Source organism: Toxorhynchites rutilus, chromosome 2 (genome assembly GCF_029784135.1).
Source record: "Toxorhynchites rutilus septentrionalis strain SRP chromosome 2, ASM2978413v1, whole genome shotgun sequence".
NCBI classification, from domain to species: domain Eukaryota; kingdom Metazoa; phylum Arthropoda; class Insecta; order Diptera; family Culicidae; genus Toxorhynchites; species Toxorhynchites rutilus.
This window is the reverse complement of record NC_073745.1, coordinates 110,420,830-110,492,918: the sequence shown is the minus strand read 5'-3', so window position 1 is coordinate 110,492,918 and position 72,089 is coordinate 110,420,830. Positions and strand designations below refer to the sequence as shown.

General features: G+C 39.2%; 2 protein-coding genes across 8 annotated transcripts in view; both read right to left on the bottom strand.

The window, feature by feature from the left end:
* LOC129767575 (uncharacterized) overlaps nt 1–941 on the bottom strand; it is a 14,930-nt gene extending 13,989 nt beyond the window's left edge. Inside the window, exons 1-2 of one of the 5 annotated variants that reach the window (XM_055768613.1) lie at nt 825–941; nt 169–446 (exon numbers count right to left, since the gene is read on the bottom strand). In XM_055768613.1, the coding sequence (XP_055624588.1) occupies nt 169–377 (209 nt within the window). In that variant the 5' untranslated portion in view covers nt 378–446; nt 825–941. Of the gene's footprint in view, nt 1–168; nt 531–808 lie in introns of all 5 variants that reach the window. The other 4 variants (XM_055768615.1, XM_055768612.1, XM_055768616.1 and 1 more) reach the window with 4 other exon arrangements.
* An 18,567-nt stretch (nt 942–19,508) lies between these two features.
* On the bottom strand, nt 19,509–65,722 carry LOC129767700 (uncharacterized). 3 transcript variants are annotated; one of them, XM_055768858.1, is made up of 4 exons: nt 65,496–65,722; nt 50,770–51,478; nt 32,260–32,390; nt 19,509–20,341 (listed from the first exon to the last, which is right to left on the bottom strand). In XM_055768858.1, exons 2-4 carry the CDS (start codon nt 50,918–50,920, stop codon nt 20,192–20,194), a joined length of 432 nt encoding a protein of 143 aa, XP_055624833.1. In that variant the 5' UTR covers nt 50,921–51,478; nt 65,496–65,722; the 3' UTR covers nt 19,509–20,191. The 3 variants fall into 3 exon arrangements, with proteins under 3 accessions (XP_055624833.1, XP_055624832.1, XP_055624831.1); XM_055768857.1 differs by lacking the exon at nt 65,496–65,722 and adding an exon at nt 65,265–65,458; XM_055768856.1 differs by lacking the exon at nt 65,496–65,722 and adding an exon at nt 64,923–65,051.
* Between the last annotated feature and the right edge of the window lie 6,367 nt (nt 65,723–72,089).

The following is a 72,089-nucleotide window of genomic DNA, read 5'->3' as shown; positions in this document are numbered from 1 at the left end:
GATTTGTTGTACCTTCAATTAAGAATAGAATAAATGATTTTTTTTTCTCAAAAACGTAAACCTTATATAAATAATAACAAAATAATTAAATAGGTACTACAAAAATCACTTCTCTGAACAGATCTTCAAAATACACAAATTATCAACATTATCTTTATGATCTCTCACCTCGCCATTAAAATAATCCGATGAGCGTATATCCGTTCTTCGCCCGCACCTAGTATGAAAACGACATCTGCCGTGTCCTGATCCTCGGACAGTTTCTGCAGGTCATCCAGCAGTTGCGGCAATCCAGCCAGCACCTTGTCACAGATCACAGACTGCGCACGGCTTCCCATCGTCTCGGAGTCACTGTGATAGCTTATTTCGTATTTCATTCAAACCACTTTGCTTCGAGTGCCTTCGGAAAAAGAAAATCGCCGGAAACTCAAATTTATCTGCAACAGCTGCGAACGGGTGCAAAACAAAAGCTCGACGCTCTTTGATGTTCATTCACGAGATCTTCTAAAATAGTAAACAAACAACTGCCTCTGGAGAGCGAGAGTCACGTTTCAATGTTTTGATTTGGGCTTACGCAAAACACGCAAACCGATAACGGAACATAAACAACATGTGCTTTCTTGCCACTACCACAGATATCGCACTGATCATTAGGTAATGTTGGTGGCAGAGGTAACCAACTCTCCTCACCAACACCATTCGGGATAAAAAGCAACAAAACTAATGATCTCCAGCTCATGGAAGATAAAATTTTGGTCGGAGAAAATCATGAAAAATGGGAACCAGTGCACATTTTTTTCCACAATACCACAATTTTCACGCACATCAAGTTACACGCTTTCGTTTGACGTTATTTTGAAATGTTCTCGTTTGGTTTTACACAACGATTTGGCGCAATAACTGAAGAGCTGAACCCCTTTCCGAGTGATTTAAGTGACTCTCAAGAATGAAACCCGGCGACAACAGCAGCACAATCACCTCTTCTCGTGTATGCTTTGAGATTCCTTGCTTCTGCCTTCGCGCATACACAGGTATAACCGAACCTGGCGCTGTATCATTTCTTCAGTTTTATGTTTTGATCCGTAGATTTAATGGAGTTGGAAACCGGTGTCGTTTCCAGAAATGATGAGGAAAATGAAGCACCAAAAATGAATTACTCTATTGCGATACCTTTATTTTATGCGGTCGAAATTGATTGTGTGTAGGCCACAGAAGCGAACAGATCAAATGCTGCATGAGAGTCCATTTTTTTAAATTCCAGAAATCATTTGATACGATTCAGCGTGACTTGACAACGTTTCGATTCATTTCCCTAACGTATTTGAATGTTTTCGTGTATAAATCGAACGGTTTCCAAAAACTAAACGGAATCATTGTAAAATGGAGAAAACTTCCTACAAGAACCATCTATTGAATGGTATTTTAAAATTGAACTTCTTTGATAACTTCTGACTTTTTGCGATTTTCGACTTCTGAACATTAATGTTGTTTATTCGGATACAATCCAAGCCAAACGGATGCATTTTGTTTTAATATACATAGAGGAAGGGTGGCAAAGACGGACACCTTAAGTAAAAATTGTTTTTTTTCGTGAAATTCACAATAAATATATAGCACACAAATTGATAGTCTAAGTTTATTTATAAAATATTGTTTTAAGGTTGAAATTTTGCAAAATGAATGCGTCCGACATCTTTGAAAAAATAAGAATGAGTAGGGAAAGACGGAAATTTGGAGGGAATGATGAACACTAACTGAAAAGTTATACAGGCGAACCTTTTTTTTTGTACGAGGGATAGGGACCGCACAAAAGAGTCGCATGAAAAAAAATCCGTGCAAAACTTCACCAGCAGCTTTAAAAAATCATGTTCAGTGCGTTAGATAGGGACCGCATAAAAAAAGTTTCCCCCAAGAAAATAACTCAAATCCACGCCATTCACCGTTCAATTTCCTTTTGTTTCCCTGCCTCGCGATGGGACATTTTGCCTTTTCGGTTGCGCGTGGCTGTTTTGTGCTTTAAGCTGCATGTCGAAACGTGTTGCTGTTAGAAATCATGTCATGCAAAAACTTAGAAAAACTTAGAGCATTTGATGAGAGGAGGGGTATGATTTCAGAAGTGGATAATTGAGACGCAAATATGCTTCTTCCGCACTGAAATGCATATAAACCATCTAAAAAAACTAAATGGACGATAACTTCGACAAATATGCTTCTTTTCATACACCGCACAAAAAAAATCGCACAAAAAAAACCGCACAAGAACAGATTTTACTGAATTTTGAAATTCGCTTCGCCTAAAAACCGCATATCCAGCCATCTGAGTTGGTTTATTCCAGACATCTGAGCCATCTGAGTTGGTTTATTGAACGAATGCTTCAGTCCGTTTTCTTCGCCAGTTTGAAAGCTAATTTTCTGATTTTCGTCATGGACTTCCCATAGAATCTAGGTGGAGGAGATGTTGCACTAGCTCTTGCTTCTACTGCTGACTGAAAACTGTGGAAAGTGTTCCCAGCTGTGGAGAATTTTTTTTTGAATTTTTGGAGGTGCCGTATGAGTGATGTTCTTGGAATGTTGGAATTCAACGCAGCTGTGTTCACGGAGGACCCTTTTTTAACAGATTTTACAGCCTCTTCCATCTGATAGTTCGTCCACAACTTCCGGTTGCTCTTGCAAACGCAGTTAGTGGGCAACTGTTAAGATAAAGAAGGAGGAGATAATCAATTTGTTTTCAAAACAAAATGTTCGTATTATGTTCGTTCGTAGATGAGTTCGGTCGTTGGTTACACACGATTATCCCTAAGGTCTCGACGAGTGCTTGGTTTAAGGGATTGAATGTAGGTCGTGATTCAATTCGCGTGATATCTCAGCTCATGTCCAATCACTACAACCTAAACGCGCATCTCTATCGCATTGGGCTCGCAGCAAACAATCTTTGTGATTGTGGCGATGGCTACCACGACATCGAGCATGTTGTCTGGTCGTGTATCCGGTTCCATGCTGCGCTCTCAGCTCTCTAGAGCACTGAGAGCACAAGGCAGACAATCGGATATCCCCGTCCGGGATATCTTAGGTAGCCGTGATCCTGATCTTCTGCTTCATCTATACCTGTTCCTCAGAAACGCCGATGTCAACGTTTAATGATGTTTCCTTCGTTGTGTCCCTGTTTCATATCCCTCCTATCCAATCTATAAACTTTTACTTTGTCGCGGCAATACATACACATACTCTTTACAGATACACGGGCCAAAGGTTGTGCAATCCACTGCTGATTCAACAAGAGCCAAAGGTTGTACCGCTCATGACAACTCTACACGAGCTGATGATTGCGCCGGCTAGTGACCATTCTATCCTGGATTACTCGAGTCGAGAAGACGCACCACGCTAGATACGGGGTACAGGCTAGGGGGCGTTGCTGATTAATGGTCAGCTGCATCCCAACAGGAAGTATCCCGTGTCGGGCACACGTACAGAGCATTGGAGACAGCAACATCCCAATTACGAGAACACTTGTAATACTTAATGTCCGTCTTAAGTGCGATTCACATACAACATCCACGTCACGTTCACGTTCCGTCCCGTCACGTTGCGTCAAGTATTCTTCCAAGCAGTTCTTATGCAAACATTCACATACACCGGCAACGACAACTTCGACTTGCCGTTGCTGGTATATGTGAATGCTCCAAAAGGAATTTCATGGTAGAATAATTGACGCAACATGACATGACGGAACGTGAACGTGACGTGGATGTTGTATGTGAATCGCGCTTCACCCGACTTGATTAGTATTCTTTTTTTCATCATTTTTTTTTGAGTAAAATATGAAAACTCACCGCTAATTCTATAACTTGGAAGAAAAGTGATGGTAAAACACTCACGTAACGAAAAATACCCCAAAAAATTACTATTTTTGTTTTCACAATTTTAACAGAAGGCGTAAACAGTAAGTATCAAAGGTATTGATACACTGTTTTGTCAGTTTGTATATCATGAGAATTTAAAATAAACATGTAATTTATCAATCATACATAGGTGTCCATTATTCCCATCCTGTCCGTCTTTCCCGAAATTTCATTTTCTGGTTTTTTTTCTTTACAAATTGTATACTTCGACTAAATATTCTCTTTTCCTGGAAATGTACATGATGGATGACACTTTTTCTTTCAATAGCAGTTCTAGAAGTTTATATGATCACATCAATAATGCACATAAGATTCTTGTAATTGAACCGATTAATTCATTATGAATCTACAAAACATACATGGTGGGACAGTTATGCCTAAAATATTAACAGTTGACATAATACACCATGAATGCATTCTTAGTGGCAAAACTTTAGAATAACGAATGTATTGAAAAAAAAACAAAAAGTCACAAGAGAGCTATCTTCGAGACACGACCACATAGTTGACGTAGGATTCCGTTAGGCTATCTGTTGCATGCTGATTTTGGATATGTTTGAAGGATTACTTCGTTAAACTCTTTGATAATGATTTAATGGCCCTGAAAATCATCAATGTAATATAAGATAATTTCCAATATCGAACACAATTATCAATTTTTCTCATCAGTAAAAACATGTAACTGTATTATGGAGAAAACATATATGAAATGGAAAAGGTAATTTTCTTTTACAATTTTTACTTTCTGAGTGTTTATTCAACCCATTTCCATTTTCACTTCAAACCGATTTCAAAGCTATTTTTAATTGGACTAACATCACCTAATACGATATGTAGAGCATATGGGATATCACTTTCCTAAGTTTTCTCGACGTATAAACGTTGCTTGGGTGAAAATGAACACAACAAAACAGACAGCATAAACCGGACGATCAAAATTAACTGATTTCAGATGGCGTTGAAGAAAAAGACAACAAAAGATAATTCATTGAACCAAAGTTTTCTTAAATTCTACGTTAATTAAGTCTTCTACATGCTTAGACGCTCTGTCGGGCAGCCTTACTGCAGTTGGCCGGAGCCTTAGTCGTTGCAGATGAAAAGATGGATGTCGGCATGTTCTTCAGCCCTTTCGCGGCCTTGGTGATTAGCTGCTACTCTGTTTTGGCCACGAAATTATTGGAGTGGATCCTCCGTTTGAAGTTCAGAAAAAAAATTCTATCGGTTAAAACTGGAGGACGTCGTGAGGGTTTTTTGGTCTCGGTGCAACGTTTATCTATAGTTGGTTCATCTTTTCAATTAATATCTCGGCATAAAGAGCGGAGGTCGGGTCCGGCTAAAAGACCATATATTTCTTCGCAAGATGCTTGTTGATGAAGACGGCTACTTTCGACAGGTTCTTCGTACAGTGAATTTTCCTGTTCACCGCAAGCCCCGAACAGCGGCTTGGACATTCCCTTCTTGCTAGTTGTCAGCTACAGAAGAACCTACTTCGGGAACTTGATATGGGAAATATATTGGGTTGGAGAAAAAGAAATGTCGTATTTCTGATCGAAATTTGACGCTTTATTTAACATACTTAAAATCATCCAATTTAAGTCAAATATGCGCCGTTTTGTTCGCAAACTTGTTGCCATTTAGAAGGCAACTTCATTATCCCCCCTTATAAAACCCCCCTCCTTATTTGCAAGAAACTCAAACAGTCAGTTTTCGCAAGCCTCTTTTGATGCCAACTAAGTTTCACCAAGAGCGTTTTGCATGGACCGGAAGAGATGATAATCACTTGGAGCCAGGTCCGGACTAAATGGTGGATGCAATAGAACATCCTATCCGAGCTCCCGTAGTTTCTGTCGGGTCATCAAAGATGTGTGAGGCCGAGCGTTGTCCTGGTGGAAAACAACAACATTCCTATTGATCATTTCTGGCCGCTTCTGGTCAATCGCCTGCTTCAAACGGTCAAGCTGCCCACAGTAGAGAACCGAGTTGAGGATCTGGCCATAGTTGAGCAGCTCATAGTGGATGATTCCCTTCCAATACCACCAAACACACAGCAAAACCTTCCTGGCCGTCAATCCGGGCTTGGCGATGGTTTGGGTCGGCTCACCGCACTTCGACCACGATTTTTTTTCGCTTTAGGTTGTCGTACGTGATTCACTTTTCATCACCAGTCACCAGCTTTTTCAAAAATTGGTCAAGTTCGTTCCGTTTCAGCAGTGCATCGCAGGCGTTGATTCGGTCTCAAAGATTTTTTTACGCCAACTCGTGTGGCACCCACACATCCAGCTTTTTTTGGAATCCAATCTTCTGCAAATGGTTCCAAACGGTTTTATGGTCTATACCCAGTTCCTGGCCAATCGAGCGTGTGCTCACATGCCGGTCTACTTGGATGATTTCAACAATTTTATCGGTTTCCACGACGATTGGCCTACCAGTACGGGGTGTATCTTCGACAGCCACTACACCAGAACGAAATCGATAGAACCAACGCTGTGCTGTGCGAATCGTTACAGTATCGGGTCCATAAACTACAGTTGTTGTCACGTCACGAAAAGTATACGATCCATTCCAGTGTGACGTAACAACATTTTGACTCACTACAAACACCTTTTTTGTGTTTTCATGATTAAAGCACACAAAGTTAAACGATGTTATAGAAAAATTAAGAAAATTTTCAACAAGAATCATCAGTTGGAGTATATTTTATAGTTAGATTAGCTTGTTGTCAGTCAAATACTTTTGTGACGTGGTAACACCTGACTTTTTGCTGTTCCGGACTGTTGAACACTAATGATTATTTTAATTAATTACAGTTTCGTTTCAAAACATACAAATGATCTTTCTCCTATAGTTTATCAACAATATATGAACGTAGATTCCATAATATAAGATATAATCTTATTTTGTTTGCGGTTTACTGGTGATAGTATTGTATGCTTAAAAAATATGGAAAACCCATACAATATGGGCTTACCAGCGAAAGTCGAATATCGTATTCCGATGCCATTTTGGAATCGAGGATGGTGACTTCCAATTTGTTAAAAACGGATTTGAAAGATCGGGAAGCCATTGATGGCAAACACCAGAGTGAACGTGTTAAACAATCACGATATAAAAACTGTAGGTCGGTTTATGACCACCCCCACTTTTCCCAAATAAAGACATACCGTGTATTACAGGTAACAGGTAGATTCAATTTATATAGCTTATTTTGATGAACATACCATAAATAGTTAAAATTGCCTTGTTTCGCAATGTTTCACAATCTAAAAAAACATAGAACTCATTTTGTACACATGTCGAATATGTTTCTTCTCTGTTTTTGAAGGGATGAAAACGTAAAATGGCGCTAAAAGCCAGGAAAAAGTCACCATATTATCAAATTGTCAGAGTTATGACACCTTTCATTTGACACTGTTGAAAATCCAGTAGGAAGCACCGTTCCTGAGATTAAGGACCACCGGGTGCGTTAGGACCACCTTCCCCTATAGGATGGACTTTTGGAAGGGGAAGGGTCTCACCACATAGTAAAGTTAGAAGTATTCAGAGTAATAAAAAACATAAAAATAGTATACAGCTTGCTACAATACGGTGAAATTCTTATTTAATACAACTTATTGATTGTGTGACGTGACAACGCTTCGTGGAGACTGTTTATTCGCACAGAGCGCGTTGTCACGTCACAAAATGCATGTTCTCGCGTGTTTTTTGAATCTACGGAATCTACGTTCATCTTTCATTGACAAATCATAGAACAAAGTTTATTTGTATGTTTTGAAACGGAACTGAATCCGCAAAAAGACAGGTGTTGTCACGTCATAAACTTATTGGACTGGCAACAAACGAATTCAACTGCAAAATATTCTCCAACTGAAGATTCTTGTAGGAAATTTCCTCAATTCCACTTAAAAATCGATTACCATTTGGAAATCGTGTGATTTATACATGAAAAAGAGAAAACCTGTTTTTAGTGGATCAAACCGTTGTCTCGTCACGTCATACTTGTCGCGAATGGGTCATATATATTTGACGAAAAATCCTCTGACCAGATCGGGAATCGAACTCGGTCATGCTGCAGGAATGTTAGACGCTAAAAGATAAATATAGATAAAATAATAATAAATAGATATAGAATATAGATAAAATTAGTTGAAGAAAAAATTATCGTTTTCTTATTTTGGAAGACGGGTTTTCCAGGCAATTTTTACCCCTTCAACCTATTCCAGACGAATCAAATACGTTTAGACATGAAAAGAAAGTTTAACAGAATGGCTACGCAAGAACTCATGTTCATGGATCTGTGAAGAATTATCCAAAAAAATTAGAAATTAGAAAGAGTGCATTGGGAGGTTCTACCTGAACCGCCATATTCTCCAGGCACTGCTCCCTCAGATTACTATTTGTTCCGCGCCGGCATTTTCTGATGATCTATTCCGATCATATGAATAAACAAACATTTGTTGTTTTTTGTTTTGAAACGCATATTTTTCATAAATTACAATCAAGTATTCCTCTCTTGCTTCAAAGGTAAATAGTTATTGGAATTCGGTTAAACAATCTCATAAAATAAAAACAAAAAATTAAATAAAAAAAGACAGCGAAAATTTAAGCCTTCCTTCAAAGTTTGGTGTTGATTTAAAAAAAAAGATTTTGTACATTTCCTCTAAAACTTGATTCCAAATTTGGTTTGTGTCTCATGGAGTGGGTGATTTGCATATTTAGTACAGTTCTATCAGAGTTTATTATCGATCAGGGTTGGTCAGCAATCTATTTTCTCAGAGACCAAATCAACAAAAAATAAACGCGTCACAACAGCACTGAACTATATTTCCAAATTCCAAAATCGTCGTGGTGAACTTTGTCCGAAGCATTCCTCTACGCAGTCAGAAAGTTTTCCTCTTGGGCTTTGTGGCGATGGACAAGGACGATGGCGACGCCGAGTTATTATCGAGCGGGAATTTCCGCCCGAAAAGGACGATTTGCCCATCGTCCGTGTCAATAAACTCGTTGATAAACAGACAAGTGTTTCGCGTTCCGGTTACTTGGCAATGGGAAGATGCTGTTCCGTTCTGTCTCGGAAGTGATTCTGTTTTATGAGTGATATTTTGCTGTTGGGGGGTAGGCACTTTGGAGTCTCTTTTTTCTGTGGAGTCACCCGAAAACTTTTCATCGTTCACTCGACAAATTTTTGGGAGTTGCTAGACATTGAGATGGGTTTTAATTAACAGAGAACTGGGAAGGTATTTCCGGGGAAGAGTTAATATTTGTTCGTGTCACGCTTCACCAAAATTCATTATTGAATTTGCCGAACGACTTTAGATCTAGTTTTTATTCGAAGTTGTACGTGGGGAGAATATCAATTGTTTCGAAGGCAGGATGAATTGTTTTGATTTTTTGTTTCTAAATTAGCGATTCGATCACCTGTTTTCCCGAGCTGTTTCGATGATATACGTAAAAATTCAGGTTAGGTATGTATCCGAATAAGCACTACGTTCCCCTGCTAAAATAAACATGTCTTGAGATGAATGAATCATCCGAATTGTACAAGGTGCTAACCAAATAGTCTTTCCGCATCCAGTCCCCGTATTTCAACGGAACAATTCCTTTTGACGTAGGACTACGTCTTTCATTTCTATACCGGGGTGTAAAATCAAAGTTTCGAAAACGAAAGCGTTACGCCGGAGACCGAGATTTTGAGCGTTAATAGCTCCTAAACAGCTGAACGAAATGGTATGATTAACACTTCATTCGAAAGATAAAATGTCTACGCTTTATATACCTGTTACTTTTTGATCCAAAAACTTGTTTCAATAGTCTTAAAATTGCTTTCAAAACAGGCTATTGAAATCACCAATCGGTATATAAGCGAGCGCCGCTCGGAAATCCACTCAGTTCTAATTGAACAGCGATTGGAGCATGTTGTCGCTGTTGCGGTGAAGCTCTTTATTTATCATGAAAGCGCTGATGAACGGTGTCACCAAGAGCCTGTTTGTGCACCTTAGGCCGAAAGGGAATCCATCAGGAGGAGAGTGATGCCACAAACGGTTCCGTTTGAAACATGCGAGCAGCCAACACACACACACATACACGCGCGGAACTATTTTCGTTTGGGTGCTATTCAGCATCGAGAAATTTCCGGAAAGATTCAATCGTTGTTGAAAAATAATCTGCCAGTTCCCCTGAAAACTGAAAAATATATTCATGCGAAAGAGTTCATTTTAATGTTTTCTATCCATGTAACACTGTGACCAAATATTTTTCAATTAAGTGCTATTAACAGGTGGTTATCGAGTTAGCATTAACCACTGGTGGGCTTCGAGTATCGAGGAAAATCGGGAAAGAACTAATCGTTGCTGAAAAATACTCTGTCAGTTCCCCTGGGAATTGAAAAATACATTGATGAGAAAGAGTTTATTTTAATGTTTTCTATTCATATAACAATGCAACCAAATACATTTGGTTTTGTGATTTTTCAATCGATCGCAATTAATAGGAAAGCTTCTGAAAGTTATTCTTTTTCGGCGAGGAATCAAGGGATCGAGCGATTCATTACCTAGCCTGACCTAACCTGAAAGACATGCAGTTTGTTTGGAACTATGAGGTAGGGCAGAAAAGCCACGAGGCAGGAGGAGGATAAGAGAAGGTGACCAAGAGAGTATCAGCATCGATAAACGGTTCCCCGGGAAGACATCGAAGCAGCCGCCACACACACACATACACGCACGGATTTTTTTTCGTTTGGATGCTATTCAGCATCGAGAAAATTCCGGAAAGATTCAATCGTTGCTGAAAATGTTTCACATCGCGAAAATCATATAATTTTCAATTATTGCTCAGTCGCCGAAAGTTTCAAACTCAAAGAGTTCATTCGCCTCTAGTTTGCCTTCCAAATTACCATCGTAAACCACACCTTCTTTCGATTCAGTCACGGACAAAAAGCATACTTAAGCGATATTGTGGTGGTGAAACGCATTCATTTTTCGTGAGGACATCGACAAGACAACATCATTACTGAACGAGTTGAACGAGCTGGACGAGCTGGACGGCAAGGGATCAAGGGATTCATTATCATTAAGAGAAGAGGAAGCGACCGAGAGAATACCAGCATCGAAAATTGGTTCCGCTTGAGACATCGGAGCAACCGTCACACACACACACACATACACATACACGCGCGCAACTCTTTACATTTGCTGAAAGAAGTGACCGTTGCTGAAAAATAATCTGTCAGTTCCCCTTGGAATTGCAAATTACATTCGAAAGAGTTTATTTTAACGTTTTCTATCCATATAATACTGCGACCAAATACAATTGATTTTGTGGGTTTTCAATCAAGTGCAGGTGGTTATCGAGTTAGCATTAACCACTGGTGATGGACTTCGAGAAGAATCCGGAAAGATATCGCTGCTGCAAAATAATCTGCCAGTTCCTCTTGGCAGATATAAAAACATGCAAGCCAAAATAACATGCAAGCGAAAGAGCTCTCGTTTTCGAAGTGCCTCAAATATTCATTTAGTCATTCATTCAGAATGGATTCAGATTCAACTTCAAACAAATGATCACTGAATCAACGATAGTCCTACGTCACCATTGCGGTTATACCATAGATATAACCCACTTCCTGTTTTTCACAATCAGACAGGATACAAGAATGATAGCAACGCACAAAACGTACACTCCCCTATCAAGATCAATTTCGACATCCCCTCTGTGATATCGGTGACAGGCAATCAGCCTAGCTTATATTCGATTTAGGAGATAGTATTTTATTTATGCCGACAGAAGCTTCTGACCCTTCTGGAAATAAATGAATGGGGCCAAAATTAATTACGCTCTCTCAATGATTGTTGATTCAGAAATGAAATCTGAATGTGTTGTCCCAAAGATTGCGGAGTGGAATTGAATCTTCATGATTGTATGACAGCTAAATACAGAATGTCAGGGAGCAGTGGTGTTCAGCACAGTCCTCACCGATGATGCTCCTTTCATACAATGTTGATTGATATTTGATTTGTGAAGGATGTGATTGTGTTTTCTCACTTCGATCGTCTATTGATACCACAAGATTTTATTCGATGAGTATCCCGGAGTTGGGAGTTGTTCTAATCAATTGCGCGTCGAATCGGATGGAGTGCGTAGTCAGGAAATGACAGTATTACACGCGAGGGACCAGAAAGAGAGGGAGTTTCCACGGGAGATTATGGACAATCTCAAGAGTTAACACGTGTTTCATGTGTGCAGCTTCAAGCTGTAAATTGTTATTTGTAAAAATAAGTTATAAAATTGTATTAAATCAATTTTATTTTTTGATCATTCAATATAGTTTGTTCACGTCTGTCTATTGTGTGTTCTTTACCTTGTGTTTTTTATGTCTGATTGTTTATCTAATTTACTTCTGTTCGCGTTTTCAACGTCTTCTACTCACTTTCCTCTCAACACAACTCTCAACGTAGATTCAGGTGTCATTGGGTACGAGTGTTGGTAAATGCCACTGACAATTCTTTGTTCACGTTTCGTAACGTTTCGACCAATTCTCTCCTTGTCCCCAAAACTTTACTTCCTTGGTCGCTGTATATTTCCTGTGGGGAAACTGGATAGGAAATAAATCGTGGAATAACCAGTTTGCACGAATCTGTTGTCAGAGTGTGCATAACTTCCAAATGGACATCTCTGACTGTTAGGCAGCAGAAAAGCACGGACCATCGCTTAACACTCGATCGGTTGATCTTGACCAGGAATGGGCCCCAATAATCGATGTCAACGATCGTGGAAGCACGCACATGCGGCGACAATCTTGCTGACGGTAGCAGAGACATTTTCGGTGTTTAGTATCTTTTTCAATAGATACTCACGAGTTAACTACTTCGAATCTTTTCTTCGCCGGCTGCGGTCACCGAACAAATAAAAATATGCCACAGATATTACAAGTCGTTCAAATTTTGATTACCGTTCAATTTCAACCAGAGGCGAAACCACAGTCCCATGATGGCGATGAATCAATCTCAGTTTTGGTTCCTCGCAAGGCTATATTTCCTGTAGCCTCTACTGCGGCCAACGATCTTCTCCCTCGTACAGGAACTCTGGGGCTGTGAACCAGTGTGAAGCTTCGTCGTATGCTGCCTCCTTCTCCCATTATGTCGCTTCGTTCACAACATTCTTTCCTGTAGGAACGCACCTACATTGAGCAACGGGGGATTCACTGAAGATTTCACTTATTCTGAATGCCACGTGAGGCTTGTAACGACGGTAATCTTAGAGTATCCACGATAAAACGGTAGTGAAGTCCGTTCAGAACACTCATCGCTTGCAGAACATGTTAAGAAAACGGTAGAGCCTTCATTGGAGCAATTTTATTCTTCGACGAAACCAGGGAACACCGCACTTGTTCACGATCAATTACCCGAAAATACCCAACACAATCGATGGCTTACTCACTGGTGTCCACAAATATATGGAGCTCCATGGTTTCGAAGCTATTAGGGAAGTAGTAACGCGGAACAGTTACTTTTTTTGGCTGATACTAAGCATCCAGTACCATTTTTTCGGACTTTTTGAACAATTATTTTTCCGTAGATCACCTGTATCGTTATCAACCTCTGAGGGTCGAACACGCTCATATCCTCGGATTATTTGACGTTTCGTTGGAACTATCTTCTCTTCGAGTGTGCCCTGTAATTCATTGCACAGTACCGATGAAAACCTGAAGACAACTTTGTCGGAAATCCAGGATATACCAAACACGCGCTCGCATTCATTACCCTTATCCAGAGTGAATGTTCTCACTGTACGTCTTCTCGTGCTCCTTTGCATTTAAGTTCTTGACGTATTGTGAACAACATCAGACATCAACTAGTGCATGTCTTTCAAAATCCGAAATTCGAAAACGATACATGCCTAACGAGCAGGCATGTATCAACGTCCATTACGTAAGTGTCAACAGGTTGCGTAGGATCGTCTCTCCAGAAAAATCTTTGTGAGTGTCGATCAGTGTCACAAATTAACACCTGGGGAAGAATTCTCTGATCCACAATTTGAGATGGTAGTCCTTTAGTTGTCTCATGTTTTCGTGGGCTTTTGGTTTAGCCGTCAAACGCCGGTCCAAGCACAAGAGCCGTCGTGTCGCCATATGAAAACTGTCAGGAAACTCGATATAATCGGAGCGCCATAAAAGTCCTGTCTCGAAACGCCCCGTAGATGTTCTGTTGGTATAACACCGACTCCAAACATAAATTGGAAGGAAGTTTCTCTATAAGTTCTTGGAGAAGAGTGGGATTCTTCTGGTGATTTTCGGATTTTGGAAATGAGCCCATAAGTTTTGCACAACAAGACCGAACCCTATCAAACTATCGAGCTTATCCGCTTTTGGTGCAGGAGTTGATCATGCTTTAGTCAGCAGAGTGTTGGCCATGAAATTCGGCCTGTCATATAGCATGTATAGGGTAGATAATACTTGAGGAAGCGCCGATGGATGGAAGAGGAATCTTTTCACAGCATCCCGAGTTTTACCTTGACATCAGTGTTGAAGGCGCATGAGGTTTTCGGAGACCGGAGAGCCACACATTTGGGTAGCGTTATTGTAGCTTGATACGAATATGGGTAAATTGGATGGGTCTCCAATAGGGGTCTGGTAATAAGCAACAGTAGCAGTAGGCGCATGATCATGATTTGGAACCATATACCTGTCGTTGTCGTGTTGTACTGGACTAATTACCACACCGAAGTGTGTTCTCAAAGGATAGAAGTCGGAAGTTTTCCTTTATTCTGAAGTGCAACATCATGCAACGGTTGGGAACCTGCCGCAGTCAGTCTTACTTCACCTGGTCTGACGCAGGGTATCTCCTGAAAACGTGCGTGGGACGGGGGATGTGCTTGTGTGATGTGATGAAACTCGATCTGTTGTCTCTGTGCTGCTGGTTCCCTATTTGCTGCTGAATCGGAGTTGATGACGCAATCAGCGGTTTTGCGAATCGTTGATTTAACGATGCTCTCCTAGGCAGTGTGTGCTGCTACTAGTTTATAACGATAACCTTGTCGATAACGCCTGTTATCCTCTATTGAAATAACCCACCTTGTATGTACACACTTGGTGCGTTACAATCTTCGGGTTCGCGCACTCGGTTGTGCCGTCCTCTTACAGGCTGCGGCTTAAGTCAGAGCGACATAGTGTCACAGAGCGTGTTGGGTGATTCCTTGGTTTTAGGAGGCACACAGGCAGCATTTGTATTTGCTCCGATGGCGTCATTTGCGTTGTATTGGGCTCTGGAATTGGCCGACTCTTTCCTACGAGAGACTGCAACGGTTTCGTATTCGACGAAATAATAGTTGTGTTTTGACTTCCCATTGATATCACTTCCGAAGTCGGTCGCTGTTCAATCCGATCTTCGTTGTAGTGCAGTTACTTTAACAAGCTGTACTCATCTCGAACAAATGGCCGTTTCTATCCGCCTTCCCGGGACAAATATTTACGTCTGCGGAACTTACATACGTCCGAACTCTCATCCTGATGTTTATGAATCGCACGCAGCTGCTGTTGAAGAGATTTGCGACCTGTCCTCAGTATTCGACGTCATTGTTGCACTTGGCGACTACAATCTCCCACATCAGTCATGGTGTGTTGACGAAGACTGCAACAGTTACCTGCCAGGCAATGCCTCTACCGAATCAGAAATTGCGTTTGCAGAATCCTTGCTCTCATCCGGACTTCACCAAATTAACTCAGTTCGTAACGCAAACGGACATTTTCTTTACTTGGCGTTTGTGAGTGAATCTACCATCTTCGCTTTTAAAAATTGACCATCACCAGAACCCGTTTGTTTTCCGGCTTGAAATCTTGACTGGAAATCAAAATCCTATTGGCGTAAGTAACGTGGATGACTTGGACTTTAAACGATGTGATTTCGTAGCGCTTAATGACCTGCTTGCGGCGGTTGAATGGGATGCTACACTCGGTGACGCTTCCACGGACCAGACAACTGCACTGTTCTACGAGAAGCTTTTCAGCATACTCCACGATCATGTACCACATAAAAACAGGAGTTCCGCAGTTCACTCAAAACTCCCTTGGTGAACACCAGAACTACGACACCTTCGGAATATCGTTCGGAAAGCGTGTAAACGTTTTTTCCGCGAATGATCTTGGTGCAACAGGGAAAGATTAAAACACTTTGAAGCACTTTACAGCGAATGTCAAGAAAACGCGTTTCGAAGTTCGAATTTGAAACGTGATCCGTCATCTTTCTGATCCTACATTAGAAACCTTAAAAATACTAATCGAATTCCTCTAGGAATGATGTATAATGGAGTATAATGGCGGATTTTTTCAGCAGCGTGCATAATAGTGACTCTCCCAGTTTTTCAGCAGCTGGTCGAAATACTCCATCGTTTGACATAAACCTTCCACAATTAACAGATTGTCTACCTCCAGCATTTCTCAAGAAATGTGCTGATACGTTTAAAACTCCGATCAGCCCTATCTTCAACCGCTTCCTGCGCGAGCAAAGGTTTCCAGAGGATTGGAAGATGGCGTCGATCAATCCAATCCACAATTCTGGTAGTGTTCACGCCATTAGCAACTACCGAGGAATCTCGGTACTATGTTTCATCGCCAAAGTTTTTGAAGATCTCGTCTACGGGAATCTGTCCAATGATGTTCGACCGCCCATAATTGATGCCCAACACGGTTTTGTGAAGGAAAGGTCAACCGTTTCAAATCTAATGAGTTACATGAGCATTTTGTCAGAAACCGTAGAAAGTCGCAGTCAGTCAAATTTGGACATTAAGCCATACTTCACATCACTTCATACCACTTTGTCGAGTATTCTTTCTCCAATCGTTCCTTCTCTTTTAATTCCTTCTCAGAACGTCTCCTCTCCTGCTGGTTTCCCTTCTGTTGAATGTCCTTGTTCTTTTGAAGCCGCGTATTGATCAAATTTTCATGCAGCTTCTCCTCGTCCTCAAGTCGCCGCAGCTCGGCTAATAATCCGAAAAATCCGGATTTTTAGCGTTACGTAATTTGTGCACGACGCCTCACAAGCAAAACTACGCTCTTCTAACGACTCGTTGACATCAGTGCAGGATAGGTGACACCTCCGCTCACGTTCTCCACATTCTTCCTTCCGGGCTTTCTTTTCTTATTCGAAGCAATTCGTAGATTTATCCAGAAAGGGTGAAAATCTTGAAGTTTGTTGAAACACACAGAATTTCCGCGGGAGATTATGGAAAATCTCAAGAGCAAACATGTTTTTAAGCTGTAAGTATTGAATCAATTATATTTTAATTTTTGTATAATTCAGATAGTTTTATTCATTTTCTGTCTCTTATCTAGTAATTCAGCCATTCCATGACGAACCGATATAGTGGTTCTCTAATTTTCGTTAAAATTGGTAGTTTTGTTCCTACCATTCCGTTCGGCACTCCAAGTGTCTCGCTCTTGTTCTCAAAATTTTGAACTTACACCCGGTACAGAAATAAAAATCGTAGTCTTACGTCAAAAATATGGGTCTAATATTTTGCGAAGAGGAACAAAACCACAAATTTTCACAAGAATCTGAGAATCATTACATCGGTTTGGCATGTAATGGCTGAATTAATGAATCGTGTGTTTAACAGGAAGTTTTATAATTTGGCTTTCAAAAATAATTATTAATGTCTGTCTATTGTGTGTTCTTTAGCTTGTGTTTTTTTATGTATAATCACGTGACCGGAAAAAACGCTCCATTGTAATGTCACAATTAGGCTAGAAATGAGGGGCTCAGAAGGAAAGGGGTGTAAGTGACTCGATCGATTTCTCTTTGTCAACTTTTTCTTTAGGTAATAACTCAACTGCAAAAATGTTCCAACTTGAGTTTGCTTTAGAATCCGATAGATGAGGTTCTGACCTATCTTCCACACTGTCAAATACAGCTGGGAATGTGTTTGCAGCTATGTTATGACCAAATGAGAGAGTCGATGTAGAGAAATCCATGATGTCACTTACATCTTTTTCATTTTGAGCCCCTCAAATCAAGGAACATCATGTGTATGAATGTATCACAGAAAAAAGCGTTATTTCTATAATAAACTAATTTTTGTTTTCGTTTTTTGAATATTATCCTTAGGTCAATGTAATAGGGGAGAGGTCTGCTCATTGCAGATGATTCAGCTGACGCGATCTGAGTCGACCGCCGACCCGCCGTCTGAAGCAACGGTCTCTCGCACGCAAACCTGTGTTCCACTGATTGCCCGGTTAGTTTGTTTCAATTGGATACGATCCTTTAGCAAGGTTCGACCGAGCATTAACGAGTGTCACCCAGTTTCGACATTCCGCTCGTAACACCACTTGTAAGAAAGAATTAAACCCTGTATAAAAAATGGAAATAGATGACCTGATTCTTCTCTGTTTAAAAAACTTCGCAAAATTCTACTTCTGCGTATTTTAACAAACATTAGCAGCAAGAAGGGAGCTGAACGAAGGCCTAAAATTTAAATTACATTTTCCTACATTATTTGCATACAGAAACTCCATTGGTCTCACCCAATGGGTATGACAATATTCAATCGCTCAACTTTTTTATACACAATTTAGCATACGAAAGAGACTTCTCTTCCATCCGACGAGTGATTGTATGATAATGTTTGCTTACGCTCTAGAAAGGGATGAAAATCCGACCAATGTGCGGGAACGCTGAAAAAAAAATATGCTTCCCTATTTCTGATCAATGCAATGGGTTGAGAGATCCGAACGACATCCCACGCGCTGTTTTGTTATCATTCCGGATGGTAGATTATGCATACCATTAGAAGCAGTGTCGTCATTGTTGTTTTTTTCTTCATTAATTCCCTCCAACGAGATTTTAGCACATTCAATATCGATTTGAATGGATTTGATTACCGGAGCCGAGCCGAGGCCGAGGGATGCGAGCAAATTATAAGCCGTTCTCTGATGGGATCACTTGTTCCGGGATTTTGAGTCGCACTTGTACAACTGAGATAGGAAAAATCCCCTGCCAGGAGCATCCGTTTGCCGAGTCTGAAGAGCGAAAGCGTCAGCGGCAGTTTTTCACCGAAGCGTGACGGCGCCATTCACGGTTAGGGAAAATGGGTTCGGTTGTGAAAACATGCATCAGCGCAAATCGGGTAAACATTAAGGAGTGATAAGTGCTGTGAAAATAGCAATTGAAAAATAAATCATTGCAGACGAAGTGTGTTTGCGTTTGGTACACTACGCGATTCTGAGGACGCTTATTCAGTGATGGTTTCCGCGAAGGGTGATGGTGTTATGATGACTTTTTGAGCATACAGTGAAGCTTTATTGGGCGCACTGCTAGATGTGACTTCTTCACTTTGTAGAATTTTACGAAAAATTGTGGACTATACCCCCGCTCCGTGTTTCCTATTTTGTTATAAGTTTATGAATTATATTTTCTCCCAGAATTGGTAGATATTGATGATTATTATCTAACAGATTAAAACTGTCCGTGTACATTTCATACCTTGCGTGTGCAAAGTTTTATCAAAGTTGTTGATGGTCGAGTCTAACCGATTCATCGTTTGGCGCGCAACTTCTGTATTGATCGTTCAGGGTCAAGTGATATTGCTACGTGTAAATCATTCGGAATGAAATTTATTTATGTCTTATTGCACTAACAACAATAACAGTATCCAAGTTTGCTTACATTATATAATAATCTGGCGACAGACAGAAATGCTTAAAACTAAAACACGCGAAAAAATGCGGCGAAAATGGTATGTGGTTTCGGTTTCATTGCTCATATTCGACTTGCACCTCGGGTCGGTATCCCTATCCAATGCTCGCGACGTATTCACTTATTGTTCAATGGAAGAAAGTCAACTTGTCGTTTGTCATTAGCGTATGACTGACAAACTCGGTATATACTACACCTTGATTCTTCATAACATCGATTGTGACTGGGAATTGTCACGGTTTAAGTGATTACTCGTAGTCACATGTTTGTTGTCATATTTTCAATTATGGATATTGGTTGTATCAATTATCTTTTATTGGCGATTGCAAATAGGTGGATTGTGTGAGGTATGTTTTGTCATATTCGCTTCAAGGTTCGTTCGTGCATAATTACGATGCTTATGTCTAGGAGTTTTTAAATTTGTGCACGCGGCGTTCTGAACTGATATAGTTCATGTCATATAAATAACGAAAAACAAGTTAAATGTTCAACATTTTTGGCTTCATTAGTCTGAAACATTGTTCAAATAGGGATCTTGTTTGCTACTGAATAAACTACCTTATTAGTCTTACTTAAACTTATATTTTTCCTTAGCCTTATTTCAGGTAGATCGGTCTAGAGCACATTTCTCCTTTTCACGGAGTTTGATCGATAACCGTAGACTGTTCTCTGAAGTCGCAAATTCGTGATGTTGTAAAGATTCAGCTTAATGTAGAAATTCTTCGGGTTGAAGTCCAGCACAACTTCGCGGAAATATGTAAGTACCTTGAAATAAAAAAATAAAATAAAATAACGTGGTTAATCGATTATTTAATAATGCAGGGCAATCCTGGATAAGGAAGAAAAAAAATGCCTCTAAACCAGAACACTATCACCATGAACAATATTGTACAGGGCGGACTCGTTTATAAACGGTTTCTAATTTTTTTCACCGTATATAATCGAGGCAACCAATTTTTTCAAACTGTTTTATATACAGATATTTTTTTTGTTTTTCAAATATAAAAGAAGAATTTAATTTTTGATTTATCCTCTTAAAGTCAGAAAACATCTTTCTCAAATAAAAAAAAATACATATATCCGGTATGGTTCACAATGTGGTAGAGGATCATATTTGATGAAAAAAGTCCTTTAACGCACATTTTCGTATTTCAACAATGACCGAGTTATTAAACTTCTTCTCTGTTTCGGGTTCTGTTAGCCTCTAACTGGCTCTACTTCATAAGTACGCTACGTAGGACGATTCTGTTACTTATATACGAAATATGAGAAAATTTAGAACAGGATATAGTTGTGAAACATCTGAATTAGAGAATTTTAATAACACTTTGGAAGTGAAAAAAAAAATGAAAAAGGAAGTGGATTCTATGGTTTTTTTTCATCCCAACAGTTTATTTTATTAGGCTCATTTAGCAATTCAGCTGCAACAGAGCCGATTTCATTCGTGCACATTTTTTTTATCTAAGGATAACTTTTGTTGTATATTACACTGTTACCATTTTGAGGCGTAAGAGTATCGCTATCTATCGATAAACATTTGTTATATCTATAACACAGAAGCCGTTTAGGCGAAAGAGAATTCCTATTCTATCGATGCACAACACATGTCGCCTTTTTCGGCGTAAGAATATTGCTATTGTTCGTATGTTCACAGTTGGGCTGTTCACAGCGGGACTGTTGATATGAGACTTCCTTTATTGCGATATTTATATTAATAGTGTCAATTACCGAAAATGTGAGCGGAAGAGGACTGGGATTACCGTCACATGATGATTGCTGCGTGGACATAGAGGCTAGAATAACACACAAAGATGGTCAGTTGACGGGCCCTGAGTTATGAGCTCATGATCGTTCGCTTAGTAGCGGACACGCAACCAATTAGGCTACGAAGACCCCCGGATTCTATGGTGTTATTGTGAATTTTATCCCAAAAAATGCATAATAAACTTGATTATTTCTATTAACCAAATTAAAGCTCTCTAACCGCTCTACAATTTGTTCTTTGACACTAAACTTCTATGTTTCTTAATTTTCAATATCATTTTTTCTATCTATTGCAACCACGTCCTTAACCACGATCTACTCTACTGTACTCCTCTGTACTAATTTCCATCTTAACTAGAAACTTTTAGGGTTTTAGGGATACTTTTAAATCCATGAATACATTGAAATCATAAATTTTGGGAAAATAACAAAATTGCAGACGGTAAAAAATGGGAAGATTTTTTGTACAAAAAGAAGAATTCTGAAAAAAACTCATACATTTAAAAAAAAAAAATAACACGTGCGAAACAATTTGAATATAAGCTGAAGCAGTCCGGGGTCTGAAAATTCTGGAAAGAGGAATCAAAATAGCTAAATACGTTTTTCACCATAGGTGGTGAACCATTTATGATCTCAAAAAAAAAAACTAAATGAATACTAGCCCGTATTTTTCAGTTTTTTCATTTGGGTGCTCAACTTTTCCCCTTTTTCCAAAAATGTTTTTTTTTACTTCCTAAACTCATAACCACTGGACCGATTCAGATGTTCGACATATCAAATTAAAGAAACTTAGCTAGTCTTATTTAAAAAAAATATTAACATGCAAATTGGATTTTGTTTTCATAATTATTTATTGTATTTGTTTTTAAATGGTTTACATGGTTTAGAGTCAGAGAACACTATATTTTTTTCTCATTTTTTCTTGAAAGCTTGGGACTGTTTACATAACGTATCCAAAAATCAGAGATGTATTTTTCCGTTTTTGAGTTGGGATTTTTCAAAGTTAACTTTTTCTTTTCTTTCATTATTAGAGTGACTTTCAACACATTTGGCTAGTTCGTCACTTTAATTCCAATTCCAATATTCATATGCGACTAGACTACACATCACATTTGGCTGACAACAAGCAATTAATGTAGCAGCAAGGTTCTGCTCTTACGTGCCTCTGCGAATTAAAAAAAAAAATTCTCTTAACGGATATTATGGAGAGAGGGAATACTACAATTCATGATCCGTCTTTTCTAAACTTATTTGGTGTTAATAAGTCGTAATCCGATTTCAAATACACAGTCTCGCTCCAGTTAGCGAGTCTTTTTAATGCTGATACCTCACACAGCCATTTTGCTCGATACAAAGTCTAAGAGCAAAATCAGTTGGGAGTGTCGATCTTATGAATGGAAAACATCGCCCGCAGCGGTGCAATTTTGTTCGATTGAAGTGTTTTTATTCCACACGCACACATTGTTGTTGTTTATTGTGCTGAAAAGGGTAAGAAATATGGAATAATGGTGCTGAGGGAAAATATTAGGTCGGGGAAAAAGAAATCCATTATTTTTGCGTGAAGTTTTTGTTTAAGACGTTTCGGATTGTCCAATTTGCACCGCACTAGATATGCACCGTTTTATTTTGTTGCCATTTCAAATGAAGCTTCAACGAGGACGAAAAGTCTCGATTATTATGATATTTCAAGTTCTACTAAACCGATTTATTCCAAATTGGTTGTGAATAAACCTTTATACATCTCTCTATCGCATAAACAAATAAAAAATACATATTTTTTTAATTTAACAATTTAAAAAAAAATTAAATCGTCATAAAAGCGTGTTAAAAATCGATTCTTTTTTCGACTTGTCCAAGGTTCATACTATACGGCATCTTTACTGTGTTAGAATCTGTTCCTTTTTTGTTTTTGTTTCTGATAACCAGAAGGGCTAGAATAATATAAGCCATAGCACAATTTTTTTTAACTCTCTCACTTCACCGGTCTGTAACTATTCTAATTTTGAATATTTTTTCTCTTTCTTTACCTATCAACAATACAACAGGAATTGAACAAATAATGAAATAATGAATAGTAAAATGTTGTTTGTTTCATTTGTTCGGAGCTCGGAAAAAACGTCCGTAATTCGTGCCTCTACACTAGGATATCCCTCAAGCACAGGAGTTTTATACTAAAATATAATACCGATATATTTCTAAAAGTTTTCTTTTATTGACTTTTAAGTTTTCTGTGTGTGTTGTGAAATGAAATGTTCGTAGTACTAAATTTCTAATAACACCACTTACTTTCAAAATGTAAACAACAGAATCGTCTTATGCAGCGTACTTTTTAAATTAAGGGGGTAGTGAACTATGAACATCATAAAAAGTATGTAATTTTCGCAATTTTTTTCAACGGAATAATAAATTACTATAATTGATCTGATATCACAGTTTTATTAGGAATATATTACTTAACAAACAAAAAAAATATTGGTGTCAATTGGACTGTCCCCTGAATAGCTGGAACCGGTTTGTTGAACCCTTGCAGCCAAAACCTTGTAAACTGGTGGGACTCCTACAAGTTTTTCTAGTGGACCGATTTCAACCAATTCTTTTTTCACGTGGTCTTGGATATATTTCCTGTCATCGTACGTAGGATTTTTTCAAAATATTGATTTTTGACGGAATGGCAACATTTTTTGTAAAAAAAATGCGTTTTAGCCTCAAAAATCGAGACAAAATCATTCACCAAAACTTTATTTTTCAAAATATCAAAAAAATCCTACGTACGATTACAGGAAATTTAGTGGAGAATCTGGGAAAAACTATCTCATCGAAATCGGATGGACCGTTCCGGAGGTAGAATTCCGACCAGTTCGTAAAATATGGTTTCGAGAAAAATGCGTTTTAAATTTTGGATCCGTACTTCTTACGCAAAGACTTAGGTCCACTAATTGGCTTGTAACTTTGGAACGGAGCATCAGACAAACCTGGGATAAGAACTACAGTGAAGTAGTTAAGAACGTTTTAAGCCAGAATTTTTTTAAATTTTTTTTTTCAAGTTTCCATAGTGTACTACCCCCTTAAAGCCAGTTTAGGAAATGTGGTGGGCCTTACCGAGTTCAGGCTTTTATCTGCTGCTTTCTTACATACATCCAAACTAGCGTTGGCAGAAAACGTTTCAATATTTCAAAACATTTGGCAGGAAAAATGCTTTTTCTTGTGCTGAAGGGTAAAATGAAGAAATAAAAGCACCTTTTTCAAAATCATTAAAATGTTTGTATGTATGGGAGCAGACATCTCAGATATCTCAGACTGAACGTCAGCTTAGGATTGTACCAAAAAAAAAGTCCAAACGATGTCAACGGGGATCGAAACTAAGGCCAGCTGGAATGCATGGCAGTTTTACACGACCACGCTATCCACATAGCCACAGGTGCAGTTGCCAAAATACGTGATAATATAATATATCATTATAAAATGAAGTTGGAAAGTATTTTCTAAGTAAAGAGTAAAAAAGAAGAGCATAAACGTGAATCTATATCCTTTACGGTCTGGGTCGTGCATGTGGCAAAGTATTCCATGCGTGGTTATTTGCAATGTGTCTCTTGTTTCGCTTGTTCTTATATTGCTTTAGCATTTATATTATCAAATGCTCCACCAGTATGGGAGAGTAGTATATTTTCTGTTATTTTTAAGTTCATTTAATGTAATAAATTAGTCCTAAATCCGAATCCTGTTCAATCAATCTACTGTTAGATTTAATTATTATTAAATTGTTGGTTTTAATTAAATAGAAAAAAATCTTTTTTTTTTAAGGTGAAATTTGATTCTGTAAACGTTAGATGATAAGTAATTGAGTCTGGTTAATACACGTTTTTGAAGAAAAATAATGTAATAAATAGGGATGCCAAAACATGTGCTGCTAAAAATTAATTTTGGGTGAATCAACACGATTATTCTGTCTAGAAATTATGTTATAAATCCATTTTAATCTCGTACACTACCACCACATACTCTACTTTTATTTTATTCTAGTATTTTATGTAAAGCCCACAAAGCATCTTCTTCCGGATATTAGTTAGCAGCGAGTACTTTTATAATGGAGAAATTTTCATTTTCCAAAAAAATTTCCACGAGCCGGACATTCTCGTCGTGGCTGTTATTTGGCTGAAATAGTACATCATCTTCAATGACTCGTCGAATTTCAATAATGCTCTAGAGCACAATATTTTTATTTCGCTCTCCTTCTTGAATCCGTTGATTGTTTCAGCTTTCGCAACCTCATTGCAACATTATCGATTCAATCCATCCATTTTGGTGTTGTGATCATGTTCTTGATGTTCATCAATAGCGCGAATTACACTGTCAACTCTAAAGGTGGGAGTTCGATGGCTTGGGAAGGAATATCTCAAAATAGACTTCAGTAGATTAATTTTCCATCAACACGAAAAAACAGTCGGACGCACTTCGAGTAGTGCAGAATCAGTACACCGAAATATCATTATATTTGGGTACTTTAACAGGATAATCGTAATCGTATCGTAATCGTACAGGGGATCAAATCCCAATTCCATAAGTTCTGGTATTGATCGTACGAAAAGTATATATATATATATATATATATATATAATATATATATATATATATATATATATATATATATATATATATATATATATATATATATATATATATGTAAATATATATATATATATATATATATATATATATATATATATATAATATATATATATATATATATATATATATATATATATATATATATATATATATATATATATAGACACAAGCAATATGGAAGTGTCGAAGTGCTTACACGAGCAGTTTTATTTGCGTGGAACGAGATAGCGGAACCGGTGGAGAAGAAGTCACCCTTAGGAATATGCATATTTTCTACGTCCACATACCGCTATCATTCCCCTTTTTTTTATCCAAAATATATATTTTTATTAAGGCTCATATGGCGTCAACCTGACGGGGCCGGGAGTTCAATATTTCGACAATGTTTGCCTTATAACTATGTTAGTAATATGTAACCGATTACTCGCGGTTGGCTCGAGGTTAGTATTACAAGTGTTTTCGTAATTCGGATGTTGCTGTCTCCAATGCTCTGTACCTGTGCCCGACACGGGATACTTCCTTTTGGGATGCAGCTGACCATTAATCAGCAACGCCCCCTAGTCTGTACCCCATATCTAGCGTGGTGCGTCTTCTCGACTCGAGGAATCCAGGATAGAATGGTCACTAGCCGGCGCAAACATCAGCTCGTGTAGAGTTGTCATGAGCGGTACAACCTTTGGCTCTTGTTGAATGATCAGTGGACTGCACAACCTTTGGCCCGTGTATCTGTAAAGAGTGTGTGTATGTATTGGCGCGACTAAGTAAAAGTTTATCGATCGGATAGGAGGGATATGAAACAGGGACACAACGAAGGAAACATCATTAAACGTTGACATCGGCGTTTCTGAGGAACAGGTATAGATGAAGCAGAAGATCAGGATCCCGGCTACCTAAGATATCCTGGACGGGAATATCCGATTGTCTGCCTTGTGCTCTCAGTACTCTAGAGAGCTGAGAGCGAGCAGCATGGAACCGGATACATGACCAGACAACATGCTCGATGTCGTGGTAGCCATCGCCACAATCACAAAGATTGTTTGCTGCGAGCCCAATGCGATAGAGTTGCGCGTTTAGGTTGTAGTGATTGGACATAAGCCGAGATATCACGCGAATGAAATCACGACCTACATTCAATCCCTTAAACCAAGCTTTCGTCGAAACCTTAGGAATAATCGTGTGTAACCAGCGACCGAACTCATCTTCACTCCACATGCGCTGCCAACAAACGAGTGTGTCCTGACGAGGAATGTGAAAAAATTCATTATAGGCAATTTGCCTTTCAAGAAGTGTGCCTTCTGAAGCGCCCACCTTAGCTAGCGAGTCCGCTTTCTCATTCCCCGGAATCGAGCAATGAGAGGGAACCCATGCTAAGGTAATCTTGAATAATTTTTCGACCAAAACACTCAATAGATGTCTTATTCTTGTTAGGAAATAAGATGAGCGTTTATCAACTTTCATTGAACGAATTGCCTCTATTGAGCTTTCTCATCATTCCCCTTCTCGAGGATAATTATGGTACAGATTTATTTCTTTATAAACTCCTTTTGCTGTGTCACGACGCGTTTCGTTCTTATTTCATATCATATTGAATCTAAAGTTTTTATATGAAGTCGCCAACTCCCCTTGAGAATCTATCATATCTAAACCCAATTTGTAGACTATGGATAGTTTTTGTTCCTTCACGGGATGTAAGGATAGAATTTTGAGTGGATGGTTCGGTTTCATATCGGTTTGCTGCACAGATGGCTTCGAAATTTACCCGTTGATTGTAGGGTTTGCAGGTCATGATTTGATAAGTGCAGTGCTGCTCGAGTTAGTTAGAAGTACTGCGATTGAAACATTCGTTTGGAGGTTTTGGGTTTAGAGCATAATCTACATCTAAAATTTAAAATGTCCATCAAAACTTGATTTGCGAATTGGTTTCGAAATTTCAGTCAAATAGCGACAAAATATGAACAATATTTTATTCAACATGAAGGATATAAATAAAAACCTCACTTGGAATAAAAGTTCAGATAATTAAATGGTTCAAGTAAAAATTAGGTTAGCAAAAGTTTTATCAAAATCGACAAAAAAACATACAAACATCGGTAGATAGAGTAAAATTTCAGCTCGTCAGAGTTAAAAAAATATAAAAATCAATGTCAACATTCAATCTCATTCGATTGGATTGCATATTTTCAATAAATTTTAGCAGAGTTTGTTACAATTCAACAAAGTTTCATTATTTTCCACTATCCTTCGCAAAAAAATGTTTTGAAAGAATCGTAATTTCCCCAGCTTGCCACAAGCGGTGCCAATGTTCATTACATCTTCTAATAAAAAACAAGCAAAAAGTTCTGTATTGTGTAGAAATTCACAAATTTGAAAAAGTGTTCGGATTTCTGGCAAATCTGGCATTTTGGCTGAAGGTGTAAGTTAACTTCAATGTATTAAAAATTCATTAAAATTTATCTCCATTAAAATTACACTCGACGGCGCCAGTGGTTGTGTGGTTAGCGTAACAGCCTCACAATCCGATCGGCCTGGGTTCAATCCCAGCTGGCGTCGTTGGGATTTTCTGAGGCGAAAAATCTCTGGTTACGTCTTCCTTCGGAGGGGAAGTAAAAGAAGTTGGCCCGGCTCATGAGTTGTTGAGTCTGATAGGTAGGAACAGGTGGAGTCGCCTCCCTGTTGTCGGTGATTGGCACTAAAGTGGCGGAAATAGGCCGACGAAAAATAAGCGAAGATAAAAAAAAAAAAATAAAAATTACACTCATGGCGAATAAATAAACAACTACGATTGAAAAAGAGCAACGATTACTGTTGAGAAATTTTGCATATAGTAGTGCGGGGCGAAGGTGCACACCGGGCAAAAGTGCGCATTGGCCTTTTTGAAGCAAACGAGCATAAAAAATCGGCAACAGTTCATTCGTTTGATACATTATTACACCAGCAGCTCGCACATATAAACAAGATACATTTCATGAGAGTGGCAAATTGTTATGAGGTAAAAAGAGTTTTGCGATATTTTGATCTAATTTTTTCAATTTTGGGGGTGACAATTTACTTACCTAAAATAACTGGAAAGTTCGAAACTCCACTGTCAAGGAAACCTTCATTCTATAGTAGATGATAGTGTGTATTCGTTTTCATGAATACGTTCAAGAGCCTTTTTTAAAAATTCGTTTAGTTCGAACATTTCTTGTGAGGCAAAGGTGCGCAGTGGCTGTAGGGTAAAAGTTCACACCAGCGTTTTGCTCTCAAAAAATTTATAGAATGTTTTCAACCAAATTTTTAATGGGACCCACAAGAAGAAAACTTATTCGGCTCCCGTGGCCGAATGGTTAGCGTCCCACATTATCATGCCGGAGGTTCGGGTTCGATCCCCGTTCTTTTTTCTTCCGACTTGCACTGTGGTCACGCGTATTCTCTGAAGCTTTCCACTCCAGAGTACATTCAAAACGCGTTTTTTTATCCAAAATATATATTTTTATTAAGGCTCATATGGCGTCAGCCTAACGGGGCCAGGAGTTTAATGTTTGCTTACAACTATGTTAGTAATATGTAACCGATTACTCGCGGTTGGCTCGAGGTTAGTATTACAAGTGTTCTCATAATTAGTATGTTGCAGTCTTCGATGCTCTGTACGTTGTGCCCGACACGGGATACTTCCTATTGGGATGCAGCTGACCATTAATCAGCAACGCCCCCCTAGTATGTACCCCATATTTAGCGTGGTGCGTCTACTCGACTCGAGGAATCCAGGATAGAATGGTCACTAGCCGGCGCAATCATCAGCTCGTGTAGAGTTGTCATGAGCGGTACAACCTTTGGCTCTTGTTGAATGATCAGTGGACTGTACAACCTTCGGCCCGTGCATCTGTAAAGAGTGTGTGTATGTATTGCCGCGACTAAGTAAAAGTTTATCGATCGGATAGGAGGGATATGAAACAGGGACACAACGAAGGAAACATCATTAAACGTTGACATCGGCGTTTCTGAGGAACAGGTTTAGATGAAGCAGAAGACCAGGATCCCGGCTACCTAAGATATCCCGGACGGGGATATCCGATTGTCTGCCTTGTGCTCTCAGTGCTCTAGAGAGCTGAGAGCGAGCAGCATGGAACCGGATACACGACCAGACAACATGCTCGATGTCGTGGTAGCCATCGCCACATTCACAAAGATTGTTTGCTGCAAGCCCAATGCGATAGAGATGCGTGTTGTGTGTTCAAAACGTGTTATCCGGCATAGAAATCTCAACTAAGTACTATTAATTAAAATGATGCTAGTAATACCTACGTTGAGATGGCAAAAGTTCAACTGTTAGTGGTATCCAAGAAGAAGAAGATATATTACGTACATAAAAATAATTTCTGTGGGAACTTGAGTTTTCGAAATGATTTATATCAATATATCAATTAGGGGGTCTCCGTAGCCACATTGGTTGCGCGTTCGCTTAGTAAGCGATCGATCGTGAGTTCAAAACTCAGAGCCCTCATTGACCATCTTTGTGTTGTTACAGAATAACTACGTCCATGCAAGAATCATCAGCGATGGAGATCGATCCACGGTCGAAATAAGATCGATTCATCCATACAATTGCTCTGCTCTGATGCTGTTCTATAAATAACTCAACAATGATCAATCAACTGTCTCCGCTGTCCGGTCTAACTGGTTAATGGAAGAACAGAAGGAAAACTCTTACGCCTAAATGGTTACTGTGTGAATGTATACCCATATGCAATGGTATAGAAGGGAATACGCTAACGCCGAAAATGGCAACTGTGTAATGTGCTAATTATAGATATGATAAACATGTGACATGTACACGATTAAAATTCGGCTCTGTTACAGCTAAAATGCTAATGAGCCAAAATAAACAAAAGGGATAAAAAAACATTAATTGTGGTTGGGACGAAATTGGCCAGCTAGTTTGTTAATTAAAAGAATTCTGTTTCAAATGTTGGACATTTTCAGATATCTGCTACCTCCCACTATGGGGCAAAAGTACGCATTTGTTATTTTGTATTAAAATAGGTTTTTGTCCAACTACAAGCAAAACTCTATAAATTCTTGTACTACGTTTCGAAGGTAATATATATAGTTACAATTTGGTCAGCAAACTGAATTTTATTTGCTTTTATTTCAAGAGTTATTGGACGACAACAGTTAGGTGTGCATCTTTGCCCCGCACTACTCTACCAGAAGCGACCGGCCGGCATTCACATAACAGTGTGAATTTTGTCTACTACTCTGTAGAAAACCGAACAAAACAAAACAGAGGGTTTTCGGATTATGATATCTACAGCGTCAGAGATCATAATCATCTCATTAGTTCATTACCACTTCTGCTGTTATGTATCGGTAGTTAGTGTTGATTGAAGCCGCTGCACGACGTAGGTATTCTTCACCTACAGCCTACCTCCATGTTACTGTCCATAGCGCAATCGAAAGATGTGGTATGAGATTTCAAAGTGGCCGCTTTTAGTGTGATTTACGGCGCCACTCAAATTGCGCGCATGGCAGGAAAATTACATAATTTTATTAGATCCATTTATATCCAACTTTGAATGGTCTGATTAGCAGTGAATTTTTGATGCGCTTCAAAGATTATTCATGAACCTAAGTTACAAATTTGTCAGAAAAAGAAAAAAACAAAAAAGGTTAATGGCTCTATGTACATTGTGCACTGAATGTTTTTTTGAAGATTGCATCGATTTCAGCATAACGTTCGTGTCAAAGTCGAACAGACTATAAAGTGTGATTAATAGTTGACTCATTAAAAATCATTCACCATTCCCTTCCAAGCCAGCAGACGTGCTTGTTTGTATACTAAGAAAAGTGAGCATGCTGATTTGCATTAGCATTTTGATAAGTCAAAATTATAATTCAAGCAAACATTTCGCCACTAACCTTTGACACTAGGTCGGCAGAATGTATTCAAATTAAAATGGCAACAGAAATCTCGTCAAGGAAATTGAATTTATCATCGTGAAGAATAATAGTTGATGATCAGGCTTCTCATCGCCTAATCATCAGACCGCACAATCAGCAGCGAAACATTCACCCACGGTCTGGAATTTTGTTTCACATGTATCCAGAACCCATCTGCATAACGACTTCAAGCGATGCTAAGTCATTCTCCTACATTAGCGCTACAATCAAGTCCCACCTTGCTTCACCTTCAAATCGTACCCATCCGTATAGGTAAAGACGTAAGCAAATCCCATTGCCTCATTGCATAATTATCATCGCTTCGCAATGTTTTACGTTTAAGTAACACCAGATGTTTCGCATCTTCGGCTTACCTTCGATGAGTTGAACTGTGTGAATGTTATGCTTTCCCCCTCGGCAGCAGCGAATTTCTCTACCACGGTGACATTCTGTGGTTCGCTGAAGGGTCCAACGGATTTGTACATGATTTTAAGGATCTCGTCACCTGCAAGAGGAAATTTACGTTACGAACGTTAGTAGTGATGATGAACAAAATAGTAGATATTCTCATTTTAAATAACTTAATACTAAGAAACCAGATGAAAAGATAAATGTTTTTATGCACGATACCAATGGAATGTTTTCTGATCACTCACCTTTTTTTCTTGGATAATTGATCTTAATTTTTGATTACTCGAAATGGTCATATATTTGAACAACTTTCAAATGCTGTGATTTACACAAATTGTAGCGATGTTTTGGATAATTTCTGTAAGGATTTTGTTTATTAAAATCGATTCAAAGGGGCAATAGGTAATGTCGGACACATTTAGTGGAGTAGTAGTGGATGTCGCAGATGAAGTAATTCGATATATTTCGCTTCAGCTTTAACATTATAGTATACTTTTTATAAATTTATAGTACGGATGGTTCGTACTGCAGTTTTTTTTTGACGTAGATCTACGTCTTTCAGGAAGGGTGCCAAATCAGAAAACAGGTCACGTTTTTGTGAAATAAAGTTAAAGTTAATAACTATTTTCACAGCGAATAAATTCTGATACTTTGCACACCAATGGACTCGGAAATTCTCTAAGATTCGTTTGATAGACTATACAGTACAATCCACTAATGTCTACACAGTTCAATTTAATGAAAACTGGAAGCATTCTCATTTTCCCATACACTTGTTCTGCCGATTTGTGTGCATTCCCGAACAGAGCTGTCAATAACGAGCAACTAATGCATTCGTTTCTGCCCGTTTTCAACACATTTGGTTTAAATAAGCCATCGGCGATTTGAAGCCACTTTGTGTGGACACCGACTGGACAACATCGTTGCTGGACGAGCTGGACGGCGAGGGATCGAGTGCCTTTCTCAAGGCAAGAGGGTGGAAGTGGTAGCGCTGGAGTAGAGTAGAGTAGAGTTTTCAAAGGGCCTTTCTCAAGGCTAGAGACGAATGAACTGCAAAAGTTTAAAGTCTCTATAATACAAGACCTTCCTTTGAAGCCACTCCATTCTTTGTGTGGACACCGACTGGACAACATCGTTGCTGGGTGAGCTGAAAAACGATGGATTGAGTGCCATTCTCAAGGCAGCGAGGGTGGAGGTGTAATGCAGGAGTAGAGTAACGTTTTCCAAGGGCCTTCCTCATGGCTAGAGACGAATGAACTCTCCATAGTTTAAACTTTCTTTAATTCAACATCCTTCCTTCCTTACTGAAGCCACACCACTTCTCGTTTGGTGGTCATCGAAGCAACATGGTTGCCGCAGAGCGTCGAGCGGGAGAGGATTATTTTCTTGTCGGGTGAAGGAGGAGTCCTAGGCCCTTCTCAGGGCTAGAGGCGGAAACCAAAAATAAAATAGAATGAAAGTACAGATGCGAGTGAACTAGCATAACACAACGAGTGGATATCATTCATGCCTAATGCTGATTTCACACACACACATACGCACGGCTCGATACAAGGAAAGGAAGCCCTCTGTATCGAGGTGTGCTACGACAAAGAAGAGCAGCATACGAGATTTTTTTTGTGCTAGTGCGGATATGGAAGACTATCCATAGTTTTGGAATATAGATATACAGTGCATTTATTTAGATAAACGTATATTTCATGAAAGTATGCTTCCAAATTCCAACAGGGTAACCTTACTGTTGAATGTTGTGGGGTTCGATCACAGCTCAAGCGGAATATAGGAGCAAAAGGATTCATAGTTTGTGATCGATATATTAGTGGGAAGGAGAAAGTTTGATGCAAGTTGAACCAAATATACGAGAAGTGCTGATAGATTTCGACTCTACTCGACTCTTTCGAGTCTACTGAAGTAATAAAAAATTAAATAGCTAAAAAGATATTACAAAAATTTCGATGCATTTTAAAATAATATCCGAAGTGATAAACAAATGGATTGAATAATATAATTCCGTAGTTCTTCGTCGAAAACTGCGGTCGTGTCCCATTACAATTTTTTGCGAAACCCATATAATATGACATTGGCATGTATTATTATTGTCAATTCATCTTCAAATTAAATTAAATATTGCTAGATCATTTAAAAGTTGTCTACAAACTAAGATTGATCTTTATTTAATAACTAGCTGACCCGGCAAACTTCGTCCAGCCCAAAATTTATTTTTCGTTATCACATCCACGTTTTCTTACTAAGCGCACGTTCATGGGTCTAATCGCAGAACTGTTCATTGATTGATCTTCTAATCTACCTTTGAAATTATTTTCACTATAAAATTTTACTACTTCTACCAAAACTCGACATTATAATATCAGATTATTTTCAGATACAATTCTCGTTCAAGATTTTTCAACCACTTGCAAATAACATTTTACCCCGTTACGTGGAATAAATGTTTGATATAGAAAAAAATATAGGAGGTAGTGTTCAAGACACGACCGCATTGTTGACGTAGAACTACGCTGTGGTTTAATTCAAGTTGCTTGTTTATAACTGCAGATATTATTTTATAATGCTAAGAAAATTTTGAAATAACCATTCTACTAGTTTGGTCGGCCTGAAATGTTTTTTTTAATTGTAGAATTATTTGACGATCATTGTTCGATGATTCATTCTTGTGCTCGCAGAACAATACATGCTCGAGATAAGCGCAGCTGTCATTCTTAGTGGAGAAAGTTTTGCTACTGGCAAGCGAAACCAAATCAAACACAAAATTCCAGTACGACATTCACTTTCTTGGTGACTAAATAAATGAAATAAACTCTATTTGTTAATCTCCATAACCTCGAAAAGTGTAGCACTGCTTCATTATGATCAAGATTAGTGTAAATACAATCCTAGTTGAAATCAGTTTTGTGTCTGGCACGCGAGCCCTATTAATAACTAAATATAACTTATTGAATAACTCGGCAATCCCAAAAAAAATTGTTGGTGCACAACCTTAATACCTGCTTCACCATAGCGTCAGTTCAATGCATGATGACAGAAAACAAACAATGCTTGGAAAAAGGCTGAATATTTGCCTTAGCAGAGATTCATTACTAAAACTAATAATATTTCCCTCCCGCTATCTCCCCTCCTTATTAATATTTATTATTACGACTGCATAATTAGCAACACCAAACAATCGTCAATCATAGCATAAAAAAAGTCGATTGTTGCACCGTTAGAGGTCAATGCACACGGGAGCAAATAAAAGTGGGGTTTCAGCGTAGCGAAGATGCATTATTTTTAGGTACGGGTTATGAAGCACGCACATACGCACACAAATATCCATATATCGATGGCTTGAAGCAACTAAATATACACACACTTATCTCCGTTTTGCGGTCTTCTCAACAGAAGTCCTTTCTGTTAATATTGCCAGTCTAGTTCAGCTTAGCTATCATCCTTTGTGGAGAGAGTTTTCCTACCGTCGTGCGAAACCAAATCACTGACAAAATTCCAGAACATTTATTTTCTTGGTGAGCTGACGGTAGCCTAGCTTGATGATTCCCCACACATTTGTGTAGCTCAGAACCTTAACGCAGTGGCGTCAATTTGATGCAATGATTGCAATGCTAGAGACATGTTTGAGTAATTTGGCCACAGCACAATCCGAAACGAAGACATGTGATGACACAAAACAAGGAAGAACAAGCGATATTCATTGCTCTGTATACAGAACGATAATGAAAGTTTTCCTTCCTTCCTTGCTTGAGACTTTGAACTTCTTCAGTTCATTCTTCTCTAACCTTCAAAAAGGTTCTTGAGAAACTTTACTTTATACATAATATTACTCCTCAACACCCATTGCCTTGAGAGAGGCATTCGATCCCTCGCCGTCCAGCTCGCCCAGCAACGATGTTGTTCAGTCGATTTCCTCACGAAGAATGAAAGTTTGCCTCAGCGAGATCCACTGTTTATACTCTAGGCAAATATTCCCCTTCGTTCTTCTTCTTTTCGCTTGTTCACGGAGACTTAACTTCTTACGATTTCCCCTTCGTTGCTTGTCGATAAGTTGCTCGTTATTGACAGCTCTGTTCGGAAAAGCACACAAATGAACAGAACAAATGCATGAGGAAATGGGAATGCTTCCAATTTTCATCAATTTAAACCATATACATATTATGAGATTGTAATGTATAGCATATCAAACAAATCTTAGGGAATTTCCGATTCGTTTGGTATGTAAATCGCCAAAATCCGTTCGCGGCAAAAATAGTTATTAACGTTAACTTTATTTCATAAAAACGTGACCTGTTTTCTGATTTGGCACCCTTAATGAAAGACGTAGTTCTACGTCAAAATGATAGAATGAAGACAGCCCTGAATCGGACTTGCTCTTATCAACACATTCGGCGATCCATTTTCATTTATATAGATAGAAGACGGATAGGAGTGCGTTTTATCAGATTAAAATCCATTTCCACTTTCGAACGAAGATCAATCTCGTTACGGCGAACATCAAATGGACTAACAACGCTTGTCAATATGTAATTGTAGAACACTGGCGAATTGAATTTTTCGATTTTCCCCATTTTCCTTCAGAGTTTTACGAAATTTTTCAATTGTCATGTTTGGTTGGTATATGTTTGGTTGAAATATGTGTATTATTTTTTATGGGACCCCTTCTCCTTTCCAGAGGAGGAAGAGGTGTCATACCACCATAGAAACATTTCTCGTACCCAAAAATCCTCACACCCCAAATTTGGCTCGATTCGCATGATTAATTCTCGATTTATGCATAAAAACGTTTCGTGCCCCCACATGCCTAATATGGCTCAATTTGCTTGATTAGTTCTCGAGTTATATAGTAATTTGTGTGGGAGGAGTGTTGAACCACCATAGAAAGGTTTCTTGTCCTCTAAAACCTTCACCAAATTTAGTTCCGTTAGCTTGATTAGTTCTTGAATTATGCAGAAATGTATGCTTCATTTGTATGGCAGCCCCTTAGAGATTCGGCCCTGGATCGATAATCGGTCCGTCGCCAAAAAAGTAAAAATAGTAAAATAGACTCAAATTCGTAATCGTACCCCACTATGCAGATATTTTTCCACTACTTTTGAAAGACGAAAATAAGCATTCGAAACAATCTATAGAGATAATCATATATACATCATTTTAATTCAAGCGTTGAATTTTCACAAAGTTATAGCATTTCAAAAATCACCTAAAAGTTTCGACTTCGCACTCCGTTCGCAATTTTATTGTCGTGCGTATATTCGAATTAATGTATGTCTAACTAGAAAATTTATACTTTTTATTCTCCTTATTTCGAATATATGCAGTTAGAGTGTACGAAAATGGAATATGATGGGGAATAACTAGTACGGGTCGGACTCGATTATATGTGATTCGATTATATACAATTTTGGACTCGATTATATTCAGTTTGAAAAAAAAATTATAAAATTATAGATATGACTTACAGGGTGTCGACTCAAAATCCGAAAAATAATTCCCTGACATTCCCTGATTTTCCAGTATTTTTTTTAAGAAAAATTCAAGATGCAAACTAGTAATTAAATTCTCTAATAGTACTTAACTGCAGTTCCTAAAACATTTAGCTAGTTCAAACAATAAAATTTAAGAAGGTCTGTCGATATTCTCCAATAAATGAATTGTTTGTGATTTTTAATTGAGTTAAACGACGACTGAGGAGTGTCGTAAAAGAAAATGGATTTACTGATACTGATTTTGCAATCTTTCGGCTCCATTCTTTGCGTTTTCCAAAATTTTCTCCCGTTTTTCCTCCCGAGATATCGCTTTTGCTTCCCGTAGCCGTTTATTAACTTTGGTTCATACGACGATAAAAAGAATGAGAGTTACGAACTAGTTGGATTATTTAGCTCAACATTTTTATTGATGCTATCCTTGCAAAATGCAAAAGCTTCTTGAATCGATTTCCCTCCAATTTTTTTATCGGAATCATCGACCCAAACTTTTATCGGAGATCAAAGATACATCAAGACTCAATAAGCTTTGAAACCAGTGCTTCGCATCTCAGATAAAATTTGAAGATTCGTCTGTTGTAAAATTTTGGCGAATTTCTTTTGAATCCATCAATCTTTTGATGAACTGTGTGAAATATGCAATCCGAAGCTACTCATTTTAAGAGCTTTTTTTCTACATTTTGAAAGACCAGTTGCAGCTCGCGTAATATGACCAATTCACGTTTATACTGCCCATCGACACAAGAAGAAGTTTGTTCAAATGTATAATTCCCAGGCCTTCTTTGAATGATGAAAATTGATCTCTGATTCTTGAAAACGTCCCAAGAACGTTGTAGTTATGTAACAATTCACCAAATCCTTCTCTTCTTCATTCTAAAATCTGACATTCAATCACAATCTATTTGTAGCCTCTTTGTAATTTTGTTCAAAAACTCGTCGAAATCAACGGCAATGTATAGCTTATAAAGTTTCATCGACCCAAACATCGTCAGCTCATTTTATCACGACCTAATTAGACCTTCTCAGATTTCTGACAGTCATGAAACATTCTTCTTAAGGGGGTATTCTAGTGTAAAGACTCGAATTTCGGAAGTTTTTTCGAGCTCCGTAAAAATAAAACAAAGAATATTTTTATAATCCACTAGCTGACCCGACAAACTTCGTCCCGCCCTAATTTGTTTTTTGTTATCAATACCTTCAAACATTCACGTTTTCTTACTATGAGCAAGTTCATGGGTCAAATCGCAAGACTGTTCATTGATTGATTTTCTAATCGACCCCGTTGAATTTACTATTTGCTATAAAATTCCTAGTATATCTAACAAAACTCATTATTATAATATCAGATTATTTTCAGATACAATTCTCGTTCAAGTTTTTTCAACCACTTTAAAATAAGATGTTTCTCCGTTACATGGAACAAATGTTTGATACAGAAAATATGATAGAATACAGACAGCCCTAAATCGGACAATTTTTTCCCCTCAGAAAGGTGGGAGGAGTGTTGAACCACTTTAGAAATGTTTCTTGTCCCCTAAAACCTCCACATAGTTTTCAAATTATGCAGAAATTGTCTTCCATTTGTATGGCAGCTCCCCCTTAGAGAGAGGGGTGGAGTGTCTAACCACCGTAAAAACATTTATTGCACCCTAAAACCTCCACATGCCAAACTTGGTTTCATTTGCTTGATTAATTCTCGAGTAATGCAGAAATTTTTGTTTCATTTGCATGGCAGACCCACCCCCCCATCCTTAGAGAGGGGGTGGAGTGTCTAACTACCATAGGAACATTTATTACACCCTAAGACCCCAATATGTCAAATTTGGCATTATTTGATTGATTATTTCTTGAGTTATGCAAAAAATTATGTTTCATTTGTATGACAGCCCCCCCACCTTAAAGAGGGGGGTGGAATGTCTAACCACCATAGAAAAATTTATTACACTCTAACACTTTCACATGCCAAATTTCTTTCCATTTGCTTGATTAATTCTCGAGTAATACAGAAATTTGTGTTTCATTTGCACGGCAGCCCCCCCTTAGAAAGGGGGTGTAGTGTCTAACCACCATAGAAACATTTATTACACTCTAAAACTTTCACATGTCAAATTTCGTTCCATTTGCTTGATTAATTCTCGAGTTATGCAAAAATTTGTGTTTCATTTGTATGGCAGCCCCAACTCCCCCCCCCCTAAGAGAGGGGGGTGGAGTGTCTAACCACCATAGAAACATTTATTACACTCTAAAACATTCACATGCCAAATTTCGTTCCATTTGCTTGATTAATTCTCGAGTAATACAGAAATTTGTGTTTCATTTGTATGGCAGCCCCCCTAAGAGAGGAAGGAGGGGTATCTAACCACCGTAAAAACATTTATTGCATCCTAAAACTTCGTCATGCCAAATTTGGTTTCGTTTGCTTGTTTAACTCTCGAGTAATGAAGAAATTTGTGTTTCATTTGTATGACAGCTCCCCCTTAGAGAGGGGAGAGGGGTCTGGAAATATCATAGGAACCTTCCCCGACCCCAAAAACCCCTTAATACACGTTTTCATGTCGATCGGTTAAGTAGTTTCCGAGTCCATAAGAATCAGACAGACAGACAGAAATCCATTTTTATATATATAGATTATATTATTAAGTGTTCATGTATCTTTTAACAATAAAACAAAAATTGAACGGAGAAAAAATATTCATAACTAGAATAGTTAAGAGCTGATGAAATGAGAGGGTTCAAAAATAGTTGTGCCATGGCAGCACTTCTGGTTATCTGAAACAAAAAAATCGAACAGATTTTAGAAAGATACCGCTATCGCATGAACCTCGGACAAGTCAAAAACATGTTTTTGACAAAATGGCGGCCGTTTGAAAAACAAAATGCGGTTTCAACCGTTTTTTTTTTCATGCGATAGAGAGATGCCTGCAGATTGTATCCATATAAATTCAACATGAATCGGTTCAGTAGAACTTGAGATATCGTGTACGCCAGTACCTAGTTTCGAGAAAAACGCGTTTGAAGTTCATTGTTATACCGTACGTACGTTACGTACCAGGTTAGATACCGTACTACTAAAATGGCTCTAACTCGGTAAATGATAGGATTTTCGATAAGTCCTTTCTAGTGTTTATTCTTGAATGCCTAAACTACAGAAATATGAAGGAAAAAATATGATTTTTTTCAAATTTCTATATTAGAATACTGTCTTTTACAGCAGTGCGGAGTGATTTGTGACACATAACTATTTCCAGGCACCACAGTTTCCAGGCTTTGATATAATTATTTTCAAGCATGAATTTATCAATAGTTTTCGAAGAAGAAAAGAAAGAGAATGAGTTGAAACTGAACTGCAGATACGGATGCCAAATGCCAATAAAAACAGTGTGAACGTAAAAGCCATCTACTTTTGCGCTGTTTATCTTTCGGAAGGACTAAGCTCATTTACAGGCAAAAACATATACTAAAAAACCTACAGAAAGTCAAAGTAATCAAATACATACATTCATTAGCTTTCTAATAATCCAAATTCTAATTTGCGAAATTTCATTTTTCTAGATTGATGACGAAATTCCCTGATATTCCCTGATTTTCCCTGACATTGTTTGAATTCCCTGATATTCCCTGATTTTCAAGGATTTTCAAGGCAGTCGACACCCTGACTTATTTTAAGAAAAAATGTAACCTTTCAACGTTAAGGTGAAATTTGAGTGTCTATTTTGAGTACAGTGGGGTAAAAATAGCGATTTTTTGAGATTTTGCTTGAATTTTCACCAGGAATTGTTTATATTGATATCGCAGCGAAATTAAGAAAGATAGAAGTTGGACGCCAAAGAACAAATTGTAGAGTGGTTTGAGAGCTTCAATTTCATGGGTAGAAACAATCAAGTTTGATATAAATTTGTGAGAATCTTTCAGTAGGTGAGTGATGATCATATTTGATGGAAAAAATCCTTCTACGTATGTGTTCGAATTTCAACAATGACAGAGTTATAGAACTTTTTTTTTCGGACTCTGTTGTCTCAAACTGGCTCTACAATAAAAAGTACGCTACGTGAGCCAATTCTGTTGCTTTCATTTGAAAGATGAGAAAATTTAGTAAAAGATATAGTTGTAGAACATCTAAATTAATGTATTTAAATAACATTTTGGAAGGGAAAAATTTAAAAGTTAGTAATTTTTAAAATGTAGTTATTAATCGAGCTGTGCGTATGTGTGTGTGTGAAATCAGGATTAGGCATGAATGATATCCACTCGTTTTGTTATGCTAGTTCACTCGCATCTGTGCTTTCAATCTATTTTATTTTTGGTTTCCGCCTCTAGCCCTGAGAAGGGCCTAGGACTCCTACTTCACTCCTTCACCAAGAAAATAATCCTCTCCCGCTCGACGCTCTGCGGCAACCATGTTGCTTCGATGACCACCAAACGAGAAGTGGTGTGGCTTCGAATCGCGGATGGCTTATTTATACCAGATATGTTGAAAACGAACATATACGAATGCATCAGTTGCTCGTTATTGTCAGCTCTGTTCGGGAATGCACACAAATCGGCAGAACAAATGTATGGGAAAATGAGAATGTTTCTAGTTTTCATTAATTTAAACTGTTTAGGCATTAGTGGATTGTACTGTATAGTAGATCAAAAGAATCTTAGAGAATTTCCGATTCCATTGGTATGCGAAGTATCAGAATTTGTTCGTTGTGAAAATAGTTATTAACGTTAACTTTAATTCACAAAAACGTGACCTGTTTTCTGATTTGGTCCCCTTCCTGAAAGACGTAGGTCTACGTCAAAAAAAATTTTTTTTGACTCGATTATAAACAGGATTCGATTATATACAGTGAAAAGAAAAAAAAACTGTATATAATCGAGTCCGCGCTGTAGTACAATAAATGCCATTATCAGATTTAGACCCATTCCATGAGGTTATGCACCAGAGAATTATATTGCAAATCTAGTTTTAGGAGAAAAATTAAAACGTTATTTGAATAAGCACTAGTTATATCATAAATTTTTTGTAACAAATTTAATTTTTATGCACCAACCTTTCAGAGAGGCGAGTTTAAAAAACTACATAATTATATTTAAAATATTTAAGGTTTTCACAATTTTTATGTTTCTTGAGATATCTCTGCACATGCTTAACCAAACTTCAATGTCTATATACCATTGAATGGGTGATTATATGCTTGTTGGAAGAGCCGTGGGTAGACCTACGTTTCATTTTGTAATTTATGAGAAACAAGCATTTGAAAAACAGGCATTTTAGCTTGTTGTCAGTCAAATACTTTCGTGACGTGGTAACACCTGACTTTTTGCTGTTTCGGACTGTTGATTAATTAATTAATTGATTACAGTTCCGTTTCAAAACATACACATCGTCTTTTTCCTATGTTTTATCAACAATATATGAACGTAGATTCCATAATATATTAGGCTGTCAAAAAAGACGGGTGGGTAATGTCGGGGACATAACCGGAGTGACGTAGGACTATACAAAGGGGACAGCTTTTGTTAAATATATATTTTAAATATATTGTTTTATTTTCTTCTACCACGTGAATACCTACCTATCTACCTGAAAAATGGATTATTTTACTGTTTACTCTTTATGAATATGTTAATGGTTCTGAAAAGAACCTTTGGTGTTGTGTTTTTGTTATCACTCGATATTCCCATCTTGTTCGGTTAAACCTTCCTGTTTAGCTTTTGCGTTTGCCACTCGCCACAGCTTTCACAGTTGGAAAATTTCTCCCCATCCAGCTTGTGACATGTTGTTCAGTAAATTACATTTAATGCGATGTGCCGGAGAAACACTTTGCCACTCACTGAAACTAATTGTTGCCTTGATGAGCGCCGAACCGAAGCTGCTCTGTTCTTGATGCGGGTTTTCTGATTGTCGTGAGCAGCTTTGCAAGCCATCTCGAGCACTCCGACGGCCGAAACTCTATAATCGCTGTTAGGTATACTGGTGCTCCGGCACCAATCCGTTCGGCCTAGTTACCCTTGCGGAGCAATCAGTGAATGCGACCAACAGGGAACTGGAGACCTGCACGGTTCGAGTGAGACTTTGCCTTTCCCTTAACTTGGCCTCCTTTGTTACGTCCACGATGCTGATGCCGTACAACAACACGGGTTTACGGTTTGAAAGAAAATAAGATATTTTTTTTGGGGTCCGCGTGTTTCATACTCTAGCGGTACACACTCACAGGATAGAGACAAATCGGCAGACTCAGCCAGAGGGGCGAGTCCAACGAGACGAACGAATGAGCGTTAAAAGGGAGCGATGGCAAAAAAATACATTCATTACGATTTGTTCGCTCGTTGGATTCACATACAGGCTAAAAAGGTTCCTTTTCAGGATCACAAAATTATCTAAAGAGTTTATTGTTTTGTTATCACTCGATATCCCCATCTTGTTCGGCTAAACCTTCCTGTTTAGCGATTTGTTGCCACTCGCCACAGCTTTCACAGTTGGAAAATTTCTTCCCATCCAGCTTTGTGACATGTTTTACAGTAAATTACTTTCAATACGACGTGCCGAAGCACCACTCAGTGTCGCATTGGAGGCGATTTTAACCTGTAATTGAACATTTGCGATGACAGTGATACAGTGTCGACTTTCAATGTGGGGTCATAATTTGGACCCCGAACTCTATGTTTACAAAAATGTTCAACTAAATATGTCGCATTACATGTCCGTCCAATTAGCTAAATGTCTAACTAATTGTAAATTACTGTACTTTCAATCTGGAAACAATTTAAGAATTGGTAAAAATTGAAAAATCAGGAAAGTCCCCAACTATCAATAAGCTCAGAACAACTGCCAAATTCACATACTCATCAGATCCTGGCAAACAAATTATGAAAAAATCAATTTGTGTTTTATTTTTATTTTGGATAATGTTTAAGAAAGCATTGAACTGTATTTCCTAAACTCTTTTTTGGAAGGTTTAATGGCCCTGAAAAGCGCCTTGTTTTATGGAATGGTTCCAATTTAGAAAACTTAGTACTCGTGATTTTGAAAAAAAAAACCATTTCGAACGCCCACGATGCCGCCTTGTTCTGGATTTGCCACCAAAGCAGTTTGTATAAAGAACAAACTTTTTTCTTCTGCTACCTGATGCCGTTTTGCGATTGCGTTTGCCACTCGCCAACTGCCTGTTGTCTTGATGTCCACCGAACCGAATGTGTTCTGTTCCGAATGCGGGTTTTCTTATCGTCGCGAGCAGCTTTGCCAGCTAACTCGATCACTTCGGCGGCCGAAACAATATAACGCCGGCTAGGTGGACTGGTGCACTGGTACTAACAAGCTCGGCCTAGCTACCCTTGCGGGGAACTCCAGACCAACGCGGTTCGAGCGGGATTTTGCCTTTCCCTTCACTTTCCCTCTTTTGCCATGTCCAGACATGGCTGCTTGGGTTGGTTTGTTGATGTGTTGTGATGCGAACTGATGTGGTGTACGGTTTGAATGAGAATGATCGTTACGGCAGCGGAACGGGGATTTTTAAGCTGACTGGCTGGCTCGAGAATTACGCATGTGTGAGACTGCGACCAATGTTTCGTTTTTTTTCTTTTTCCTTTCCAATCGTGCTTCATTCTATTTCGCTGCTGCTCTGGTTGCCCGTTTTGGTCGGTACGATTTGAGGAGCACAAAATGGACCAATCAAAAATGGGCACATAGTGCATTTGGACAATGCTTGATATTTCACAATTATTCAATTATTTATCTCAAGAAAAATGAAATGTTATTCGTTATGATAGATGCGTAGATATATTTCCTATCAATTGATGCAAAAACCTTTGCGATCTATTGAGAAATGCTCGAGTTATAAGCGTTCCAAATCTTGCATTTTTTCCTACTTGTTCAGTGCCTAGATTTCCATTTCACCCCCTATATCTTCCGGTTAGACGTAGTCCTACGTCAAAAAGTCCTGCGGTATTTCCGATAGGTGTCGTTGTAAGCGCGTAGTTCTAGTTGTATTCATTGTATCGAGTTATTAACCATTTGAAGAAGCTTGGATTCACAAAGAAGCTCGATGTATGGGTGCCACACACGTTGACGCAAAAAAAATGGGTGGGTTATATCTATGATATAACCGCAAGGTTGACGTGGGACTACCTTAGTTTAGCAATCATTTGTTTGTATTGATTAAATTTTTGTTTGAATGAAACAATTTCCGAATTCAATTAAACTCAATATATTTGCTTTATGAGTAGAAAGATTGTTTAATTCAGTCGGAACAAAAATACCCCCGATTTGCATGTATTTGCAATGCCAATTTCCCCAGACACCTTGGCTACGAAGTCTGTATTGGGGAAACACATTTCAGCCGGAACAAAAATGCCCCCGACTTGCATGAATTTACAATGCCAACTTCCTTACGCTTCATGGATTTGAAGTCGGTGTTAGAGAAACACATTTCAATCGGAACAAAAATACCCCAACCTGCATGAATTTGCAATGCCAATTTCCCTACGCTCCATGGATTTGAAGTCTGTGTTAGGGAAACACAGTTCAGTCGGAACAAAAATACCTCCGACCTTCATGTATTTGCAATGCCGATTTCTCTAATGCTGCTTGGTTTTGAAGTCTGTGTTAGGGAACACATTTCGACGAGAACAAAAGTACCCATACTTTCATCTATTTGCAATACCGATTTCCCCAAGGCTGCTCGGTTTTGATGGCTGTGTTGGGGAAACCGTAAATCGGGCCAATCAAAACAAGGTAGTTTGGGCGTTTAGATAACGCTTAACATTTTACAGTTATTTAATTGTTTATCTAATGAAAAATAACATTTTATTAATTGCGATAGAAGCGTAAAAATATTCCGTATCAATTGATGCAAACATCTTTCCTATCCAGTAAGAAATGTTCGAGTTATAAGCATTTGGAATCTTTCATTTTTTCCTGCATGTTCTGTGTTTCTGTTTTCATTTTACCCCCCATATACTCCGGTTAGACGTAGTCCCACGTCAAAAACATCTTTGACCGTATCGACGCATGTGAATCGCAGCTGAATCGCAACAAAATCGACCCGTTTCTAAAGCGGATGGTGACTGGCGATGAAAAGTGGGTCACTTACGACAACGTGAAGCGCAAACGGTCGTGGTCGAAGCCCGATGAAGCGGCTCAGGCGGTGGCCAAGCCCTCATTAACGGCCAGGAAGGTTCTGCTGAGTGTTTGGTGAGATTGTCAAGGAATAATCTATTATGAGCTGCTTCCCTATGGCCAAACGCTCAATTCGGACCTGTACTGCCAACAACTGGACCGCTTGAAGGTAGCGCTCATGAAGAAGAGGCCATCTTTGATAAACAGAGGCCGCATTGTCTTCCATCAGGACAACGCCAGGCCACACACTTCTTTGGTGACGCGCCAGAAGCTCCGGGAGCTCGGATGGGAGGTTCTTTTGCATCCGCCGTATAGTCCGGACCTTGCACCAAGTGACTACCACCTGTTATTGTCCATGGCGAACGAGCTAGGTAGTCAGAAGTTAGCCACAAAAGAGGCCTGTGAAAATTGGCTATCCGAGTTTTTTGCCAATAAGGAAGCGAGCTTCTATAACAGGGGTATTATGAAGTTGGCATCTCGTTGGGAACAATTCATCGAACAAAACGGCGCATATTTGACTTAAAACAGATGCTTGTAACTAATGTAACTTAAAACAGATGCTTGTAACTTGTAACTTGTAACTAATTTTATGAACAAATGAAAATTCAAAAAAAAATACAGCAGGACTTTTTTGACACCCTAATAATATATAATCTTCTTCAACTTATGGTTTGCTGAAGGTAGTATTGAATGCTAAAAAAAATATGGAAACCCCATACGAAGTCGAGTATGGTATTCCGATGCCATCCTGGAATCGAGGATGGTGACTTCCGGTTCGTTAAAAACGGATATATATAAGGCCGGGAATAGCATGAAATCCCATAATATGATCGTGAATGGTAATGTTGGCATATATCCATGGGTGTGCGAAGAGAAATAAAAAAAGAATAATATTTGATAGTGAGAGATATGATTTAAGTGAGAGGGAGATAATGTTTGAGTGGAAAGAACTTAGACTTAGAATGACGTGTGTGGAGTTATACAAAGAAAGTGCACATACAAATGCACACGCAAACATCAACGATCAACGATCAACGATCAAATTGTGTGTGTGTGTGTGTGTGTGTGTATGTGCGGATGCATACAAAGAGTTCAAAATCAAAAGTTTCTGATAGCACAATCAAATGCGTTCCCCATGTAGTGAGCGCCACTCGTGAACCAGGATTGTGCTAGCCATTGATGGCAAGCGCCAAAGTGAACGTGTTAAACAATTACGATATAAAAACTGGAGGTCGGTTCAGGACCACCCCGACTTTTCCCAAATAAAGACATACCGTGTATTACAGGTAACATGTAGATTCAATTTATATAGCTTATTTTGATGAACATACCATAAACAATTAAAATTGCCTCGTTTCGCAATGTTTCACAATCTAAAAGAACATTGCACACAGGTCGAATATATTTCTTTTCTGTTTTTGAAGGAATGAAAACATAAAATGGCGCTTAAACGTTAGAATGAAGAGAGCCAGAAAAAAGTCACCATATAATCAAATTGTCAGCGTTATGACACCTTTCATTTGACACTATTGAAAATTCAGTAGGAAGCACCGCGCTTCAGATACAAAGGAGAGTAGGTTCAGGACCAACTTCCCCTATACGATGGACTTTTGGAAGGGGAAGGGGAGATCTCAGAGGAAAGTAAGAAGCATTCAGAGTAATAAAAAAAACATAAAAATTAGTATATCGCTTGCTACAATACGGTGAAATTCTCATTTAAAGGGTGTGTCACATCAAATTGCATCACAGAAAAAACGCTGTAGAAATTTAATTTTTAGGAATTATATCTTCAGCTTTCGCTTATAATCAGATAAGAGTGTATAGATAACATTGGCCATGCTTCACTGTCAATTTTTCGTAAATTTGGAAAAATGTCGTCGAACGAAAAAGAGCGTCGTGAATTAATCCTGTGCACTCATTTCGAGAATCTGGAGTTGTCACATCGGGACATCGGTAAGACGCTGGGAATCGTCCAATCCACGGTCAGCAGAGTACTAAAACGATACTTCGAGAACCTAACCATCGACCGGAAGGTGAAGAACGGCAAAAATGGATGCTCCGTCAGTGAAAAAGATCACAAGCGCGTAGTTTAGCAGTTTAGACGTGATCCGAGAAGTTCGGTCCGGGATGTCGCCAATAAACTGAATTTGTCAAGTTCATTCGTCCAGCGGACCAAGCAGCGGGAGGGCCTGCGTACATACAAGGTTCAGAAGGCTCCTAACCGCGACGAAAGGCAAAACATGGTGGGGAAGACGCGAGCCCGGAAGCTGTACACCGAAATGCTGACGAAGCCGCATTGCCTGGTAATGGACGACGAAACCTACGTCAAAGCGGACTTTCGTCAGCTCCCGGGCCTGTTGTTCTTCTCCGCAGAGGACAAATTCAGCGTTCCGGAGGAGATTCGCAAGCAGAAACTATCCAAGTTTGCCAAAAAGTACATGGTGTGGCAAGCGATCTGCTCTTGCGGAAAGCGGAGCGCCCCCTTCTTGATGACCGGCACGGTAAACGGGCAGGTTTACCTTAAGGAGTGCCTACAGAAGCGCTTACTACCACTATTGAAGCAGCACGAGGGCCCGACCATCTCCATCCATCCGACGGATCTCGCTTCGTGCCACTATTCAAAGGACGTGTTGGAGTGGTACGAAGCCAACGGGGTCACCTTCGTGCCAAAGGAAATGAACCCGCCCAACGCGCCGGAGCTTCGCCCAATAGAGAAATATTGGGCGATTATGAAGCAGGCCCTCCGGAAGAACCCAAAAGTTGTCAAATCGGAGGCGGACTTCAAGAGAAAATGGATTTCTGTTCAAAAAAAAAAATTACAACCTGACGTTGTACAGAACCTTATGGACGGGGTAAAGAGGAAGGTGCGAGCATACTAGCTTGGGCTCGAAGTATGAATAAGAAGAAAATGCCAAAAGTTGTTTAACAGTTTTTATTTTACTGTCTAAAATTTTCAAAAGGGTCGATCTACTGGGCGAATTTCTACAGCATTTTTTCCGTGATGCAATTTGATGTGACACACCCTTTAATACAACTTATTAATTGTGTGACGTGACAACGCTTCGTGGAGACTGTTTATTCGCACAGGGCGCGTTGTCACGTCACAATGCATGTTTTGCGAGTTTTTTTAAAAACTGAGTATACAGGAAATTACGTTCACCTTTCATTGACAAATCATAGAACAAAGTTTACATGTTTTGAAACGGAACTGAAAATACAAGATTAATGTTCAAAAGTCGGAACCCGCAAAAATACAGGTGTTGTCACGTCACAAAAGTATTCAATTAGCAACAAGCGAATTCAATTGCAAAATATTCTTCAACTGAAGATTCGTGTAGGAAATTTTCTCAATTTCAATTTAAAATCGTTTACCATTTGGAAATCGTGTGATTTATACATGAAAACGAGAAAAACCCCTGTTTTTAGTGAGTCAAACCGTTGTCACGTCACGCTGGAATGGATCTTTACGAACCAAAATTTTTCTGATGTAGAATACAACGGTCATGACTTTATCAAACACCTGATTGTATAATATATTGTTCACTGTTGTGTGTAATAGCACCAAATCGTAAAACCCCTTAGCGAGAAATAAATACAGGATATCGTAAAGAACTTTGATTTTTTTCTTTGTTAACCGAATCGTTTGAAGAGGAAGAGACATCAATAGAATATTAATTTATAGTTTCTCAGTGATTACGCTCTAGCGAATATCGGCAGCCAGACTCATACAAATTGAAATCTGAATTGCCAACACAAGTTTGACATACAAAATGTGTAACATCCGTCGATCAAGTTCGCGGTCAAGGACGCAGTGTTCACTTTATCACGCACATGTTCTTCCCTCAATCATCTTAACATTCAATAGGCTTACTCACCATGCTTCCTACTTCCGAGACCGTGGCCGATCCAGAAACCCTCCTCATCAGCATCATAATCAACTTCGTCGTCGTTCAGATCCGTCCGAACTGCTTGAAAGCAGACCAGGAAGCATGCCGTTCCTACAACCAACCATATGTTTTCATGCATTTTCACCGCAACTGTATAATCTTCCGGCAAGTCTCAGCCGCAGTCCTTATTATCCAATACACCGAAGTTACGTAAACCTTTGACACAACCGCCAAAAATGAATGCGTTATCTCGCAAACCGGTCCAGCACCAAACTGGAACCACGCGGAAACTGGATGTAGTCTGAGTATTATGTTATACCTGCCAACTCAAGCCAACATATGCGTATTCTCGGGTTCATACACTAAAACACTACTTTCATCTGCTGATGTGCTGCAAGTATTGCATCGATAAGTTTTTTTTTCGCAATGCCGCGCACTGTCTGTTCACATTAGCCGATCACAGCTCATAGATATGTACGTATCGATTTTGGAGAAGCTGGTTTGTTTTCACCCGCGCACTGAGATCACTGAATACCAGCGTGTCTAAGCAGCTTCGCATCGATTAGGTTTGTTGATGTCACTGGATGCGTCGAGATGCACTCACGGAATACCTTGCGATCGAGGTGTTCACCGTTTTCGCACTTGTTCACCACGCGCAACAGATAGCTACTGAAGAGTGGCGGATCTTGGAGGATACCTGTTTGTGGAGGAAAGAAAACAGAAAACATACACACTCAGCTTCACTCCACACATGCCGCACGCGCCGGGTTTGATCGGCATTCAGCGCAACATCTGCCTCTGCCATTAGAAGTACACATTTTCGCTAATTTGCTATTCGAACAAATACGCAAAATATTATAATGTTGACGAATTCCTTTCGAATTACATCGCCTTGCCACACTCTCAGCGATCGTACAGCTCGCGAGTGGTCGTAAACAGTTTCCAGGCGTAGAAGATTGACATTTACGGTGAGAGATGGATCATGGGAGGTGTGATCGATTCGTATATGAGATCTGCAAGTTAGCGCGAGAGCAGTTGATGTGTGTGAGTATATGCTTATCACCGAGTGGGATCGATGGGAAGGCTCAGAAGGCTCGGTTTTGTGGGGGAGATTTGGGCTAAATAAACATTATCGGATAGGCCGCATGGGATAGAAAGTCCCAGTCCTTATGTTGATAGTAAATACATGACTAATATAAAAAAGTCTATGTTATCGCTGGGGCTCTGGTCGATTTCACCCAAAGATCGATTCGAATTGATAATTTGTTCATTCATCATTTGTGCGTTCATTATTAACGGATTTACAAGCTTTGAGTAACTCACAGTGGATCAAATCCTTCTGATCCCACCAAACGCAGAACGTTGTCTTCCGTCCATAACTATTCGATCATGCAACCGATGTTGATACTTATCCTAGATCTACCCAAGCTCTTTGACGCTTATCTCCATTTTACATCGACAGTCATAATTCGATGGAGGAATGACAAATTTACATTTGAATTTTCTGTTTTGTCGTAGGACTACGTCTTTCATTTCTATACCGGGGTGTAAAATCAAAGTTTCGAAACCGAAAGCGTTACGCTGGAGACCGAGATTTTGAGCGTTAATAGCTCTTAAACAACTGAACGAAATGGTATGATAAACACTTCATTTGAAAGATAAAATGTCTACGCGTTATATACTTGTTACTTTTTGATCCAAAAACTTGTTTCAATAGCCTTAAAATTGTTCTCAAAACAGGCTATTGAAATCACCAATCGGTATATAAGCGAGCGCCGCTCGGAAATCCACTCAGTTCTAATTGAACAGCGATTGGAGCATGTTGTCGCTGTTGTGGTGAAGCTCTTCGTGTTTATCATGAAAGCGCGGATGAACGGTGTCACCAAGAGCCTGTTTGTGCACCTTAGGCCAGAAGGGAATCCATCAGTAGGAGAGTGATGCCACAAACGGTTCCCCGGGGAGACATCGCTACACACACATACACGCGCGGAATTCTTTCCGTTTGGATGCCATTCAGCATCGAGAAAGTTCCGGAAAGATCTAATCATTTCTGGAAAATAATCTGCCAGTTCCTCTGGGAATTTAAAAATACATTTATGTGAAAGAGTTTATTTTAATGTTTTCTAACCATATAACACAGCGACCAAATACATTTGATTTTGTAATTTTTCAACCAAGTGTAATTAGCAGGATAGCTTCTGAAGATTATTCTTTCCCATCAGTAGGATATTTCCGTATCCAATATTGTATGCGCCCGCAATCGATTATTGCTCAGTCGCCGAAAGTTTCGAGCTCAGAGAGTTTATTCCCCTGTAGTTTGCCATCGTAAACCACACCTTCTCTCGATTCAATCACACACAAAAAACATACTTAAGCGATATTCTGGTGGTGAGACGCATTCATTTTTCGTGAGGACATCGACAAGACAACATCGTTGCTTAACGTGCTGGAGGAGGTGGACGGCTAAGGATCGACACATACACGCGCAGAATTCTTTCCGTTTGGATGCCATTCAGCATCGAGAAAGTTCCGGAAAGATCTAATCATTGCTGGAAAATAATCTGCCAGTTCCTCTGGGAATTTAAAAATACATTCATGTGAAAGAGTTTATTTTAATGTTTTCTATCCATGTAACACTGTGACCAAATATTTTTCAATCAAGTGCTATTAACAGGTGGTTATCGAGTTAGTATTAACTACTGGTGGGCTTCCAGTATCGAGGAAAATGTGGAAATATCTAATCGTTGCTGGAAAATAATCTGCCAGTTCCCCTTGGAATTGAAAATTACATTCAAGCGAAAGAGTTTATTTTAGTGTTTTCTATCCAAAAAATATCCATATAAAACCTTTGGTTGTGTGATTTGTCAATCAAGTGCAGTTAGCAGGAAAGCTTTTGAAGACTATTCTTCAGAACAAGGTTTTTCGTATCCTATATTGGATGCATTAAACCTTGTGCCTCCAACGTAACGCTCTCGAAGTCTTTCCCCCAAATATTCATTTATTCATTCATTCAGAATGGATTTAGATTCAACTTCAAACAAAGGATCACTGAATCAACGATAGTCCTACGTCACCATTGCGGTTATACCATAGATATAACCCACTTCCTGTTTTTCTCACTGTCTTTCGTTTTTCGCTGCCTTTTTGTAACGTGGAACACATTTTTGGATCTCTTGGATTACAGTATTACATTGACAGTTAGAGCCATTTGATAGCAAATTCCGGGCAAATTGACGTTCTACTACGTCTTTCATTTCTATACTGAGGTGATACTTCAAAGCGTTACGTTTGCGGTGTATGGTTCTGAGTAGAAATGAAACGGAATCCGGCCTATCCGGTCAATATTTGCTATTCGGCCGGATACTGGATATTAACAAAAATCAACAATTTCTCGCTACCACAAGATAAATAATAACAAAACAGCTCATTAACATAGCTCATACATAATTAAAAATAAGGTTTGATCATTGAAATGCTCATAAATGTTCTGAAAATCTTAGAAGATTCTAGCAAGATTTTCTGTCGGGTTGTTTCCGAACTTCTAAACAGTTTGACTTGAACCTCGGCCCAAAAGGTTGACATTTGGTGATTTTAATCTTTTCATAAGTAATTGAAATGACTTCCCAAACCAGCGTTTGAATATTTTTTCTATTCAACAACATGCAAAATTACATCGGATATACAGGAGAGGCCAGATCCAGGGTTGCCATAATAAAATCTGTGTTTATGAAATATTTTTATCTTAGTTCTTTTCCAAAAAATCTGTATTGATATCTGTAGTTTAATTTTTAGCAATATTTTTAACTTCATAATTTTTTGGCATAGTAATAAACTGATTAGACGACGTTGATGGTATTCATGTAGCGCCAACATACAAATACACTGTACAATACTTCTTTGATGTGTAATGGAAGTTCAACAGTTACCGGGGTATGTTTTTGTACTATGAGCTACGTGAATTCTCTTATTATAACATATTCTGGAACACACATAAATGTAATAGTGGTGAAGAATTAAAAGATATTATGTTATTATTAGGTAACAATTCAGAATCTGGATAATTGTTATCGAATATCTCAATATTTATATTTATATTTGAACTTCAGTTGTTCAACCGTTTCACAATTCATTACAGCAGATGGTTCTAAAAGTTATTTTCATCCAGTTCAGTAGCTGTTTCTACAGCTTCAATTCCAACGTAGATATCAAGTGGCTTCTTCAGATGCTGTTCAAAATCTCCAAATTTTCCAAATTGTTCAGAGGTCATTCGGATGTTTCAGTTTGAACAAATATTTTTTTATATCTTTCAATAAATTCTTAATGTAGGGACTAATTTCAGCACAAGCGCATTCGGGTGTAGAGATTTGCATTTCACCAAAAGTAGACTCAGGATTCTTTTTGGAAATGTACGAGCCACGGAATTCTCCACACTCATCGTGACTAATGTACTGTGATATTGAAGTATTTTATTCGTGGTTTATAATCGTTAGTTAAGTTAATTTGTGATTCACGTCGTGCAACTTGATAGATCTATAAAATGAGTTTTTCTAACACGGACTACACCAATTTTTCTGGTCCGTGTTGAAAAATGCATTGCAAACTACACAAATATAGGAAAAATACGAAGCTCTTATTTTAACTATTAACTTTTGGAAACGTTATAATCATCTATATTGTAATAGATGAATGAGGAGTGAAGTGATGAATGTTCAGTTTTTGAACTTGTACTCCCAATATAATTCCGAAAGAATTGATCCAAAATGTATCGATGGTTCTTTCCGAGATTCTAAATTCTCACCACAGAACATAACAAAATGGAATTGACCGACAGTATCATTGCACATTTAATTTTCGCATTCACTATGCTTTTGTTATTTTTTTTATTATATGCTCAACGATTCATGCTCTTGCATCTTACATCGAACATGAAAAAACAGAACATCACGCTACATACGAATGTCAAAAAGAGATGATCTCATGAAACAGGTGTATTCGGGTATCGTAATCTGTAATCTGTAACTACAGAAACTTGGTTTTAAAAAATCTGAATAATCTGTATAAATACAGATTATTCTGTAGATATGGCAACCCTGGCCAGAACTTCAGAAATCACCATTGTTGTGTCATCAAATGAATGAGTATGTTTCTCCTCTCTCAGAATATCATCCCTGAAGACAGTTTTGTTTCATCTTGAATGAAAATAAATGAGTGATGTTCTCGACAGAAACCTCATTATTGTCACTAACTCTCAAAATCCTTCTCCTTTTTGTGTGTTATCTAGTTTGTATTCAAATAAGCGTGTACGTACCATTGCAAAGCCTACTGTGAAAATTGATCGCTCGAAATACAAATGCAGTGCAAGAGAAGGAAAATATTGCAACGGAAGTTCCACCTTTGCACTGGGTGAAGTATAAAAGTAACTCCATCTGCCTATGGTAAGTAACTACCATCTGCCTATGGTAATCCAGGAGAGGATCCAAAATCTTCGAAACAGGAACTTCAAAGAAATACTCCGCTCAAATCACCGCACCCTTCTGGTTTATAACCAGAAGTTTTGTCTCATCCAGGTGTTCAGGTAAGAATCATCTTTTGACACCCATAAAAGTGAAACCATTGGGACAACAGATTGTGTTGTCACACAACTTGGAATGAAACATTCTCAGTTCACTCGAACGTTTAGATGCTGAGGGAGTTGCCGTTGTTGATCGATTAGACTACTCAGTTCCTAAGGAAGAAATAGTCACGGTGAGTGAGCTGATGAGTCACGCTTCTAGATCCAAAAAACATGAAGACTTGGGATACTATCTGTCCTGGTTAAGCAGGACATGACCTGATTTTGAGATCCTTTCGAGACGTCCTGATTTATTTTTCATATTCTTGCATTTGTCCTGATTTTCATAATAAATTAAATTTTGTCGATGAATCATATTTTTTCTCAGTGTACATTGTTTTTGACCTTTTTTGTTGGTGAATAAATTTTGCGAGTATGTAAAAAGTGATACTAATTATATCTTCCACGAGACCATCTATTTTCAGATTTTAGTATGTTTTTGTGTCTTGTTATATCGAATTTTTTAATGTTTCTCGGAAGTGTCAGTTTGACTGTAGAACGATGTTTGAATTTGAGTAACCTTATATACATATACAGAGGTATCTTAAAGATACCTAACTTCAGGTACAATCTAGGCATAACGTAAACAAGTTAGTTATTTTTGTGCCCATAACGTCCGGTTGAACAATGATGTGTACTTGTGTTGTTGGGATTTCAATTCCAACTTGAAAACTGTTTGTGTTCTGATTGTGCAACACGAGTAATATGTTGAAAGTTTGTATTAAGCTACAAAAGGATTTTTTTATTATCGCTACGTTTTGTATTAACCCACATGTCTTCAAATGATTTTCAACGTAACTCCTAAACATATATTTTTACCATAATGATGTATTTGGAAAAGTTGTTGAAAATTATAAGCAAATTCATAAAATTTCGTGAACATGACGGTATAACACGACAAATATAGGGTTGGGGAAAAAGAAATGTCGTATTTATGATCGAAATTTGACGCTTTATTTAACATACTTAAAATTATCCAATTTAAGTCAAATATGCGCCGTTTTGTTCGCAAACTTTTTGCCATTTAGGCAACTTCATTATGCTCCCCCTTATAAAACCCCCCTTCTTATTTGCAAAAAACTCAGACAGCCAGTTTTCGCAAGCCTCTTTTGAGGCAAACTTAGTATCACCAAGAGCGTTTTGCATGGACCGGAAGAGATGATAATCACTTGGAGCCTGATCCGGACTATACGGTGGGTGCAATAGGATATCCCATCCGAGCTCCCTTAGCTTCTGGCGGGTCATCAAAGACGTGTGAGGCCGAGCGTTGTCATGGTGGAAAAACCACATCATTTCTGCCCGCTTCTGGTCAATCGCCTGCTTCAAACAGTCAAGCTGCTCACAGTAGAGAACCGAGTTGAGGGTCTGGCCATAGTTGAGCAGTTCATAGTGGATGTATCCCTTCCAATCCCACCAAACACACAGCAAAACCTTCCTGGCCGTCAATCCTGGCTTGGCGATGACTTGGGCCGGCTCACCACGACTTTTTTCGCTTTAGGTTGTCGTACGTGATTCACTTTCCATTACCAGTCACCTTCTTCTTCAAAAATGGGTCGAGTTCGTTCCGTTTCAGCAGTGCATCGCAGGCGTAGATTCGGTCTAAAAGATTTTTTTGCGTCAACTCGTGTGGCACCCATACATCCAGCTTTATTTGGAACCCAATCTTCTGAAAATGGTTCCAAACGGTTCTATGGTCTATACCCAGTTCCTGGCCAATCGAGCGAGTGCTCACATGCCGGTCTACTTGGATGATTTGAACGATTTTATCGGTTTCCACGACGATTGGCCTACCAGTACGGGGTATATCTTCGACAGCCACTACACCAGAACGAAATCGATCAAACCAACGCTGTGCTGTGCGAATCGTAACAGTATCGGGTCCATCAACTTCACGAATTTTTTCGGCCGCTTTCGTTGCAGTTTTACTTCGCAGATAGTAAAAACGTAAAATATGGCGAATTTCTTGCTTGGTGGACTCCATCTTTGTCGCGCTATAACTTGAGACTGAAAAGGACAATCACAACACTGTCAAAACGATACTTGTAGCACAGATTGTCGTCTTTAAATAGCCGTATAGTATGACCCGATGCGATAAGTACAACACAAGATATGTTTAAGTGTTGCCATATATTGACAATATACGACATTTCTATTTCCCCAACCCAATATATTAAAAAGACCTATTTACTATAAAAATGATAACAAATTAAAAGGCTTTTTTGTTTTGAATCACACCAGGATTCATTATTTGTGGCTGAAATGATTGTTAACATACAAAAAGTTTAGAAAATTCATTCAGTGATTTCTTAAATTTTCAACACGACTTCTATTTTATATGAAAAAAAAAAATACATATTTCAGATATCGCAAATTAAAGTTTTTTTTGTAAATAAAACAGAGTACTATTTTCTTCTCATTGTATATTCTTTTCACATTGAAATATCAATACTCTATAACTCTTTCTAAGACACTATTTCGGTACGACTCAAAGTTTTTGAGATATAAATTATCAAAGATTTCTCTCACCAAAATTGATACGCCCTTTTCAAAAGTTACGCTGTTGAGTCAAAAACATTCCCAATTGCTGGAATTGGAATACAATTGGCAAATGGAATACAAACTTTCATTCGAATCAAAAATACATGTTTTTACAATCTACATTTTTAGGACGATTGCATTTGGAATTACTCTTTTGTATCCACTTTCAAAATCGCCAAGACTTGTCCCGGTTGATGATTGTAGAATTTGGCTTGGCGACTCCATCATTCAGTGCCTCGAAAAGCTAGTTTACTTAGGACTTACATTAGACAGACAACTGATCTTCAGGTATCAAGTATCAGTAACAGAACAATTAAAATGTGTTGCATACTCATCGGGTTCCTGTATCCTCTTATATGCCGAAATTCGAAACTGATCCTGAAGAATCTGGTTCTATGATAGAATACGCGGTCCCGTTCTAGAAGAGCTGCACCGCAACATACAGACTGAGGCTGCAGCGCGTTCAAAATAAGATCTTATAGAAGACTCTGGATCCGCCCCTCTTTGGTTGAAAACAAGCGAGGTGCAGCCCTTTGGATACCTAGAGCTGAAATTTACCCACTGTATGTAGAAATATCGAAGGATGGTCTCCATCTCTGAAAAATTGATAATACAAAATTTTTAAATATTGTTAATATTAGGTTAAGTTAGCCAGTAGGCAGAGTGTCGAACCACCTTAGAAACGTATCGTGCCCTCTAAAATATTCACATGGCAAATTTGGTTCCGTCTGCTTGATTAGTTCTCGAGTTGTGCAGAAATTCGTGTGTCATTTGTTTGAGATTGCTTGTGCCAATTGACCAATCAGAACGCGGGATATTCGTGTAGATATTGCTTGGTATTTTCGAATAGTTCGGTGGTTAGTTTTATAAAATATATATTTTTCTTCATTGTAGTAATTAGGGAGTACTTAAATCGATTGATGCAAATATCTCGTAAATCCATAAGATTAGCTTAATGACGTGGCAATAAGCGCTTGAAATTGGACATTTTTTGCGATTTGGCAGCTTTTTCGTTTTTCAATTTGACCCCAATATGTTCCCCAACAACGTAATCCTACGTCAAAAATTTTTAACTCAAAAACAAAATACAAAAAAATTACTGAATTATGTGATGAATGATGATTCGTTAACAAAATTGAACTTTTCATTAAAATCAGGACGCGCCAGAAGCATTTTAAAATTAGGGCGCATCCTGCTAAAACTGGACAGATGGTATCTCTATGTCTAGAAGAAGAGATGCACATTGAGTGCACTATATGCATTCCCATTAAAGACACAAATCTCGACATACGATCAGTTTGTGTGCTATTCTCGTGAGAACAAAATGAATCATGAATCAACCATCTTCAGCTGCCTCTGAAAAACCACGCAAACCATCGGTCCTTTCCAGGGGTATTAGAATTTGCTACAAAAAATTGGTTGCAAAATTTTGATACATTCTAAAATAACATCAGAAGTGATAAAAAATCGTTTTTTGGAACAATATTGTAGAAACAAACAAAAATAAACAAAATAAATAAAAGAAACAAAGAAATAAAAGAAATGGTTCTCAAATGGGGATCAACACTAGGGTAGGAGCCTACCTGTTGGTCTCAAATGTTCCTATCTCACGCCTCCACGAAGATCATATGACGACATTTTTAGATCGGGCGTGAACTGGAAACACACACCTGGTCTTGGCTCCGAGAACGGGTGTCGAAAGTAGCTAAGTGAGGGGGTGCGAGCGAGTCAGAGCGCTATATCTCTCCCGGGGAAGGCCTCCCGGGTCATGGAGGCCTTGCCAACCCGCTGTCTCCCGGGCAAAGGAGATACACCCAGAAAATGGAGCTACGTTCGCGAAGAATACTCAGAATGCGATCGCCCGAGGAGGGTCCCCGAACTGGAGCTGGTCCTGGAACGGGCGTAAGAGCGAGCGGCCAGCGGCTGGAGGGCGATGTGCAAGAGCGGGCCACCAGCCGGGTTCAACCCGAAGAGCTACCGCCACACGGAAACAGCAGCCATCGACATCACCAACGAAACGCTGCGCCTACGAGGCGTGTTGCGACTGTCAGACGACAGTCGTCCACACTTGTGGGTACTACTAGGCGACGGATCATGTGGACACATGAAATGAATGAATTCGTGATCCGCGCCTATTACATCTGCACTGCTTTGGAGACGGACATGAGCGGTCGCCCTCGAATACTCGCAATGTTCGAGGAAGCGTATCCAGAGTTCGTCGGGAGGCTTGACCAAAACGCGATGAACGCGAGGCGTAGAGCGATTGTACGCAACAATATGCTCTCCCAAACGCAAGTCGACGAGATCAAGCAGCAGGTGCAGAGAGAACTAAGCTCCAGAACAAGCAGAGCAAGCGATGTGTCGAGACGAAGTTCAGTACGGCTGAGCAATTCATTCGCGAGTGGGGCACGCGAATCAGCACCAGTGGAGGCCACAGTACAACAACCCCCTGAGCCGGAAGATCCACAGCCAGATCAACAACTACTACGCGATCTGGTCTTCCATTACGACGAGGCGATCTCACAGTTCCGCGACACGGACCCTTTGTCGCGCCCCAGGATCCCGAAGTTGCAGCATTCCCGCAGGCTGACAAGTGCAGTAAAGCTCATGAACGAGCACGTTCTTCCGCTGCACTTGGTTGATGCTGAGAACATGGAGGAGCTGCAACTGAAAGTTTACTGTGCTGCTGTGGCGACCGCCAAAAGTTTAGGATACCGTATTAGGCCAAGAGGCGGACTGCTCCAACATCTCCGTGAAAGGCGTGAGCCTCCATGGCGAAGGAGATTGGAGCAACGGATCCTAAACAAGCGCGCCGCAATTGGAAGACTGATGGCGTACAAAAGAGGCAGCAGATCGGCGAAATTATGTCGCCAAGTTGCTGTGATCGTGCGGCCTACTGAACTTCGCCAGCTGGGAGCTCACCAGCTGACGGAAAAACTCGACACACTGGTACAGCAATTGAGCGTCCTAACTAAACGGCTGAAACGTTACTCTGACTCTGCAAAGCGCCAGGAACAAAATCGGATGTTCAGAGATAACGAAAAAGCGTTCTACGACCACATTAGCGACGAGAAGCCCGACTACCGCGAAGGTTTGCCAGATATTAGCGATGTGACGAACTTCTGGGCTGGTATTTGGGAGACCCCAGTAGAACATCGCGACGGGCAAATGTGGTTAAGACGGGAGGAGGAGAGTTGTGGTGAAATTGGAGAGATGCCAGCTATCATCGTCGGAGAGAACGATGTCCGCGAAGCCTCGCGGTACCTGAGGAACTGGGCAGCACCGGGCCCCGATGGTGTCCAGAACTTTTGGCACAAGAAGCTGACCGTCGCACATCCAAAGATAGCTGAGTGCTTCAACAAGGTGCTACGTGACCCACACAACCTTCCTGAATTCGCCACCCGTGGCGTCACCTTCCTCCTCCCGAAAGACAGCAACACATTGAACCCATCAAAGTACAGACCGATAACGTGCCTATCGAGTCTGTACAAAATACTGAGCAGCATAATTACCGCCAAAGTTTCTGCTCACTGCGAACAGCATCACATCATCGCAGAAGAGCAGAAAGGATGCAGGAAAAATACGCATGGCTGCAAAGACCAGGCCATCATCGACGCAGCCATAGTCGGCCAGGCGGTATATAACCAGCGGAACCTAAGTATGGCCTACATCGATTACAGGAAGGCTTATGACTCCATACCTCACTCGTTTCTCGTCCGGGTATTGGAGCTCTACAAAATTGATCCCGTCGTCGTTAGGTTCCTGCAGCATGCGATGAGGCAGTGGAGTACGTCTCTGCACCTCAGTGATGGGGAAAATGTGTTGCAGTCTAGAACGCTGCAGATAAAGAGGGGGATATTCCAAGGCGACTCTTTCAGCCCGCTTTGGTTTTGTCTGGCACTGAACCCCCTCAGTAGGACGCTCAATAGAAACGGTCATGGCTATAAAATAAGGTATGGCGACGGCGCCCACGAAGAAGTGACCCATACCTTTTACATGGACGATCTCAAGGTCTACGCTGATTCACGTCAGCGTCTAGGTGTAGCTATCCGGGTTGTCGAAGACATAAGCAGGGAGTGCATGGTGCCCACCCCATCAACTGGACCGGCCACACGTCGACAAGGCCGCATCTAATCTGTGGCTAACGCGTGGTGAACTCTCTTCAGTAGTAGAAGCCGACATGATAGCCATCCAGGACAGGATAATGCCGACGAGAAACTGCAGGCGGTACGTCTGGCATCAAGACGTTGATGACATTTGCCGGATGTGCCATCAACCAGGTGAAAACATAGAGCACATTATGGGAGGCTGTCCCGTTTTGGCCAACGCAGCCTACACCGAGCGCCACAACAACGTGGCCCGTATTGTTCATCGACAACTGGCGCTCCAATGTGCTCTACTGGAAGACAACGTACCAAACTACCGGTACCTGCCTGCACCTGTCCTGGAAAATGACCGTTTCAAGCTGTACTGGGATCGCACTGTTCTGACCGACCTCTCGATCCACCACAACCGGCCAGATATAATGGTTTACGACAAGAGCGACCGCAAAGTCACCATCATCGATGTCGCTATTCCACTGAACCAGAATCTGGAGGAGACCCACGGTCGCAAAATCTGCAAGTACCGACCATTGGCCGTGGAGCTCAAGGAACTGTGGGGGCTAAGGGAGGTCCCAAGAATTGTTCCAGTCGTTCTCTCTGGAACTGGAATTATCCCGAAGACACTTCTGGAAGCGCTAAAGGTGTTGAACATCGAGAAGGAATTGGCCGGCATCCAAAAGTCGGTCATCCTTAGCACCTGCGCGATTGTCCGACAATTCCTCGGTCAGGACTAAAACAGCACGAGCATGCAGATACGTGCATTCCGCAGAGCCTAGTCCCCCTTTGGCATTCAGAAGCCCGGGGGCAGGTGAAAATTCTGGCTAGGTTCGCCTAGTTAAGAAGTGAGATAAGTCTGCCCAAAAAAAAAGAAAAACGAAATATTCGGTAGGAACAAAAGCTCCCCCTACTTTCATGTATTTGCAATGCCGATTTCCCCCAGGCAGCTTGGTTTTGATGTCTCTGTTAGGGACCCGCCGCATGTGTCGTCAATTTCGACCGATCAGAAATACCCACTTCTGATTGGTCCGTTAGGATAGGGGTTGAGATTTTCCAATTGTTCGATAGTTAGTTTCATGACATATATTATTTTCTTCAAAATAATTTTTTTTTATGAAGTACCAGAAACGATTGTCGCAAAAATTTTATCAATCCATCATGAAATGAGTGAGCAATAAGCGTTTGAAATTGGACAATTTTCATGAAGTGCTCGATTTTCGATTTTCAATTTGTACCCCAATATGACCTCGAAAGACGTAATCCTACGTCAAAATGACAATTTTCCTGAAAATCTCAGCGCTGTAAGTGAACACCTAGGGCATCTAATACACCAAGATATTAAGGTGATGAAAAGAAGTGGAAATGCTGAAGGTTGTGAGAGACGCTGGAAATTTCGTTGAATACAAATTATGTGAACTCGTTTATAGAAGTCAGATACTTCTGCATTAATAAATGAAAATCTTGCTTCAGTGTTTTGGGGTTCTAAATCACATTAGATGAATGCAAACTGATAGATCGACGCGGATTGTTCGAGTAAATGGTAGGAAGGTATGGTTGTTTTTCTTTTCGAGATGGTGTTTAATGTGCGTTAAGCAATCGAAGTCATGAGCATGATCATGAGCTATTTGTCGCAGAAACAAATAAACTATGTATACGTAGTTTTGCCAAAAAAAAAGACCAGTTCCAACACAATGTGACCCTGTCACAATAAGCACTATAATCATCACTCCGCAGTTCTTTTTATGTGTTATGCACAGTCGGTACGCCAATATGGCAAGTTATTATGTAAATGTTGGCGAGGCACATGATGTAACTTTAGCAGCTTCCACGAGATCATGCAATTTCCACTTGATTCCGCTGATAAAACTGCATATCATTTAGCGCCAACTAACCGATACTTCCGCCTGTGCTGGAGAAAAAGGCGACGTCCCTCGTTCAATCACTTAACAGTGTTAGGTTTCTTCAATCAATTTCCCTCACGGAATCAACCAGCTCATCAAAGCAATGTATACGCACTTCCTTACACTGAAAACAGACAACCGACACTGACCGGCGTGATATGGACACCATGGTTGGATAAGGAAGGCCCGTGCCCTCTGTGGGGAGACACTCCTATCAGTCAGCATCCAACCGATAGCCAAGTCCACATGATGTCGCACTTTGGGGAAGAAACGAGTTTCCCCGTAGCCTCCGGTCACCGTTGATAATGTCAGGTGTTTATCGCCCAAGTTTACCTCCACCGTGCCGCGATTCCCAGCAGTTATTTATACGTTTTTATCACTCCAATATTATTACACACGTCGAACATTCCAAAGACAGAGCTCGGGAGGTGAAATCCGCTCGGGTCGTATGGTGCGTCTTATTTGGTCGTCAGCGCAAAAGCGATGACTTCACTTTCGTTTTCATTATCCTATAGGTTTTTTCCTTGCTGTCTCTCTATCACCATTCAAGTTACACGAATATACCAGAAGCAATTACTGCACTACGATCACGAAGTTTGAAGACACAGCGACGCAACGACCGCGCTTAGGAAACCACGCAAACTTGAGCTTATTCGGAAAATCGGCGCAATCGCGTACTTTGGCGGAGTTATACCACTCGACAACCGATTTGCATATTCATAGTTTGTTTTCGTTAGGTTTGCTTCTATTCGAACAGCAGCACATTTCCGCGCACCTCGATCTTAACTACCAAAGCGAACGTGGTTCGGAGGTCTGTTGGCTCTAGAACTTGGACGCACTTGGGAAATGTTGATGTTTACTCACTTATGAGTTGAGTCAAACTGAACGGTCTCAATATTTGCAGACCGAATCGATCGGTTTTCGAATTCTGTGGCCGCTGACTGAGTGAATGACTCGAACCATAGTATAGGTCTCGACAACTGTGCACGCCTTTCATATTCGGACTTGAAACAATTCCACAAAAGCGACTGATGGCGCGGAATGCGATCACATGGGAGACGCCGTCTGAGACCAATGATTATACTTTAGACAGGATTGATTTTGCGTTATGTTCCATGTGAGGTCTTAAATAAATAAATTATAATAGACCAAATACGAAAAGCACTCACGGGGCGAATAATTGGAAAAAAATATGTCATGTTTACGCTCCACCACATCAACAGTCTGCACAAACATTGGGGCTAGGCCCCAATAGTCGATATATTTATTCGAGAAAACCTTCGCTATTCCATAGCCATCCGTGTGAACCACGGTGAGGGAACATTCCATACTGTGTCTTTTTATTTTCTTTTTTTTTGCACGCGCAGATAACGTAATAAGAGGCTGGTTGGTTTGTAAACGCACCAAAAACTCACCAGACCACATTTTTGTTCGACCCGTAGGGTCTCTGTCGTCATCGTGTTTTGAAGGCAACGACTGCTGCTGGCAGTGCTTAAAAATGCATGTTTATTTCCATTTTTCTCGATCAATGGCCGCTCTTACATCCCCCCCTTTCGAATTGCATATAGAAAAAAAACTATGAATGAAATGTCATTAGGAATCCATCGGTGACCGCAACGATGGTGATAATAAGGAAAGGTAACTTAAACCATAAGGTACAACTGTATATTTGGAACCATTAGACTCCCTTGGTTTGGATAGTGTTAATGATGTTGCATAGCGATTTACCTTCGTGGGTTACTGTTTGTCTATTGGCGGCGGATGTTGATTCTTGCGCAGATGAAATAAGGTCAGTGCTTAAATCCATTTCATCATAATTCAATAATCGATCTATAAACTTTTACTTATTCGCGGCAATACATACACACTCTTTACAGATACACGGGCCAAAGGTTGTGCAGTCCACTGATCATTCAACAAGAGCCAAGGTTTGTACCGCTCATGACAACTCTACACGAGCTGATGCTTGTGCCGTCTAATGACCATTCTATCCTGGATTCCTCGAGTCATAATTCAATAATCCCTCAACAAGTTTTAGTTTGGTACATAAATGTTCAGTTTTCGTTTAATCAATAGATTAGAATAGAATGTCCTGTTGATCGACAATTGAACATAGAATTCATCAATTGTACCCTACAAAGACTACCTTGTTCCAACCACTTCGGAGCGTTTCCACCTACCGTAAGGAATTGGGTCATTTAAAAAGTATTCGTAGATAACGCTTATAAAATTGTGTCAACACGCGCGCCTGAAAAATTACATGTTGGTAACATTTTTGTAATTCACCGATAGTATCGAAAGGTCCATTGAGAAACGAGTGAAATTTCTGAATAAGTACTTCATGCAGTGCTTTTCCACAAATACATATACAAATGCGAATACAAAATACTGTTGGAAATAGTATACTCACATTTACCCCTCATTAAAATGATTATGTCATCAGCAAAACCAATGACTTCGTATCCTAAATTTTGCTAGGTTATTAACTGCCGTTTTACGCATAGTTGTCCCATGTTACTTTTTGGAAATTTTCACTTTTCTTCATAAAACGATGTTTTTATGCAGAATCTCTCGGAAAAACACGAAAAAACTTATTGTTTGTTCCTTGCTTTTAAAAAAACAACATCAAGCTCAATTGTCCCATGTTAATATTCTAGGCATAACAGTCCCACAATGTATTTTTTGAAAATATAAAATAAATGAATCGGTTCAAGAACAAGTATTTTATGTCACACTTTCAGCATTACTAATGCACTCATTTCTGGTTTGGAAAAACGAACTAATTCTCACACAAATAAAACAAAGTTTAACAGAACACGTGTACACCTTGTTAGGGAATGCCTAAAAACAATTAGATTTATGTTCTGCAAAAGTGCTGCAGATCAATCTTTGCGTTGATGTTTGATGTTTTCATGCATAATCTTTCAGAAAAAACACAAAAAACTTGTTGTTTGTTCCCAGTATTAATAAAACAACATCAAGTTCAATTGTTCCATGTTGATATTCTAGACATAACTGTTCCACCATAAATTTTTAGGAACGTAATAAAGATTGATCGATTAAAGTGAGGGGATCTTTTCACACTACATTGAACAACAGCTTACTGCTTATAAAAAAACCCTGTCTATTGGTAAACTGAAACGCTTAAACTGCCGTGCTACGCATAGTGGTCCCATGTTACTTTTGACAATTTTCACTTTTCTTCATAAAACGATGTTTTTATGCCTACTCTACCGGAAAAACACAAAAAAAAGAAAAAGTTTGTTCCAAGCTTTTATAAAAACAACATCAAGCTCAATTGTCCCATATTGATATTCTATTCATAACTGTTCCACCATATATTTTTTGTAGATCCCTATCGAATAGTCGGTTCAAATACAAAATGTCACGCTTTCAGCAGGGCTAATGTACTTATTTTTGGTTTAGAAGAATGAACCAATTCTCAAACAAACAAAAGAAAAGTTTAACAGAATACGTGTAAACCTTGTTAGCGAATGCCTAATAACAATGAGATTTCTATTCTGCAAAGTATTGCAGATTACTCCCTTCTTCATAAAACAATGTTTTTAACATAATCTATTGGAAAACACTAAAAAACGTATTGCTTGATCCCAGTATTTCAAAAAACAACATCTAGTTCAGTTGTTCCATGTTGATATTCTAGGCATAACTGTCCCACCATGAATTTTTAAGCCTGTAACCAAGATTGATTGATTCAAACGAGGGGATCTTTTCACATTTCATTAAACAATAGCTCTATGCTTATAAAAAACCCAGTGTATTGGTAAATCGGAATGCTTAAAACATTTGGTAGACAGGCGTTTTGCTCAGTTGCTGATTTTGGAACATGGGACAACTATGCGTAGAACGGCAGTAAAGCTTCTGGTAGTCAAACATGCTAGATAACTTTGATGGTTTTTTTCTCAGTTGCTGATTTTGGAATATGAGATAACTATGCATAGATCGGCAGTTAAGAAAATCGTCGACAACTAGGGACTACAACAAAGTAGACAGAACTTCTCCTTGAGGGCAACCTCTAGTTGGTTTCGTTGTTGGAGTAGATCCTCCTAATTTCGCTGTTATTAGTTGGTTGGTTAGCATGGCATGTATTCAGTTGGAGATGCAAATTACAATTTTTTCATAACCTTATTTATAGAGTTGTGGGATGCATTATCAAATGCTACCTCAATATCAAGAAAAGCTGTTAGTGAGATTTCCTAAGCATTAAAAGACTTCCCCATTTTTAAAATTCACGTGTGAAGCGCTGTTAGCGTAAGGAAAAAAAAAATTCCAATTGATTGGCATTCGATGCAACGCAGTTGATTACGACAAAATTGGACGTGGCGCCTCTGTTTACTTTTCCTCGTTCATGAAATCAAAACAAACATTCTACGTAACTTATGAATACACAGACATGAGACAGGTCAAATTTGTTAATTTTGCAACTAGGAGTCGGTCAAATGTTACGTAACGCATCTTTCACCATTTTAGACTCCCTCTTTACTACATAATATGTAACAAAGGTCATTTGCATAAAAAAATTTAGACTTATTTGGATTTATTTCTAAACAAGTTTCCACAAGGGCTTCCCTCCTCCCTTCCTGAGTCCGTTACGTAATATATGAACCTTTGAAACATCTCACAAATGTGACCGTTTTGAGAGGCTCTACTCTGATATGATAGCGACTAAAATAGTATTCTTGATGCTATTGTTTCGTATATTAATTCCTAGTATGTAGTGCCCATTTTTCGTGCATCGGATTAGTTTCCCACATCTCACCTGTTCCAAAACCCTCCTTTTCCAATTGCTTTATGTAATTACTTCAATTTAGTGTTTCATGAATCAGTTATAGATAGTTCGAGACGCAAAACCGGACAATATACTCATGATAGGGGGGGGGGGGGGTGCGCTGGGAATGTGCGAAGAAGGAACAACCTGCATGAGAGAGAATTCATGATATGAACTCAAGAGTCCGAAGCGAAAATTTAGCTCGATCAGCTGCTCAAAATTTCCGGTCACCAATAGGTTCATAACCTTACACTGGATGAGGAATGGAAGGGATATCAAATTGAAACGATCTTTTAGTGGGAGTACGCCTGCCAAAACCTAGAGACTCATGGTGTGCGTTGAGGCCATACATCCCAACGCAATACGGAAACAAAAATACTTAATTTGCTCAAGTTTAATGAAGTGTGTTTTGGCAGCTGATAGAAACAGAAACTGCTATACTCCATCACTGAGAGAATAGTTGTTCGATACAACATTATAAGATCTTCAGGATGGGCTCCCCACCAGGTGCCGGTAATTGTACGGAGAAAGTTTGTTCTTTGTTGGCATGTTTATCTCGAATACTCAATATGGACTTTCCAAGTACATTTGGAGTCGAACCAGACTCCAAGATATTTGAATGACATAGCATGAGTCATCGGTTTTTATCCAAAAGTTGAAGCTTTGGTTTTGCTGGACTATACTTCCTAGAAAAGACGACCATCGCTATTTTCTCCGTGGAGAACTCAATCCCTAAACCAATGGCCCAGGTTAAAAGTTTTTTCAAAGTATCTTGTAAGGGTTCTTGTAGGTCGGATTCATTTGATCCTACGACAGACACCACTCCATCATCTGCAAGTTGTATAAGGCTGCAATTTTGCGTAAGGCAATTGTCAATATCGCTTACGTAGAAGTTGCACAAAAGGGAGAATGAGGGAGGTCCATGTAAAAGATCCGACTCACTGCCGAATCTCCGTTAAAAAATTTGAATTGTTTCACACAAAGCAAATTATATAACATGTTATTCATAGAGGCGGCAGACCCCGAAAGTGTAATTTGTCTGACAGGACCTCTATCGAAACTGTATCAAAAGCCCCCTTTATGTCCAAGGATACTGAAGCCATTTGTTTTTTTTTTCGGCGCAAGCTATTTTAATTTCTGAAGAAAACAACGCAAGACAATCATCCGTACCCTTACCCCTGCGGAACCCATATTGTGTATCTGAGAGTAGGCCATTTGTTACAACCCATATACACTGCGTTTCATAATTATAGAAACAACCCATTTCTCTGAGTTTCCAGAGATATGTAAAAGGTCGGTTGAATTGAAGTATATAGTGAAGAATACAATATCTATCTTCATTTATACGATTGGCCATTTAAACTTTATTGAGGAAAATGTTTTCAAAAATACCTGGTTCAGATAGCTGTTCATCGACATGAATGCACAGTCAGAAGTGCAATGAAGGATTGGTTCTATAGTTATGTAACGCAGTGTATGAAGGCGAAACAAGATTATTTTCTTCAAAAATTTCCGTATGCAAGACAGCATTGCTATTGGGCGGTACGAATTGAAGTTGGACGCGAGCTTTCCGGGTTTTTGAGTAGCTATAACTCGTACTTGTGTCTAATCATCCAGAACAATATTATGCTCCAGGAACTTATTGAATAAATTCAACAAGCGATGTTTCGCCACATCGGAGAGGTTTTTCAGCAAGTTGAACTTAATTCTATCCAATCCTGGAGCAGAATTGTTACAAGTAAGGAGAGCAAGGGAGAATTCTACCATCGAAAACTCGGAATCAAGATCGCACCTATCTTGTGGTTGACCTGGAACAATTTTTTGCACGGGAGCGGAATCGGGACAAACCTTCCGCGAAAAATTTAAAATCCATCGATGTGAATATTCTTCGTTTTCATTCGCTGGAGAGCGATTTCTCATGTATCGAGCCACTTTCAATATATTTTTCATTGATGTTTCTCGTGTCAAACACTCCACAAAATTCCGCCAATTAGCATGCTTTTTTTTCCTTTTGATTAAGCTTTTAAATTGATTCTCAAGGGCTTGTTACGTGTTAAAAATTCTCAATGGTTCCACGTTTCCGAAAAGCTTTAAATGCATTCGACTTATCTACATAAAGTTCGGAACACTGGCTATCCCACCATAGATTGAGTGTTGTTTGAGCGCGAACCGCGCTGTCGTAGATCAAACGAGCAAGGAAGTTGTGTTCCTCCAAAGGAGAAGAATTTACTTTCTTCTCAATTTTGTTTATATTAACACCAAGGATTACGATACACAGTGACAGTAAGACAGTATGTAGCAATTTTAATTTCCCTTTTTGTACTCATACATTTCAAAACTATGCTATTGTTTTACATTTGTGTCATTTT

Excerpts from the sequence above, each read along its gene's own strand:
- LOC129767700 (XM_055768858.1), bottom strand. The coding sequence starts at position 50,920 with ATGCATGAAAACATATGGTTGGTTGTAGGAACGGCATGCTTCCTGGTC. Across the intron at positions 32,391-50,769 it reads TCTCGGAAGTAGGAAGCATG|GTGACGAGATCCTTAAAATC; the intron begins GTGAGTAAGCCT and ends TTCCTCTTGCAG. Across the intron at positions 20,342-32,259 it reads CACAGTTCAACTCATCGAAG|GTACTTACATATTTCCGCGA; the intron begins GTAAGCCGAAGA and ends TTTTATTTCAAG.